Source organism: Desmodus rotundus, chromosome 2, assembly GCF_022682495.2.
Source record: "Desmodus rotundus isolate HL8 chromosome 2, HLdesRot8A.1, whole genome shotgun sequence".
Taxonomy (NCBI): Eukaryota; Metazoa; Chordata; class Mammalia; order Chiroptera; family Phyllostomidae; genus Desmodus; species Desmodus rotundus.
This window is the reverse complement of record NC_071388.1, coordinates 188,878,647-188,950,735: the sequence shown is the minus strand read 5'-3', so window position 1 is coordinate 188,950,735 and position 72,089 is coordinate 188,878,647.

Sequence of the window (72,089 nt, the reverse complement as noted above, 5' to 3'; positions counted from 1 at the left end):
TTCTTCTTCTTCCCCCACACAAAAGAATTAACAAATCTAAACCAATGTCATCCTTCTAGTTAACTATTGTTTTCGAGGAACATATTTTTGAAACTTGCAAGAAAACCACGTGTAAGTAGAGGAGGTTGTCAATCCAAAACAAGCCCAGCCTGTGTGATGACAGTATTCATAATGCTCGGGTGACCTGGGCTCAGTAAAATATGAATAACTGTAAACCTTTTCCCCAAATGCATCTCAAAAACGTTAAGTTTTGTTTATTTTTCTGTTTATTATTTTTATATATGGTGGATTATTTCTGGTTTCAAGTTTATAGTTCCTTGTTAGGAAATTCCTTTTGGTGGCAAACGTTTATAGACTTTGGCTTTGAAAATGGACCGTTCTGTGGTCACAGGAAAGTAGTCACCAGGCCCCCTTTCTGGTGCACATGTGCTTTTGTGAGGCTGCTTTGGTTGTGAGGAGTAAGCAGAGGTCTGTGTCCCTGTGAACCTCACAATAGAAGCCAGCAGCCAACTGCCACTGGTCTCAGGTTAATGCTTTTAGGAAACAAGCTCTCATATTTACAAAATGCAATCTTACACATTACTTTTCCTAAGACCGGGTATGGTCTTCAATTTGCCCACCTACCAGCATTGCTATATATGGCTATTAAAAGGAACCAAGTCACAAATTTGTTATCCATAAAAGGAATATTCTTTTGGCCATAAAGAGCCAAACCAAATGTGATTTATAATCAGAAGACTGTGCTATAAAAAAGGACATTGACAGTTTTCAAGGCTTTTCCCCACTGTAGGCACGTGATTTGTAGGGACTTGCCCCCCATGGAATTCAAGTTTCCATCCACGGCCCTCACTTTAAAAGATAACTGAAAAATAAAGTGTATTAGAGGAGTGTGGATATTTAAACTCATGTAAGAGAACAGTGTCCATGAACTGAATCTTTTAAATGGTAGATACAAGCAGTTGAAGTTCATGTTTAAGGCAACCAAAGAGATTTAAAAAGGGATAAAAAATAAGTGAGGCAACAATATTACCCTCTTTGTTTCCAAGCTGGCAAGAATGGAGGGAAATAAAGCCATAATATTCTAATAATGCTGCAATAAAAGGGAGAAGCCAAGTCATTCAGGAAGAATTGCCATATGGATAGAGCTGAGGACAAATGTGGGTGGACTTACGCGTTGTGTAGTTATGCAGAAGCGGCGCCGCAGGAACTGATGCCACTGCAACTGAGATCTATAGATTCCGTTCCAAATTCCGCTTTCAGTTCATTCTCTCAAGTATTTGTTATTGTCCTGGAACAGAGTTAATGACAGTCAAAGAACTGATTTATATACATAAACAATCAAAGTTGGCATCACATTCTTTTATATTATCTGCAGCCAAATGTACATTTTTAACAGCTGTATTTTAGCATTTTGAAATAATATATATTCTTAAAATAAAACAAGTACTCTAGAAGTACAGAAGCTAATTCACTTTGACAAACTACCCAAACTTGAGTATATTTCAATACTACTAGTAGCTCTATAATTAATTATATTAAATTAAAATTTAAAATATATGAATATTTTAAAAAATCAGTCACCTGGAATTTGAAATCTAAATCTTAAGAATTCATAGATATTTTTATTATAGTTTATCTGATCAAGTATCTTATTATACATATAGCTATATGTGTATATGACTAAAATTAGTTTCTTCCAAAGTGAAAAAATAGTCATACAAGGAAATATTTTTTAATTTAATAAAATTCCTAAGCCTCCTCATTTTCTATTTAGAAAATATTGCATTTAATTATTTTTAGTTTTAATTATTTTTAAAAATTTAAATAATTGTTTAATTTTTCTTTAAAAATTTTAGTTTTATTTATTGACAAATGATGATATTATATATATATATTGAATACATATATAATGAGATAATTTTTGTTGCTTATAAGGGTGATTATTTTTTCAAAGAAGCATGGACACAATGCTAATTTTGGTTTTGGTTTCTTGAGAAAGCTGACAAACAGAATAAATAGAATAGAATACAAATACAAATAGAATCAATGCTTTTCTTCTATAGTTTTTTTTGTTAAGGCTGAGATTAGATACACAATCTCTTGAGATTCCTTCACCTCTAATAGAGTGTATTTAACATATTTGCCCTAAAACACATGTTGCCCAAGAAAGAAGAATGCATACCCTGGCTGGTGTGGCTCAGCGGATTGAGTTCTGGCCTGCGAACCAAAGGGTCACCAGTTCTATTCCCAGTCAGGACACATGCCTGGGTTGCAGGCTAGGTCTCCAGTAGGGGGCACACCAGAGGCAACCACACATTGATGTTTCTCTCCCTCTCTTTCTCCCACCCTTCCCCTCTTTAAAAATAACTAAATAAATGATCTTTTGAAAAAGAAAGAAAAATGCACATTGTATAATGTAATGGACCAAACTAAAATGATTTCATAGTGAGAATGATAATGACAATGGTTGTAGTAGCAGCTAGTATTTATTGAGCATTTATTATGTCTCAGGTATTTTTCTAAGCATGGTTCATGAGAAAACTCATTTAGCCAACACAAAGATCCCATAATATGTGTGCTATTTGCATGATGATCTTACACACGAGGAAACTGAAGCATAAAGAAGTTAAGTAGCTTTGCCAAGGTGATATGGCCAGTAAGCCTCCAACTGGGAAGCTGATGCCGTGCACATAAGCGTTAGCAACACTGCCTCCCCCAAGGTATCACGAGACATTTGTTGCTTAAACAAATCAGGACAGATACACTCCCCAGTCTTAACGCAGCTTCAGTTTATAGTAAAATAAGCATGTTTGCTACTTATTATTATGCATTCAATTTTTAAAATAACTTTTACTTCAATTCAGTACAATTATGACTCAGTTTTAATGAAATAGAAAGAAAGATAAGGGGCACATTTGCAGCCCTGAGTACCAGTTTTCAATTTTCTTAAACAGAGCAAGTAGACAAGAATATTGCATCCCTGTAAAATACATATGCTAGGGTTTCAAAAAACTTATTTATTGTGGGGGAAAAAATCTAAACCAGGAAAACAAAGCCAAGTCTAGTATGTGTTCCCTATTGGGGCTGCAGACCGAAGTGTTTTCACCACAACAGCCCGCCAGAAATAGGGAAATTCCTCCCCCCAGCCTTTGAACTTTTGCTGATAAATATCCCTTAACACTCTGGAATAAACAAGAGCATCTGGCATTACTCAGTGTGAGCTATCACCTTTACTCTGCCTGTTCATAGACTTTCTGGGAAAGAAGGTAATGCTTCCATCTGGTCACGGCAGCAAAGAAAGCAGAGAGCAGTGAAGCGCTTCCAAGGAAAATCTGAGACTAAATCCTGTAAGACTCTGTAACCTGAGGGGAAATACAATAGAGCACTGGATTCTCTCAATGATGGATACCCCCGTGGAACACCTGGGTGCAGCACTGGAGGAAATGCACAGGATCACTAACAATTTGCTGAAGTTTACACAGGTTCGGGTTATTCAATTTACAAAATTTTAACCATTTGTGATTTTCTTCTTAGTAGTAACATGAAGACTTTTGAAATGTTCTGAGGACCACCAGGTACATGGAAGATTTGTTGGCATTATGTGGTCCCCTGAAGCTTTAGGGTTTCTTTTCTAAAGCTAAATGCATTAAAATAAATTAAAAATAAATAAATAAAAAAGAAGGAAAAAGGAAGGTCGGTAGAGAATGAGATTAAGGTTACTAGAGAATAAACTGATTTTAACCTTAAGATTGGTCTCTACCTGGAGCGGGGGGCTGCTTAAGAGGAATATTTAAGATCTGAGATTGCTAGTTATAGTTTCTGGGAACAGATATTGAAAGGGTTTATTTTATCTGAGAGAACAGAACTCCTACCTGGAACTGAGTGCTTCCTAACACAGAAACCCAACCATGTTTCCTAAAAAAATAGCCATGTGTTAAGAGATGCATCTTTTTGTTTGTTTGTTTTTTCATTTCCAGACCAAGAATTCTCGACTTGAGGCCTTCGGATTTCCTGACAATCCACACAAAGTTTACATGAGTGAGTGTGCATTGAGTGTGTGTGTGTGTGTTTATTTTCCTCAGGGAGGGTCCAAAGCATTATGAGACACCAAAAGTTCTCTAAAATTACTACTTTTGGATTCTTTTCAATGGCTTGGCTCTTTGACCTGAAATAGAGAATTTCTGTCTTTGCACCACACCAAAAAAATAAATAAATAAAATAAAAGTCTGTGGCCTCCACTATAAAGGCTTAATGAAGAAAAAATGATGATTGTAAAAAAGATGACAATGGTACCGTATTAGCCTTAATTGGCTCATCAAATGTATTCACCTGAGCTAACTGCAAAGCGTACTTTTGGTATATCTGTGTAGGGTGTGTTTATGTGAAGGCACTACACTTCAACTGCATTTTTATAATGAGTTCAATTTTGTAAAGAAAACAGACCTAAAAGAAACAAGCTGAGGCGTTTACATTAAGACCCTTGCATCATATTCCCAACGTGTCCATAATATTCTCTTCACAAAGACATGAAAGCAGCCTGGAAAAATAGTAGCAGGGAACTATTGTCTTTCTATGTAACATTTAGAATTCATTCGTGTTAGTGATTTAAATCTCTATGTCAAAAATAGGAAAATAATATATAGTTATGCACCATATAATGACATTTCAGTCAACAATAGACCACAGAAATGACAGTGGTTCCATGGGATTACATGGAGCTAAAAATTCCCTATCGTCTGGCAAAGTCACACTCATCAAACGGTCACAGTGCAATGGAACACTCGCGTGTTCGCGATGGTGCCAGTGTAAACAAATCTGTGCCGCTAAGCATGTGGAAGTATGGTGTGTGTTGTATAATTACGTTACTGGTTTATGTATTTACTGCACTCCATAGTGTTATGGTGGCAAGAACCCCACACATCTTGTGTTTACCAAGACTCTTGGTCACATCATTTTTTCTAGGGCTTGATTTCATCTCATGTTGTGTTGTTCAGTAACACGCTGTACAGGCTTGTAGCCTGGGAGCCGTAGGCTACACCATAGCCTAACCACACATTTGTCAGAATGTATCGCAGTCGATAAGCATCACATAACTGTACAGGACTAGGAGTCGGGGGACCTATTTTGTTTGCCACCAACAGGACATATAAACTATGACATGCCACTTAGCCTTTCTCTAGTTCTCATCTAACATAAGAAGGGATGAATGATTTGTAAAAGTTTTTTCTAGTTACTCTATTATTTAATAACAGTCATGGTATCTTAATAATTTTATTTAAAAATTTTCAAAGTCTTTGTATTCATTAGTGCCTTTGATACTTACAACCATTTTTTGTAAAAAGGGAAGGAGAGTTATAAGTATATAAAAATTTATATGTATATAAAAAGTGTAGAGGTATTTGGCCAAGAGCATCAAGTTAGGGCCTGAAGACTTAACCCTTCTTGCTTCAGGGCTCATTCCTTTACTTCCTCTTGACTCTTCTTTGATTGATTATATTTATTCTGCTGCTGTTGAGATCATTTGGGTAGATTCCAGTTTTTTGTATTTACAAGTAAAACTACCATGAACATTTATGTACATGTCTTTTTGTTAACGTATGCACGTTTTTTATCTTGGTTACATGCCCAGAAGCTAAATTGCTGGGTCACAGGTTATATTTAAGGAATATTCTAGTTAATCCTACCAAAACATTTTCCAAAGTGTGCCTACCAATTTGCAGTTCTACAGGAAATGTAAGACTTCCAGTTGACCTACAGCCTCACCATAACTTTCTATAATTACTATTTTTAATGTAGCTACTGTAGTGGGTGAGCAGTTGTATCTTATTGTGGATTTAATTAGGCTTTCTCTGATGACGATTTTTCATTCTGTCCTTTGGGTTATCATTTTTGAAGTACCTGGTCAATATTTTATCCACTTAAAATTGGATTGCAGATATTTTTATTAATTTATAAGTTCTTTTTTATTTTTATTTTTTTATTTTCTATTGTTGTTCAAGTACAGTTGGCTTAATTCTCCCCACACCACTGCCTCCCACCACATCCATTGCAAGCTCCCATCTCCACACCTACCCACTTTGGCTTTTTCCACATGTCCTTTATACATGTTCCTTGACAACCCTTCCCTCTAACCCCTCCAATATACCCTCCCACCTCCCCTATGGTTAGTGTTAAATATTATGAATTAAGTCTTTTACCATATATAAGTATTGCAAATACTTGAAACTCATGTATGGCTTAACTATTATCTTCTTAAAAAAGTCTTTGAATCATGCTACCTAATATCAAACTATACCATAAGTCCATAGTAATCAAAACAGCATGGCACTGGCATAAAAACAGACACATAGATCAAAGGATAGAATAGAAAGCACAGAAATAAACCCATGGCTTTATAGACGATTAATATTTGACAGAGGGAACAAGTACACACAATGGGCTAAGGGTAGTTAATTCAATAAATGGTGTTGGGAAAATGGGACAGATAAACGCAAAAAAAGGAAGCTAGACAACCTTCTTACACCATGTATAAAAATAAATTCAAAATGGATCAAAGACTTAAATGTTAGACCTGAAACCATTAAAATCTTAGAATAAAGCATAGGCAGCAAAATCTTGGACATTGCTTGTGCCAGGTTTTTATCAGATATATCTACCCAGGCAAAGGGAACAAAATAAAAAATAAAACAAATGAGACTACATCAAACTAAAAAGTTTTTGCACAGCAAAGGAGATCATCAACAAAATAAAAGACATCCCATAGAATGCGAGAACATATTCACCAATATATATATGATAAGGGGTTAATACCCAAAATTTATAAAGCAGGTAAACTCAACACCAAAAAAAAACAATCCAAATAAAAAATGGGCAAAAGACCTGAATAGACACTTCTCCAAGGAGGACATAGAGATGACCAATATACATATGAAAAGATGGCCAACATCACTAATCATCAGAGAGATGCAAAATAAAACCACAATGAGATACCACCTCACATCTGTCAGAATGGCCATCATCAATAAATCAACAAAAAGCAAGTGCTGGTGAAGATGTGGAGAAAAGGGAACTCTTTTGCACTGTTTGTGGGAACGCAGACTGGTGCAGCCACTGTGGAAAGCAGTATGGAGATACCACAAAAAAATTAAAACTGGATCTGCCTTTTGACCCAGCAATTCCACTTCTGGGAATATATCCAAAGGAACCCAAAACACTAATTTGAAAGAACATAAGCACCCCTGTGTTCATTGCAATGTTATTTGCAATCACCAAGATATGGAACAGCCCAAGTGCCCATCAGTAGATGAGTGGATAAAACAACTATGGGACATTTACACAATGGAATACTACATAGCTGGAAAAAGGAAGAAAATTTTACCCTTTGCGACAGTATGGATAGACCGGGAGAACATTATACTAAGTGAAATAAGCCAGTCAGAGAAAGAGAAATACCATATGACTTCACTCATATGTGGAATCTAATGAACAAACTGAACTAACGAGGAAAATTGAGGACAGACACGTAGATGGAGAGCAGGATGACAGGTAGTAGGGTAGGGATGTTAGGGAATGGAGAGATTGAGCAAAATGGAAAAAGGACTCGTGGACTGGACAACAGTGTGATGATTGTTAGGGTAAGGGGGGTATAAGGAGTCTAAATGGTAATGGAAAAAATATAATAAAGACTATATATTAAAAAAGTAGAAAAATAAAATTATTTGCCCAAAGTCACAAATATTTTCTTCTATTTTTCATGTATGTGGTTTTCCTGGTAATATATCCAATAAATTATTTTGTCTGTTTATTTGTTATTACCACATGCTTTTTGACATTTTCCAGAACACAATGGAAATGGTTTTTGTGTTTCTTATTACACAGAACCAGCTACACACTGTATTGTGCTAAGGAAAAAACTGTCCATTCTTATTTTCCCAAAACTTTTAATAAAAATGAGTGTTGAATTTTGTTATGGGCCTTTTCTGCATCTATCAAGATAATCATGTTTTTTCCTTAGACCTATTAATATGGTGAATTTATGTTAGTAGGTTTTTCCGATATTGAGTCCTCCTTGTTTCAATGGTAGAAAACCTCACAAAAGCATGTTTTTCTTTTTAATTTTCTTTCTGTGGCTTTGTAGCCTATATGCTCACATTTTATTTAGAATGTATCTACCAATAATTGTATGATATTTATTTGTAATTTTTGTTCTATTTTTATCAAGATCATCTATTAATATTATAATTGCTTTGCAAAGAGAATTTTGACGTTTACTTTCATTTTAATACCCTGAAATGGTTTACATAGTTTTGGGACTATCTACCAAGTCTTATTCCTGAATTCAGCAATTTAGTACTTAGATGATGTTCTCTGGGCCTGATTTTGTCTGGGCATTATCTAAGTCCTTTGCTCCCTTCCCTGCTTTTGCATAGGGTATCCAAGACTCATCTTTTCTGCTCTCTGAGCCCATCGTCTCGTAGCAGTGTTCAGAACTTTCAGTGGTAGCCATGTTGAAATTAGGAGCTTATTCTCTACTTATAAGTAATTTCAAATTCCTTAATATTCCCTTTTTCCTAGTAATGAAGGGTCAGGAATGGTTTTATTTGCATTCATTATTGATCCAAGATTTGTTTTTGGTCATATGTAGAGAGATTCAAGAGCAAATACCCACCATTATTCTCTAGATATTTTAAAAAGCTTTTAAATACAGACATTTAAAATAAGAATATTTTTAGTAATCATAATTCTAATAGGAATTTAGTATATATTCACTATAACTTGTTGTATATATTGTTTAAAGTTTCTATCTGCAGTAAATGTAATGAAAAAATGGGAAATCTGAGGTGAATCTTATATAATGAAAAATGGGAAATATGAGGTGAATCTTTCAAGTTTACAAAAAAATATTACTCTATATTCTGTACTTTTATTATTTAAGGAGATATGCATGCATCACATTTTAAAATTTCAGTTTGCCACATTCATAAATCCTAAAGTAAGTTACCTATGCCAATAGTCTTTTATCACCATATTTAAATGCTTTGAAATAAACCTAATGCTATCAAGTTCAATATCATGATGAGATCCTGAATATTTTTTCTTTCAGCAATAACTTATAATATTTAATATATATTCTTCTTTTGGAGAAAATATGGTCTTTAGAAACATATTTCTGTTAATATTCAACTGAACTTCTAATATTATATTACATAAAACATTGCTGATACTAACTGTGATAGAATAAAAATGGCCACGATTTATTGAAATCTCCTTTACTGCAACATGGATATACTTCCTTACACTTTGGATGTGGGCTGACTTGAACTGACAAATACAATAGACAAGGGTGTTATGTGACTGAGCAAGACCTGAAGAAGCCTTGCAGTTTTTATTTTTTCCTCTAAGATGCTGTTCTCCTCATGTGACAGCCATTCCAGCTGTTTCAAGCCATCCCCCCCTGAAGTGCTAGACATACAGATGAGGCCATCCAGGACACATCAACCCCTAATTGGCCTGTCTTCCAACTTAATGTACTGGTAACTCACAACAGTCCTGCCCCCAGCTAAGCCTCCAGCTAAGCCCAGCCCAACGTAAAGAAACATGTACAAGTAAATGGTTCATTTGAACCACTGAGCTTTTATGTGATTCTTTATGCAACACTAGAAAATTGATGAGTGATACGGCTTTGACAAGAAAACAATCACCACTTTGTTGGTTTTTTATTTAGAACAGGGTGCTTTAAACAAAACCAATGGGAAATTTTTGTGTGTGCCAGAAGAACATTGAAATTGGAGATGATTTTTGCATTAACATTGAATTTTGAAACTATATTACTATGCAAAGTAAATTAAAAACAATGAGTCTAAAATCAAAAACGATAAGCATTTTTCAGGTTAAAAATTTACAAAAGCATATACATTCCTTATGTGTATGTAGTCCCTCTTATCTTTGTGATAAAGGTATGAATATTTTAATTTGAAAATTACATTTAAGTATGTCTGTGTGAATTGAAAATAAATTTGACAAACACTTTCAAGAAATGAATTGATATCATAAAGGGAAAAATGTATGTTATTCCAAATAAAAATGGTAAGCATTAAAGATAAGAAGGCTACTACAATTTTATAAGAAAAATTTATATTGCTCTGGCCAGGTAGCTCAGTTTATTAGAGTGTCGCCCCAATAATTCAAGGTGCAGGTTCGATCTTCAGTCAGGGCACATACAAGAAGCCACCAATGAATGCATAAATAAGTGGAGTGACAAATCTCTCCTCCCTCTCTCTCTCTCTATCCCCCCACTCATCCTCTTTCTCTCTAAAATTAATAAATAATTTTTAGAAAGAAAAATTTATATTGACTACTACTGTTGATATAGAGATTCTTGCTAGACTATTGGTAGTTCACTTGACAAGTTATGTGCTTTAATTTCCTTAATCTCATAAAATAGCAAACAGATGACACAGCCAGAATTTTAATGTTATAGCATCAAGTAATAGCAGATAACCTTGCCCATATACATTTTGTTATTAGAATAAAAGAAGAAGGGAGAAAAGGGAACAAGAGAGATGTATTCATTTTACTTCTTCATGTATTATTAAGATAGGGACCAGTAAATTGCTGCTTATCTCCCTTCCTGAAGTCTCATTTCATGTTACCTAAGATCCAGTCTGTGATTATTCTGTTTTCTCATTGAGGAAGACCTAGAACTTCTCCTTGAAAAGAACAACTTGAAATGTTGTATTTTAGAAGCAATGAAGTTCACTAGATTTAAAAACATGCTGTGCTGGCTGGTGTGGCTCAGGGGACTGAGTGCCCACCTGCGAACCAAAGGGTTGCTGGTTTGATTCCCAGTCAGGTCGCAAGCCTGGGTTGCAGGCCAGGTCCCCAGTTGGGGTCTTACAAGAGGCAACCACACATTGATTTTTCTCTCCCTCTTTTTCTCCCTCCTTTCCCCTCTCTCTAAAAATAAATAATAGAATTTTTATAGAAGTATGCTGTAATGCAGAGGATGGGAGGCTGGTTACTAAGGTGGCAGGAATCCAGTGACAGGAAGACCACCCCTGAAGGATTAGAGATTGGTATTCAAGGGCAACTTCAGCAGAGAGACAAGAGCAATATCTTTCTTTCCTAATTGAACAAGACAGATCATCAGAGTTGTTAGAGATTCTGCTACAATGAAAATGCATATCTATATCTGGAAGGGAAATGTATGTTCAATAGCACTGCTTAAGGGACAGTGTACTACCCCAACTCTTATATACATCACTTTAACCAAAGCGTTATTTTCGTGTTTTCAATTTCATACTAGCAAACATTTTGGTAAGCCTCCTTGAAGCCATGGCTATTCAGATTCACACTCAATGCAGAATTATCTGCAAAGCAAACACCCTAGTTGCAGACCATGCAATTTTCATGTGTGTAGAATGTTCTCTTTCACCTACTTCCTATCCACAAAGCTCAGATGAAAGCAGACAATGTACACAACATAACTTTGCCACTTATTCCTTAACTCATCGCTTGCTTAACTTCCTACATGTGTCATATTCTATCTCAGGTAATATGACATAGCACTACAGAACTTTACATAATTTTCATTTAGGGAATTAGTTGTACTTTTTCTAGACCTATTTTTCATCACTTTTTGATGATACAGCTTGAGTATATCATTATGGCCCTCATTGAAGAAGTTAGGATTCATATGAGATGAAAAACCAGTGATTAACGCATACAGTCTTCCTTATTTTAGGCATAACTCAGTTGCTTCTGTCAACCACCCATTCCCTCAAAATAACCAAAACAACTTGCTGATAGAGCAAGATAAATGAACAAACTGTGGATAAGATTGTTGCTTGGCAAACTAAGGGAGATCATTTCATGATATTGTCCAGAGGTGAGAAGGAGCAAAGACAAAATATTTATGAGATTTGGGGCCTCTTATTTAAAGAAGGGTTTTCACTGTGAAGGTACATTGGAGATGAGGCAAAATTCATAATAGAATAATATTGGACCAGGGATGGTGAGTCCAAATTAGTTACTTTGAGAAGTAAACAGCCATTTGATGAACCTGACTGAGCTAGTTGTTGTACTGAGTCCCTTCACGAGGGCTGGCTGACTTTCCCACTACTCAGATAAACGGATTTTCAAAAAGGAGTTGACACAACCAAAAAAGTTATTTGTGATTCCATCTTCCTGGGCAAGAGAACCCTACAATAGTCATATTACTGTAGATAATTAGCTGAGTGGTTGCAGATGATTTCTCTTTCTACTTCCCAGGATCAGATGGCAATCTTCGTCCAAACTTCAGAGAGAAGTTGAAAATAGGTAAAAGCCTATCTGAGAGTTATTACATACAAGTTTATTCCCTCTGGAAGTTTTGGACAAGCCAAGGATAGAAAAAAAAATCATAGTATCAACAGCAAAGGGAAAGAAACCACGAAGCTGTGAAGCTCCTCAAAGGCCTGTGTCATTTGTTCACTGAACACTCAAGGCTGGATAGCATTATTCATTACTGACTCTGCAGACAAGGAAAAATATAACGATGTTTTCTAAGCAGGCAGCTTGTTCCAAGATAAGACTTGTGTTTAATAACCAATGCTGTTCTTGGCCCAAATGTCAAAAGCTTTGTGTTCCTCTTTACTGTAATTGAACTAGTACTGAAACCCATGAGGATGGATAAAAAAAGACTTCAGAAACCAACAAACATATGGTTTTTTTTCTTGAATAGACTTGAAAAAGAAAAACTTTTTGACAATCACAACTCATTTAGGGAGGTCTCATTGTAAATATGATCCATGATAACATAGAATTCATTTGAACACAGCTTCTCTTTTCTAAAGGATTTAATTATCAAGATTATTGCAAGTATTTTATAGTGATAAAGTCTTACCTGCAATATAGTCATAGGAAATAATTAATCCTAAGAATAACATGATGGTAATGTCATATGGTTCCATATGTACTACTGAGACCCATCAAGGAGCATATTTAAGAAAACAACACTTTCCACGTTGTGGTAAATTAATATGTTTTTCTTTGGTAAATGGGGTGTCTTAACTGAGGAGATGTTGCATTGAAAAATAAAGAGAACTTTAGACGGCCTAGGAAGAGGAAAAGAATAAAAAACATATTCTGTCTGGTAGAGAATAGGAAATTTGAGGCTGGGTATAATAGAAGTAGAGAATAGAAATGTCAAATAGGTGGCTTGCAGGCAGTCTGTTAGATGATCCCCGACTATCTCGGCCTCCTAGTGTTCCTACCCTTGTGTTGTCTCCCTCCCTGGAGGGCAGGCTCATTTTAGAGTCTCAGTTCTAACGGACTGGACAGATAGACTAAGACAGACTACAGTAAAGCAATGAGATATCCCTTGCAAGATTAAATTTATCAAAACTGTGACTTCCATCTTGAGAGACCTCTGTTTCCCTCTCCCTCTAACCCCTGGGTGTTAGGGAAGCTGGTCCCCATGCTGTGCATAGCTCTAAGGGAAGATCTATATGGCCCAGAACAGATGTCTGGGGACAGTAGTCAGTGATGATTAGCCAACAACCATGTGAATGAGCATAAAAGCAGATCTCTCCCAAGTTGAGCTCTGAGATAAATGCAGCCGTAGCCAACATCTTGATTGCAGCCTTATAAGAGACCTTGAAAGAGATGCCCCCAACTAAGTCATGGTCAGACCCGTGGATCACAGAAGGTATAAGAAAAGTTAATGTTTAAGCTAATGAGGTGTTGGAATAATTTGTTACCCTGCAATGGACAACAAATGCATAGGTATTTGATTAAGATTTTCCTACCTTGTGTTTGATATGAACCTTGTTTCCCACTTCTCATAACTCTCAAATTTTAAGCAAAAGATCAATCTCTCAATGATTTGGGGGCAGCAATGAACAACTCATTCCTGCAGATGAGTGAGACTGTCAAGAGAAGCTTATTGCAGCTAGAATATAATTTCTAATTGGTTGTATAAATTCTAAAGAGGTCTTTTAGGGACACAAAGTAGGACAAGGTAAGTAGCAATGGCATTTTTGAGTGAGCTGGCAAGTAACATGTGGTCTTATCTTGCATAAATCTACATCTGACCTTTTACTTTCTAAAGTTTAATCGATGCTTTATAGAGGCGCAATTATACTTACTAAATAAAATAAGTCACCGGGACAGCAGGGATTTTTCTCTCTTGAAAGCTTGTAAGCAGTGGTCTTAAAATGTCACAAACCTAAGTGGAAAGAGACAAGCATCCTGCATTTTCAAAATACAGTAACTCAATTGTTATATCAAGTAAAGAAATTAAAAGTATGTATGTGGAAGAGATAAAGTTTTTCTGCCATTCTGGAAAATATTTTACAAACTTTATGTATGTAGGATCTGTCTGGAAAAAGTCCAGCCATTGTTAATATAATGAGAATGGTTTGCATAACATCAGTGTAACCTGGCAGTCAGGGAGTGTGGACTGGAATGCACATGCATGAACAATGACAAATTCATTGTACTAGTCAGTGGGGTTGGTAGACACCATTGAGTGAACATGTGCACTGTGGGGCTGTCGCATTCAAAATGACTATACAAGTAAAGCAATAAATCTGCATCAAATTTTGTGTTAAGCTTATGAACAACATAAGCTTGATGCTATGAGCGCAGCACACATAAAATTGAGGCACAAATGCGCAAAGATGGTTGAGAATCTGTTCAAAGTAATCCATGTTGCAGAAGGCCTGCAACAAGCAGAACACCTGAGAATGTTGAACGTGTACAGACTGCAATCAACAAAGATCAGAGACTGGCAGTGCGAGAACTAGAAGCTGATCACAGAATTCCAACAACTACTGTGCCCAAGATTTTGATGCAGGATCTTGGCATGAAATGTGTCATGGCAAAATTCATTCTGTGGCTTCTACTGCCAGAGCAAAAGGAACATCGTGCTGCAGTTGTTAATGACTTGATTCAAACCACTACCAATGAACCAGATTTCCTTAAGGTCATAACTGTAGACAAATCTTAGGTCTACAGCTATGTTCCAGAAACTAAGGGCCAGTCAACCCAATGGAAGTCGCCTGGTTCTCCATGCCCAAAGAAGGTGCTTCAAAGTCAAGGTCAAGCAAGGTCAAGACCATGTTAACTGTGTTTTTGACTGGGATGGTGTCCATCACAAGTATACCTTCTTCAGGCCAAATGATTAGTAAGGAGTAATACCTCAATGTTCTTTGCCAGTTGAGAGATGCAGTGTGATGAATACGGCCACAGCTATGGGCAGCCGGTAATTGGCAGCTTCATCATGACAATGAGCCTGCTCATGCATTACATCTCAGGCAGAGTTTTTTGGCAAAACATCAAATAACCCAGGTGTCTAAGCTCCCCTACAGCCCAGATTTGGTGCCCTGTGACTTCTGGCTTTTTCTAAAACTAAAATCACCTTTGAAAGGGAAGAGATTTCAGACCATTGATAAGATTCAGGAAAATATGACAGGGCAGCTGATGGAGATTGGGAGAACTGTATGAGGTCCCAAGGTGCCTACTTTGAAGGGGATGGAGGTGTCGTCATCCTAGGTACAATGTTTCTTGTATCTTGTATCTTCTTTAATAAATGTCTCTATTTTTCATATTACACAGCTCAGTACAAAATCATATTAGGGAAAAAGTAAAAAGCCAGTCACCCACGTCCCAGAAATAGCCAGGGAAAAGTAAAGACTCCATCCTCTAGACACATTCTATGTGACAACAGTGAATTGTCACATTGTCATAATGAAGGCACTCAGTAAATACCTGTTAAATGAGCACAAAATATGTTTGCTGGATTTTAATTGAGAGTTTTTACTTGATTGTGAATATTGTCAGAAGCCCAAAACCACAGAAGTAACCACACTCTTACGTGAGTTTCTGGATGACCTGCAGACACGAGATAAAGGAACGCTCCACAATTTTTACCTAGAGGGTTTGCAGTATAGAGGAGCAAGAGAATCATCTACCCTTTTTAGGAAGGGCTGGGACATTGCCCTTTCCATCCCCTGAGGAGAGGAGGGAGATGTTTTTCCTCACCTAACACCTCACTTCTCAGGCCTCCAACTGCCAACCTCATCTCCAGCACAGCGAGAGCCTCATGAAAACCACTAATAGAGACTGGAGTTTTCTGCTGAAGGACAAATGTGTTCATGAGCCTCCTTGCTTGATGCCTGCTAAGCTCTATTAGGCCATGAGACCAGGGCAGAAAATGTCCACAGAGTGCTTGTTCTAGTGTGATCTGTTTCCATGGAGTTTGGGGACCCTCAAAAGGGGACCTCACATGACTCTCACCTGGAAATTCTAAAGGAAAACGTTAAGTGGTGTTGCTTTGATAGCAAAAAGATCCTGAAAATGTTGCTGCCAGTGAGGTCCGGAAGTCAATCATGGTAGAGCCAGTTTTCCCACCACACTGAACAGACCCAGGTTGGAGCCATCTTAAAGCACTCCCCTTCTGGGATGTCTGCTTGCATCCTGTTTACATTTTTAGTTTAAGTTTTAAGTTTAGGGGGTTTTTTTCCATAAAGTCAGAGATGAAGGGCATTTTCAGGCAGCCTGAGCAGAACTGGTGGGTCCAGCTGGACCCAGTGCTGCGGGGATCCTGTCCCTGGCAAGTGACGTGCCCTACCAGAGCCGGCCCTTCGCACTGAGTTCTTGCAAAGGCTTGGGCTAGTTGGTGGAAAAGCTGTGCTTGTCTACCTGGTTGATGACTGCATTGAAGTTTTCTGCCAAATGTGTGCACACCCTTTGTCCACCAGGTTGAGAAGGTTGCTTCCATGGGCCACAGGGGAAGGGTTGGTTCCCTCAGGAAGTGCTTCATGTCTCACTGGTGCAGGAGGAATCCTCACTCCAGAAGTGGCCAGTACAAGCCTGTCCATTCTGCACATCCCAACACCAGACACTTTGATAATTAGCATAAGGAAGAGCAGAAATGTTTTTTATTGGTTCAACTGATAGCATTTTATGTAGCATGATTAATGTTTAGATGAATTTGTATACGTGAAATTGGAGAAAACCAACCTATGTTAATAGGCTAAAATATTTTAGAGACATAATAACCAGGATATAGTAATCAATGAGACCTGTTTTGTTTATTCTAGGGATGGCTCTCAAGGCTGTATTCCTAAATAGCCCTGTGTCCAACCATTAGTAGAGAAAGTGTTTTGGTTGTCTTATGTCCATTATAAAGTTAAGAGAAACATGATTCTTGAATGCTGTCTTGTCTGTCATGAATAACTCTTTCAAGCAAGGTACTTTTTGGGACACTTACAAGTTCCGAGTGCTGGGCCATGATGGAGATTTCAGACAAACTTCTAAGAATATATGTATAATAAATATCTGTGTGGATCAGAATCTGTCCAAGACTTATTTTCAATAAAATGTGGCAGAGAAGGTGTAATGGAGGGGCTAATTCTTATATTTCTTCAAAAGGTTCCTGTTGTTTACCAAAAAGTACTTAAAAAATATCTATGACCATATAGCTTGGTTCAAGTCTTGATACTTTTTTAAAATGACAATTTCTGGTCAAGGAGCATCCACAGAAGAGTGAAGATACATGGAAGTTTCCATCAGAACAGTGACTAAAGAGAATCCACAGGGGCCACCTACTGAAATCTCGCTTATGTCAGAGAATAGTAATATTCAAGACCCACAACAGGGAAGTCTTTAAAGAAACCTCAAAAGTGTTTCTTGAGAAAGAAGATCAGCTTTTGGACATTGGTCAGCATTTGGAACACTGATACCAAATTGCAACAGAATCTGCCAGAGGGATTTTGTTAACTTCTTTTCATTTCATGCCCATGCTAGAGGAAGAGAAGCAACAGCCAGCTGTGGGAAAGACAGAGGTACAAGGAAAAACAGAAAAGGCAGACCATGGCCCCCTGAGCACCTAGCACTAAAGAAGAGGAGATACTTTTAATTTGGTATGAGATGAAAGTTCTGACTTCAATCACACTAAGTATTTTAACAACTGAAACTAAGACTATTCTAATACCTTGGTAGTATTGTGGTATTGGCCAAAATAAGTGTTCATGGTTGCACCATCTCAAGTAGCCGTGCACAAATGAAATTTTGTTATAAATGCTACACTGCCATGAACTTTGTTTACCAAAAATTATCTTGAAGATCTTTCAATGTCAACACACATTCTTTCCAACAGCTCTGCAGAATTCCATGGTATAGATGCACCATACTCTGAGTATCATATGCCACATAATCTATCTTTAACTGCGGGTCAAGTTTTTTTCAGTGTTTCACTACCGCAGATAATGCTGCAGTGCACTTCAGGCATTAATTTGACAAAATACTGAATTCAATTATGGAAAACATTTTAAAAGTTCTATTTCTTGAAAATTTCCTGTACTCAAAGCAACCTAAGTGCCCATCAGCAAACGAGTGGATCAAAAAACTATGGTATATTTACACAATGAAATTCTATGCAGCAGAGAGAAAGAAGGAGCTTATACCCTTTACAACAGCATGGATGGAACTGGAGAGCATTATGCTAAGTGAAATAAGCCAGAAAAATACCATATGATCTCACCTTTAACTGGAACATAATCAACAGAAGAAAAAAGCAAACAAAATATAACCAGAGACACTGAAGTTAAGAACAATCTAACAATAGCCAGAGGGGAGTGGGGAGGGGACAGTGGGGAGAGGGGTTTACAGGAACTACTATAAAGGACACATGGACAAAATCAAGGGGGAGGGTGGAGGCGGGGGAAGGAGGTGGGTTTGGCTGGGGTGGGGTGGAGGGATGGGGAGAAAATGCAGACAACTGTAATTGAATAACAATAAAAATTTTTAAAAAATAAAATAAAGAAAGGAAACTCCACTGGAAAAAAAAAAAAGAAAAGAAAATTTGACTGTGGCGCCTGAGGTTCATATCATCAGGATATACTTGCTCATGTCATTACCCTAGATTAATTTATATAAACTTATTATCTCCAATTTCTTTTTCTCATTCTCTTTTGAAACCACCCCAGTCAGGTTTTTACTCAAACTGCTCAAATTAAAATATTCTTATCATGAATTTATTCCATATTGTTAAATCTAACAGTCAGTTCCACACGTTTCTTGGTTTATCAGAAGCATTTGTCATGCTTAACCATTAGTTCTTCCTTGAAACATTTTCTTCACTTCACTTCTGGGACGTCATACTTGCCTTGCTTTCTTGGTATTCTTCTGGCTGTTGCTTACCCATCTCTTATGTCTACAGTCTCCCAGTGTTTTAAGGCTTCAGGGCTTACAGTACTTGGACCTCCTCACTTTGTACCTACTTATTCACTGATAAATGTCATCCTGTGTTATAGCTTAAAATACCCTCTATATCAGTGTGCAACCTGTGGCCCATGGGTTGCATGCAGCCCAGGATAGCTATGAATGTGGCCCAACACAAAATTGTAAATTCACTTTTAAAAAATCACTTAATTCTATTACTTAGATATGTACATTTTGTATATTAGTGATCACAAACTTGGGACCTGCTCGACTATTTTAAAAGATCATTGAAAAGACCACTGCATAATTAGGGTTATTATGTGAGGAGGTTTTGCTTATGTGTGGCTGTAGAGATCATGAAAATTATGCATAGACCCTTTTTTTTCACTCATCAGTTTTCATTAGTGTTTGTGCATTTAATGCGTGGCCCAAGACAACTCCTCTTCTTCCAGTGTGGCCCAGAGACACCATAGGGTCCATCTGTTGATAACTCCCAAATTCACACCTTTCCTCTTGGACCCAGACATATATTTAATATTGTTATTCATACTCCAGTCAACTTCCATTTGCATTTTAATAGGCATCATAAATTTCCAGACTCCTAACCACACTACCAGTGTCGTATTTCTTTAACACAGTAGGTGGAGTCATCTTATAGAAACTAACTCAGACAATTTCTCTGTTCAAAACCCATTGTTGGTTTTCCACTGAAGTCAAAGTAACTGGTAAGTTCGTATTATGATATGTAAGTCTCTACCTGGTCCATCCTTTTCATCTTTCCCTTTCTTGGGCATCATTTTTGACCACATCCTAGCCATAATCAGTCTGCCGTTGCCATAGTTCTCCCTCCTCTCCAAAACACTGTTCATCAAACTTCCAAACCTACACATCTCTGGGTCCCCTCAGACTCAGTATGACCAAAGCAGAACACCTGACCAGCAAACATACTATTCCTACAGTTGTCCCCCAACCTATACACGAACATATTAAGTTCTGTGTAAATGTTAAATATTAATTGCTGTAAGAATTACTTTTCTAGCTTCATGAGAGAAGGGTGTTTGCCTTTGTGTTGTCACTGATGCATTTCAATGTTCAGTGTATGTCTGGCATGTTTACTCAAATAATTTTTTAACAAGTGAAAACAATTCATTCACTTTTGGCATATGCAAGGTGCAAAGTTAATTTTTGATAAATTAATACAAATGGCTATGGCTCAGGGTAATGTTAATGTATTTTGGTTTTGCTTTTTTGAGAATACTTTTAGTCATGGTTATAAATTGTGCACTGGTGTATGCCTTAGGTACTTTGGGCTGAAAAATGTTTATTTTGCCTTGACACTCCTGGTGGTTTGTACTGAAGAGATAGGCATTACAAACACATGTAAGAAGAAGAAACAGCAAAACATGACAACTTGGGCCATGAAACAAAAGGAAATTTAACTTTGGTGAAGGGATAAAAGGAAGAGAATTTGAGAAAAGATATTTGTAGGATGAAGCAGTTTGAGATCTGCAACTACATTTATGACAATTCTTTTATAGCAAATATTCAGTGTATCTTATTCTAAAATATATGCCTCATGTAGTATTTTATTCCAAGTTTATTCCATCTTAGTTTTCAGCAAGGCGATGCTGTTGTTGTGTATGACTACTGACTGGTTTTCTCTGTTATAAATTATATTTGGGTTTATACTGAATAAGATTGTTCAGTTTAGTCTTACTATGATTCAGCTGTGAGCGTCAAGAATTCCCTGACCTTTAGAACGATGATAACAAAAAAAAATGTTGATAATCCTCCTCTCTCACACTTGGAAAGTTCTCAGAACACAAGGAGGTGACTAAAGTTGGAATGTTTCAATTTTGTTCCTACTTTTACATATTTTCCATAAAGAAGTGTATGCATTTCAGAGAAAGTTTCTTTGTTCTTGTTTGTTTTATTTTTTCCTAAAGAATAACTTTCAGAGGGTATAGGGGAATAAATGATGATGGAAAAAATAAAATTAAAAAATACATTTAAAAAAATCACAAAGTCAAGACTTGCACTATCCAGTGTGGCAACTCATAGTCAAATAAGATTATTTAAATGTAAATAATTTAAAATTAAAAATTCATATATTCATATGTCCTAGCAAAACTTCAAGTGCTTGGTAGTTGGGTGTGGCTAGTTGTGGGGAACCGTTCCAAGCATGGGAAATGTGGCTCAGCCCCCACTTGGAAAACCAGTGGGGAGCGAGGTTGGCGGGCAGGACCCAAGTCCATGGATAAGTTCTCCAGTGAGAAATCAGGCCTGCATTGTACTTAGACTGCTATGAGACTTGCTCTTGCTGAAACTCCCTCACCCTGAATTAAGGAAGCAAATATTTACTGAGTATCTTTATCTTCCCAGAATCTGGGCTAGACCCCCCAGGTATGGGACAAAGCCTTTTCGACCATTTCTCCTTTTACATTGCAAATATCCCCCTTTGATGTACTCAGTGACTTCCTCTCCTGTGTCTGCAAAGATAACCACCCCAAACAAACCTATGAATAATAAATGAGGACTATCTTTGATGTAGGAGGCCTAGAAAAACAATAAAGCCTGTCCGGGCGGGGGTGAAGGGGTCTCTCTCTAACTTGGAGAGTGGCCACGTAGCCCCCTTTTCCCGCACAGGATTTCTATAGTCCGCGTGTATGTGGGTTTGAATACTGAAACCTCAACAGCAGATCTTGCGGGACGAGATCTGCATCAACGGCTAGTGGCTACAGTGTTGAGCAATGTAGATATGAACAGTTTTATCATCACAGAATATTCAATGATCGGTGCTGGTCTAGGCTATAAGGACAGTATTTCTTGTTTTTAAAGATTATAAGACTGTAAGTCTGAGAAACACAGACTTGGGAGCCAGAGCTCCCAAGAGCAATTATAAATCTACTACTTTACCAGTTGTGCGACCATGAGAAGGTAACTCAATTTTCTTATGCCTTAAAACTCTCTATATTAACATGATGGTAATGATAACCTACTTCATAACACAGTTTTGGAAAGTAAATGTGTATTATATATAAAGTATTTAGAACCCTATCCAGCACATAGGAGGAACTTTTTTAAATTGAGGTAAATTTTACATAAAATAAAATAGTCATTTTGAACTGTATAATTCCATGGCATTTAATACATTCACATGGTTTTGTAAATACCACCTCTAGTGTTTATAAAACATTTTCTCCAAAACATTTTCTTACCTCAAAATAGAACCCTATATCCACTAAACAGTCACTTCCTATTCTCCCCTTTCCGCAGCCCTTAGAAACCACCCACCTGCTTTGTATCTCTATAGATTTAGTATCTATTTAAATATTTCATATAAATAAAATCGTATGAGAGGGTGTCAAAAACACAAGAATTTATTTATAAAAAATTGTGTATTTATTCTTCCATGTTTAAAATTCAGTCACCTTCAAAGTACTCTCCATTTCATGCAATACATTGATTGAGACATTTTTCCCACTGCTCAAAACAGGTTTTGAACTCGTTGATTTTGATGCCTTTTAGTGCTTCTGCTATTTATTGTTTCCCCTCTTCCACATCAGCAAAACGTTTCCCTTTGAGGACTTTTTTTACCCAGGGAAACAAGAAAAAGTTGTTTGGGGTGAGATCAGGTGAATAGGGAGGGTGGGTTATGGGGGTCATGCTGTTTTTGGTCAAAAATTGCTGAACACTCAGCACAGTGTGGGCAGGTGCACTCACTAATCACCCATCATGAAACAGGCAAATGCACTGAAAGAGTCTTGAAAAAAAAAAAATGCATTGAAGCCGAACACAACCTCTCACAATAATGCCAGTTGGTACACTGATATGGATGGGTTCCTAGAACACTCAGTTGGGGAAGTTTGTACGACAAAGGGCCTTCCCTCCAGAAAATAATTCCTTTTTTTGGTCCCCCCTCACACAATATGTGGCCTTTTGTGTCAGACTTCTCTTAGTCCAATGTTTCAAAGTTTTATCCACATTTTAACATGTGTCAGTAATGCATTCCTTTCAAAGCCTGAATAATATTTCACTAAACATATATACCACTTCTTGTGTATCTTTTTTTTTCCATTGAAGGACATTTTGGTGATTTTCACCTTTTGGCTAATGTGAATTGTGCTTCTACAAACATGCATGTACAAGTGTCTGTTTGAGTCTCTGTTTTTGGTTATTTTGGGTATACACTAGGGCAGAATTGCTGGAACGTACAGTAAGTCTTTAATTTTTGGAAGAACTGAGAAACTCTTTACCAAAGAAACACTTTTAGACCCTTGATATTTTCTCCCACCAATATCTTATTTTAAATATTGTTTAGGTTCCTTTGTTAAAGCAAATCACAGAGGAATACTCTTCCCCAGATGGAATCTGGCCCATTATTATACAGCCTTGGTTAGTTATACCCCTCTCTTAACCATGGGAAGAACCTGGGTCACGAGACCATCTTTACCCATTCATATCAAACCCTTCTCTTGCTTTGAGAATTTCACTCATGTGTTTAGGTGACCCACCAATAAGATCCACCACAGCACGACTTACCAAGACCAATGCTTGCAGCCTTTCAGATTTCAAAAAACTGCTAAAAAGATATCCTACCTTGAGTAGAATAAAATGTGTTTTTCAGTGACAAAGGCTTAGTCTCTAGAGTACTGGCTTCCTAAGAATAGAGGGGCCTGAGTTAGAGACCAGCTCTGCATTTGACTGGCAGCCGGACCTTAGACAATTTCCTTAACCACCCCAAGTATCCATTTTCTCACATATACAGAGATTATCCTTCTGAAAAATATTTTGTTGCAAGCAACAGCAATTGACTGTATAAATTGAAGCAGAAAATGAGTTTTGAGGGGATGGAGGGTGAATAGATTAGATAACCAAAGGAAATGCTGGCAACTGAGGCTCAAAAATAGTCAGGAACCAGTGTTTACTAATAGCCTAGTACACACGAGAATCTTACCAGGGTATGGTTGCTATTGAATTGCTCCACTCAAGATTTCAAGTTCTTGGGAGGAGATGTTCAATGAACTTAGTTTGGTCATGTGTCCATAGTTTCCTTGTGTGAGGACAGAGTCCCTCAATTAACAGCTTCTTCTAGCCTGAACTCACCTGTGCAAAGAGATGTCCTCAAAGGCAAATCAAAACACTGCATGCACCTAAATGGCTTTTGATCTTTAATGATAAGTAAATGAGATTATATATTTAAATAATTGAGAGTATTGACATATGGCTGCCATTACTGATACAACAATGACTATTTATATTGGTTTAATAGTTGGTAGATGCCCTGGAGTACACTTCCTCAATAACTAAGACTTCTGTCCTAGAATATGATAAATAATTATGGTAATCAGATTCTAAAGCGTTCTTCAAATAAATGTTAATATTCATATCCTGTTAGGTTTATGAAATTTAAACACACCTCTACTATGTTTCTGACTTTAGGTCTTATCTATTGGTTGTCATGGGAAATAATTTGGATGGATAGGAGACAGGAACTTTCTCAGGCAGGAGCTTTCTCTTTAGATACTTTGCTTCTTTCCAGGGTTGCCTTCTTTTCTAGTAAATCTGAACATCATCACTTTAACCCTTATCGTCTCCTAGCAAAATACAGCTTTGCTGCATGGACATATAAAGACACTTTGGCTTGAGCACTACAAGACAGCCATGTCTGGGACACTGCGTACTGGAACAGGAGACAGGTATATCGGAACCCCATCCTCAGCTGTTGTGCAATGATTGATTAACTTGCTGTTGGCCGCAAGGACAATTATCATAACCTAAATGGGAAATGTGTTAACAAACCAGCCTATAAGCAGAAACCAGTGGTGAGGAATTGCAGCAAGTATGAAAAATATGAGTTCACATTCAAATCGTTAACCTGAATGATTGCATCAATATTAAATCACAATTAGTCCAGTTGATATTCATTCTTATGTCTAAAAAAGATATGTTGGATATTGTAGAAAGCAATCACTTCTGTTTATTTTTGTTCTTGCATTAATTGACCTGAAATGTATTAGTACTCAGTAGTGGACAGAGAAAGTTAGTTGCTGAGAAGGGGGAGGTGACATGGGGGCTTTAAAAACTAAATTTAAACCCAAAAGAATATGCCTCAAGAGAGATGTTTTGTGTGCTTTATGGGCTCTATGTGATTCAAGGCCCAGCCAGAAAAACAGAAAACATCAGGGATTTGTAAAATAGTATGATTTCATACAAGAAATTGGTTTGAAATTGGAAAAAGTGAAAAACGATGCCGAATAACCTCATTATTATTAACTGCAGGAAGCAGTGCCTGCTCCTCCGGTTGGTAGAACAAAAAGGAAGGGATGGAGTTCCCAGAATCCTGGAGCTTAAAGGAGGGGCCCCCACATAACTGGGGCTGGGACCTCTGAGGAGGGCAACAAGCAGCTGTTGCTCATGTCAGGAGAAGCTGGGGGCTGTGGCTGTCCAGTGCCAGAGGGAAGCCGGCAGCACTTGGAAGCAGAAGTTGAGTTCCTTTGCCCTTTATGCAGCTATGTAGTCTCCTGTGAGTGCCTCTCAGCTGCAGAACCTAATGAAAAGCCAAAAACAGCCAGAAAGTCTAGCAAGTATATTTTAGAGATTCTAAACCATAGCTGAGAACACAGTGTAGAAAGATGAACTTAGGGCTCAGAAGCACTAAGCATATAACTAGCACCGACTCTTAGCAAATTAATTTACAGGTATAGTTATATTTGGTTAAATAGAACAGATAGCGTATAAATTTTTTAAAACAAGAATGCTTTTAGACAAAACCAATTATCATGTTTTTGTCTTATCATAAATTTAACTTGTAATATTTATTTCATTACTGAATTACATTGGTGCTTTTTTTGATAAATCAAGGCACTGAATATGTGGTCCATTTCTGGACTTCCTTCTGCTTCTTTCGAATATGTATTTATCTATCCTCATTCAAGTTTGACACTGTTTCTACTACTCTAGCTTTAGGATTGTTCTTGGCCTCTCTATGTGCTTTCCATTTTTATGTAATTCCTGTAATTGGCTTGTATACTTCTGTTAAAAGTCTGCTGGGATTCTGATTGGGATCACATCAACTCTAGAAAAAAACTACATCTAGCAGCTAGAGACTGAATAGTACATAAACATGCCATAGCTATTTATTTAGATCTTAGAATATTTAAACAATGTCTATAGTTTTCAGAAAAAAAAAACCTTGCATATAGGGCATTAGTGTTATTCTTATATATCTTAAGTCTTTGATGAAATTGTAAATGCTATTTAAGAAATTCTATTGTCCAGTTGTTTGTTGTCAGTTGATAGAAAAGCAATTGACTATGTATCCTGGGGACTTGCTGAATTCACTAATTAGTTCTTGCAATTTGTAGATTTCCTTGTATTTTCTGAATTCACAATACTGCTCTCTGTGTATGACGACAGTTAGACTCCTTATTTTTCACTTCAGGTGTCTGTCTGTCCCTCTCAGGCTCTCTCTGTTTCTGCATTTCTCTCCTTTTTTCTTTCTTTCTTTTATGTTATTCCATGAGTTAGGACTTCTAATACGATGTGAGATAAAACTGGTGATCATGTCCATCTTTTTTTCCCCTCTCCTTAGAGGAAGAGTGTTCAGTAATTCACAGTTAAGGTAGATATCATCTGTAGGCTTTTTGTAAACACTCTTTTATCAGAATGAAAAGTTTCCTTTTATTTCTAGTTTGCTGAGAGATATTTCTTATGAAAATTTATGTTTCATTAATAATTTTAGATATTTGAAAAAAACAATGCTTTTCTTTTTTTTATTATGTCATTGAGGGAAATTACATCATTTTTTTCTAACGTTAAACCAAGTACTAATTCTGAAATGAACTCTACTTCATCATGATAGTTTATGCCTTCAATGTACCATTAATGTATTAATGTATATTAACTGCTATATTTTGATTGATAGTTTGTATTTATGTTCATAGGAGAGTTGGACTATTAATTTTCTTTTCATGTAATACCCTTGCCACATATTGCTATTAGTAATCTACTGGACATATAAAAAAACAGTTGAGATGATTTCCCTTTCTTTTTATTCTGAAAGAGTGTGATAGAGGTATATTATGGGTTTTTTTTTTTTAACATTTGATAGAATTTACCAGTAAATTCATCCAGGTCTAGAGGTTTGTTGGTTTGTTTGTTTTCATAGAGGAATTTTTTGAACTGCTGAAGAAATATATAAGTATATTTAGCAGATGTAGGACTATTCAAAGTTATTTCTCATTCCAGTTTCAATATGTTGCATTTTCAAGGAATTTCCACATTTCAAATTAGTTGTCATTTATTGACACAATTTATTCATAGTAGAATCTCATTAAATTTTTATGAGTTTATGATGGGATCATGATGTAGGATCTATGATGGGATTTTTTTAAATCATCTCTGATTTTGCTATTTTTTCATAATTTTTTCTGGATGCCTTCTGATGTTTTATTTTTATTGGTCTTTACAAAGAAAGAACTTTTGGCTTTGTTGACATTCTCTATTTAAAGTCTCTTTCTTATTTTATTTATTTCTATCCTTATCTTCATTATTTCTATTTGTGGTTTACTTGGATACTTTTGATGTTCTTTTAATTTCTTGATGCTAAAACTTAAATAATTAATTTTAAAATGCTTTTTCCCCTTCTAATCTGTACATTAAAAGCTAAGAAAGATACCCTACTATGCACTGTTTTAGCTTCATCCTACAAACACTGACAAGAGTGCTTTTCTTATCATTTTTCAAAATATTTTCTATAGCCATTGTGATGTCATCTTTGGAAAATGAGTCACCTAGGTGTGTACTGCTTACTTTTCAAATAGATGACTATCTTTTTAATTATCTTCTTTTTATGACTTCTCTTAATACTAAGTAGTTAGAGAACATACACTGCATAATGTCTATTCTTTAAAATTAATTGACATTTGTGTTATGACCCAGCATACTGTCTATTTGGGTGAGTATTTTATGGGCGCTTAAAAACAATTTATGTATTGTAGTTTCATTGTATAGAAATAAATGTGAATGTGGTCCACCTGGTTAATAGGGTTTTTTTTTTCAAATCTTCTATAACTTCCTGATATGTTTGTCTACATATTTTTTAATATCTGAAAAGATGTGTTAAAATTTTCAATTATAATTGTAGGATTGAAAATGAGTCCTTTCAGCTCACCATTTTGCCCTATGTACTGTGAAGCTGTGTTATCAACTACATGTACATTTAAGATTATGTTTCTTGTTGTATTTAACTTTCTGTCACTCTATAATGTTATTCTCTATCATTGGTAATTAATAGGCACTTCTCCAAAGAGGACGTACAGGTGGCCAATAAGCAGAAAAAAATGATCAACTTCACTAATCCTCAGAGAAATGCAAATTAAAACCACAATGAGACATCACTTCACACCTGCCAGAATGGCCATCATCAATAAATCAACAAGCAGCAAATGTTGGTGAGAATGTGGAAAAAAAGAGAACCCTTGTGCACTGTTGCTGAGAATGCAGATTGGTGCAGCCACTTAGGAAAATAGCATGGAGTTTCCTCAAAAAAATTAAAAATGAAACTTTCTTATGACACAGTGATTTCACTTCTGGTCATGTATCTGAAGAAACCTGAAACATTAATTTGAAAGTGTATATGCACCCTTATGTTCATTGTAACATTATTTACAATAGCCAGGATTTGGAAGCAGTCAAAATGCCCATCAGTAGATGAGTGAATTAAAAAGTTGTGGTATATATACATAATGGAATACTACTCAGCCATAAAAAAGAAAGAGATCTTACCCTCTGCAACACCATGGATGGACCTGAAGAGCATTATGCTAAGTGAAATAAGTCAGTCAGAGAAAGACAAGCACCATATGATTTCACTCATGTGTGGAATCAATGAACAAAATAAACTAACAAAATAGAAAAATAGACCCATAGATAACAGAGAACAGACTGACAGCTGCCAGAGGGGAGGGTAGTTGGGGGCGAATGGAAAAGGTGAAGGGAAGAAGTAAAAAAATTAAACTCATAGACACAGAGAACAGTATGGTGATTACCAAAGGAAAAGGTGGGTAGGGGAGGTAAAAGAGGGTAAAGGAGAGGATAAATGGTGATGGAAAAAGATCTGACTTGGGGTGGTGAACACACAATGCAATATACAGATGATGTCTTGTAGACTCGCACACCTGAAGCCTATATAATTTTATTAAACAATGTCACCGCAATAAATTCAATAAAAAGTTTAAAAAATTAAATTATCTTGAACTAAAGTAAACTTTGTCTGATAGTGATAAAACCACACCAGCTTTCATGTGGTTAATTTTTTTTCATGGAGTATCTCTTCCTGTTTTGTACTTTATGTGTCAGTATTCTTATATTTACACAAGGATCTCAATGTTAAACATGTTATCGCTGTTTTTAATGCAGACTAAAAATCTCTACCTTTTACTTGCAATATGTATTACTTTGCTATTACTGCCAGAATAAACTATCACAAAAGTTGAGGCTTAAACAACACACATCCATTGCTCTATGGTTCTGTAGGCTAGAGTCCAATACAGGTCTCACTGAGCAGAATTAAGATGTAAACACGTGTGTGCTTCTTTCAGAGGACTCCAGGGGAGAATCTGTTTCGTTTTCTTTTTCTAGATTCTAGAATCTATTTACTTTCCTGAGATCACAGTCTATTTCTCCTTTCTTAAAGTTAGTAATATTATATTGCTCTGATTCTAATTCTATCATCGCAAAGTTTTCTTTGACTCCAGCTAAAAAAATTCTCCACTTCTAAAGTTACATGCGATTATATTGGACTCCCCCTGATAATCCAAAATAACCTCCACATCTCAAGGTCCATAATCTTAATGACATCTGCAAAATGCCCTTTGCTAAATGAGGTAATACAGTCACAGATTTCAGAGATTAGACATGGACACGTTTGGAGACTATTGTCCTGCCTTCTATAGCTAGTGCTTTACCTTTTATGTAATTATTGATATGGTTGAATTAAAGCAAAAGTATTTTAATACATTTCTCTACTCAACTTCTGTTAGTCTGTTCAGGCTGCTGTAACAAATTAAACAACAAACATTTACTTCTCACAGTTCTGGAGGCTTGGGAATCCAATCAGAGCACCGTCCAGGCCATAGTCTGGTGAGTACCCTGCTTCCCCATGTGTGGATGGCCGTCTTCTCATCACGTCCTCATTTGGCAGAGATCAGAGAAAAGGAGATCATCTTCCCAGCATCTCTTCTTAGAAGGTCACTAATCCATCCATGAGGGGTCAGTTCTAACTCCAAATAGCATCACAGTGAGGATTTTGCCTTCAGTACATGGATCTTGAGGGGACACAAACATTCAGTTCACAGCTGTCTCCTTGTAACTGTTCCTTTTATATTTTCCTGTGGTCAGATCAGAAAAATTGTATTTTTAGAAATAACCATTTTAGTCAAGATTTTAATATTTCTACTTTTATTGGTAAGCCACAAAACTATTAAATGTCATTTAATTTTCTCTGTATCTGCTATTTATCCATTTTTTAAATTAAATAATTGGCTTGTTTGAAGTTTCTCATAATGTCCTTGCTTTGGTTAGATAATGAGTTGTATAATTAATTGCATATTCCCTGAAAAGAGAAAACTATTTAATTGATTTTTTACTTTTACCACCATTTCCTCCCATAAGGCATTTCTTTTAATACTGTCTTTATTCCCTCATTTTAAATCACCTAATACTTGCTTAAGAAAAATCTTCTCTTCCTCATAAATGTTCCTCCTTTTCTCCAAGTAGAAAAAAACAGTTTCTTTCTATTTATACTTCTGTCTTCCATTCTTCTAACTGAACAGCGGCCAGATTAACCAACTGCTTCACTGCCAACATAGAACAACTGCCCCGCACGTAATTGCCTGGCAATGTAACCTTAAACTTCATTACCAGCTATACGTTAGGGAACCAATAGCTTTGGAGGAATTCCTGAGCACCAGTAGCTTACCCATCCCCCTAATATTATAAGATCTATCCGTAGATAAGACGACAGGAGTACAGAGAGTTTCCCACCTGAGTCACATCATTTTGTCCTCACAGAATTACTTTTGGCGCATTTCCCTTGGCTGTGATGCCACTGACTTACATGCAGGAACCTTACTAAAAACCGCCTGTGAGTCACAGTGCAGTGTTTCCTCTAGAGGTGCTTTTGCAGACACTATTTCCTGCATTTTCTACAGCTCCCATGTGAGAACATTAGAGCAGTTTTTTTTTTTTCCTCAGAAGGAGTAATTGTCCTTCTGAGCAAGCGATTAGTTTTTAATCTTAGGATTCTTCAGACATACACAACTGGCAATGTTTTCTTCTTGCTTAGGCTTCCAGAGAGCCCTCGGTCAGAGCCGTGGTACACTTTGATTAGTGTATGTATGGCATAAGTGTTGTGTAGTAACTATTCACATCTCCATCTTTTACTTTTTAACTCCATTTTTTTCTTTTACTTTCTTTCAGGATTTTCAAACACAGTGGAATTGTTTTTTCTTCTACTTGCAACTGAAAGCATGTCTGATTGTTATACATATAAATACAATTACCTAATGCAAAGTGATTTCTCTAATTTTATCATGTATTTTTATTTTAATATTCATTATTTACATCTTTAAATGTGGTAAGGCAGGTGAATAATTAATAATTACAGAGATTATATTAATTTTGATTCTTTAACTGCAAACCTAGAGATTGAATGTCTAACTTCAATAAGAAAAGTAAGTACTGTAGCAATTTATGCTCATAATCTAAGGAAAGTTTGTAGTTTGGAAATTGATAGAAACTAAAGCAGCAATGAAACAGGAAATACATCATTTTTATAGAAGAAATAGTTTGCTTTTGCACCACATGATCACCAAATTTTCCCTGTGACTTCCAACCCTTGCTCAAAATGCAAAGCTGTAGAAGAGCCCATCTGATTGAATTGCCTGTCCATACCCTCGGATGTCCTAGGACGGGAGTAGAGGTATCCTGCCGCTTCAGCTTCCACAGTAGGAGACCAACACCTGGTTTCAACATTCACCTAGGACTGCATACAGACAGACAGTGGAAATTTTCTGAGAAGAAATTGATATGCTGGTAGAAGGAAGGAATATATCCTTGGGAGACTAAGAAAAATGTCCTTCACGATAAAGTAAGATACAATTTTATTTGCAGCTTTTGTTTGTCACCATTGGTGACAGAAGATGAGAAGCCCCAGAGAGGAAAGGTAGAGGCTTTATATTTGAATCATTCTCTCCCTTCCAAACTGAGATTCAGCAGTGGAGGCTGTAAAGACAAGAGCAAGACAAAAAAAAAAAAAGGTGCTATACTCTCCTCTCTACAGAACAGCAAGTTTATATATTGGAAAATTGCATTTATGGAGGCAGGGAGATGAAGAAAAGCACACAGTTTGGAGTCAGAACTATAGATTTAAATTCTGCCTCTGCCTTTCATAAACTGTGGAACTTGGGATTAATTATTTACCCTGTCTGACCCTCAACTCCAACATGTACAGAATGAGAACACTATTCACCTCGCCGGCTGGTTGTGAGCGTTTAATAAATTGTGTAAACAAAATTCTTGACACATAGTCCCTGCCATACATCTGACCTTTGTTTTTGCTTGAGATGGAAATTCACATATATACAGATTGTCCTTTGCGCATGAACTTTGAACTTACCAACTTTCACACGTAAGTCCAGGATAAAAACCTGTGCAATCTGCCCACCACCCCTAATCACACATGTCCGTTATATTGTTTACTATCTCAGGTGTACTGGATTTAGTCTTATTTTTGAGAGATTTTTCATAAAGACTACAAATTCCATCATGTTCAATGAGTACAAATGTACCGTTTGTGCTGGCAGTGTTACAAGAAGAAACCATGATGCTGGAAATACAATTAGGAAGATTTTCCAAGGTATCGGTAAGAGGTCAAATGTTGCTGCACATCATCACCTCGCAAAACTTAGAAAGAAATGATTTAACAAACCGTATGACCAGGAAACAGAATGGCAAGCTTACCAAAGCCTGTAAATTTCAGAGGAAGAGTATAAATATATAATTAAGAATAGAAACTGGCCTATCCTTTGTGAAGAACAAATTGTTGACACCTATACAGTACGACAGGAAGGCCCAACTCAATCTTTCCCTGGTTTAATTTTCAAAAGTGATGTGTAAGTAATATTTAGATACCACTTACACTACACCTTCCTACCTACATAGGAAGGCTCTTTTTCCTAAAACTTTTGGACATTGGACTCAGTGTCACTATCTCAGGATTGGCTGCGGGCTGGAATCTCTATTGTCAACTTGGATCCATCACCAGCCCCATCTAGGTTATTTCTGCATCACAGAGCAGAAATTGGAACTAGATTTCACAGAACCCCTGCTCCATCTGGTTTCAAGTTTCAGGCATCTAATGAAAGACACTTGCCAGAAATCTGGGAAGTGAAAGACAAAGATAAACCATTAATCTCCAGAGGCAGTTATGTATACACATGTAGGCTGGTGTCAGAGGTAACATTAGAAGTGAACTTCAGCTTAACTTAAGAAATAGCTGCTTAGGTGTCGCAGGCTGGGTTTGCTGGTGGCATCTTGCCTAACCGGTTACCTCACACTTGCAGCTGTTGAGTAATCCTTTAGTTTTCTTCTGATCGTGCATGCTAATATAAACCTGTCATTGAAAACACATAGAGTGATTTCTGTGTTATTGAAATGCATAGAATGATTTCCTTTTTCTCAATGGATTCCTGACTATAATCAAAACTACTCTCAAAAAAGTGGAGAAGCTGACTGCTGATCCGACTGTGTTTTATAATTTCAGCAGTGAAAAACAACAATAAACAAAAAACAAGCAAATAAACAAAAATTTCAGTGAAATACAATCATATCCACTCCTACTCAGATTTTGTTCCTGAGGTAGTACCCTCTGGGTGGGGCCTAGGAATGTGCATTTCAGTCATCTCTCCAGGATGATTCTGATGCAGTAACCTAAGATTATAATTTAAGAAAAAAACAATGTAAGGCTTTGAGTTCTCTTGAAATTAAACTGTTTCCATAATGCTTTAATCCTTGTCATTTATTTATTCATAAGGATCTCAGAACAGATTGACAGGAGACTGTAAGGAGAGGCCATGTGCTCCCTGGGACCCATGTGCACCCTGGGACCTTGGCAGAAAGTTATAAAAATGAAGCTCAGAATTCCAAACACAGACTAGACGATTGTTTTTTCCCCCCTCTGGTAAACTTGGGGAAAAGAAATTGAACAACTAGTATCAAGCATATTTCTCTTGGGAACTTCTAGAAGTCTTAAACTAGACTTGAGGGAAGAAGTATATGCCTCAACCTATCGCCACGTGTCAGTAGCCATTGGTTTATTGGAATTGAGAAAGAAAGGCATGTTCTAATTTAGAAGAACTCTTATATCAGTTTCTTTGGCCATGATAATGCTGCGTGGCAAACAACTGTAAACCTCAGTGGCACCCAACAACACGCACTTACTTCAGCTCATGGGTCTGCGGACCAGCTGGAAGGGACTGCTGATTTAGGTCAGACTTAACTGATCTTCCTCGGCCAAGTTTGTTATGCATCTGGGTCAGCTGGTGGGTTGGTTCGGGCTTAGGTGGCCTAGGGTGATCTCAGCACTCTGGATCCTGAGCCACATGGTCTGTCATCCTCCGCCAGGATACCCAGGGCTTATCCTGTTCATTGAGGTGTGTGTCTGAGAGACAGCGATAGGATGCAAGCGCTTTAGAGTTCTATGCTCAGAACTGGAACCTGTCACTTCCTTCATATTCTTTTGGCCAAATCCAATTAAAAGGCCATCAAATTCAAAGGTGAAGAAATAACCCTCTTGATGGGAGGGGCTGCAAATATGTTGCCAAGGGAGTGAATAAAGAGGAGAAACATTGGGACCATTTTGTAACCAATATCTTGAAGGGGTCACAGTCTAGCAGGACAAAGAGTGCCCTATCTGTACTATAGCCTTTGTCTGCTCTTCCTCTTACGTTTTGCTCCCAGTAATCTGGGAAAATAATTTTTGCCATATGTGTGGCCACAATTTGATAGGATGATTTTCTTATTCAGCTAATAAAGAGACAAGAGAGAACTGAATAATAGCACTCCAATTCCTTTGATATGTAGGAAAAGAAAAAAGCAATATACTTCACACATAGGCTTCAGTGCCAAGTTGACAATAGCTACAAATTTTATTCACTGCAAATAATTCCTCATTTTGTCTTGGTGCCTGCAGAAATCCTTATCAATAGCTGAGAGAAAAGAGAATGAGTTTTGTTTTGTTATGTTTTCCCCATAAGTTTCAAGTTAAGAGAAAGAACACACTTTATGGTCCTTCATAAAATACAAAGGTAAAAAATTAAATGTGGGGAGAAAAGGAAAAACAAGAGTAGGAGTGAACACTTCCCCATTGTAATGAACAAGAAACTTCTGATTCTGCCCAAGATTGAGTTTTCCCCATTATATGGCAGGTGAGCCTTTAAAATCATGTTGTAGGTCCTTATGAGCCAGTTCAATATTCAGTTTTTAAGGGGACTGAAAAAGAAAATACGTTATTTGGTAAAGTTAGTTGAACAAGTTCAAGCCGTGATTCCTAACTGCCAGATGACAGTTAGACCCCAAGCTATGTTGGATTCAACAAATGAGTTTAACAAAACAGCCTTGTCTTCTTCTAAAGACTCAAGGAAGTTTTCAAAGGAGCTGATTCATTTAATACAGCAAAGGGGTTACTAAACTTTTGTAGCATGTATCTCTCTCAGCTTTAGTCTTTTTATTTTTAAAAGCACAAATTCAGTTTATATTTTTTCTAAGAATTTCTGTAGGGAAATGCCTTTCCCAGAATGTCAGCATTGATTAAAGAATGGAATGTGTGCAAAGCGAACCCAAGCCTAATTTTTTAAAATGTGATACTATTTATTATTAGGTTGTATGTATCCAATGATAGCAGGAGAACATTTAAAAAGATTAGTTTCTGCTACTATCAATGGCAAATCTTTCCACTTACACATTCTTAGTCGTCCTTCTAGTTTCTTCCTTCTTCCACCTACCATAGGAAGATGTATGGTATTGTTGACTTGTTCTTTTAACTTGATAAATTAAACACATTGAGGAAGGCATTGACTAGTGTGTAACGAAGCAAGGTAGTGGTAATTACGTCTCTGCTTCTCCTTTTTGACCACTTTTTAAAGTCTCAGGGGTACCCTACCCCACCCCAAAGTTCTCGGTCTATTTTAATTCAGCCATTAGTGCTTTGCATATGTTCTAAAAAACAGAAGAAAAAAGCGTCACACAAAGTGGCATGCAATTAGTGCGTTTTATTAAATCTACACTTAGAATGTTCACATGCCAGGAGTGCAGAATGTCTTACTAGAAAGAAAGAGCAAAATTGTTGTCATCTATGGAGATGTCACTAGGCTGCTAGCTACCTTTAAATGACAAAATTTTAATATGGAATATATTTATGTTGTCCCTTGTGCTGCATCCCTCACTGCTCCGAGGAACAGCCACCTCATGTGGTTCAGCTGGAGTCATCGACCCTCCCTGCGTTCCGACCAGAGTAGGAAGAGAAGGAACATGCTGGTTCAGCTTCCACTTAGCCACATCGAATCTCAAGCCAATAAATACCATTACTCATTGACCCACAGTTGTCCCCAAAATAAAGGCATACCTTCTAATCAATGGCACGTTAGGTTCAGTTAAATACAGTACTAAATCTGTCACCCCCTGTTCTCTTTTCTGTCCACCAGTATCCCCCCAGGGACATTAACTGTGAAGCGAGATTGCCTCCCATCAGCCTGAGTTGCTTTGTAAAGGAGCTGTAGATGGATTTAAAGAAAATCCATGGTAAAAAACAATATATTATGACATTATGAATTATGAATCAATAAATTGGCCTTCATTTAAATATTGACTTTTATTGAAATCTAAAATAGGCTTCTTTTTAAAGGTTGAGTTTGGTAAAGACACAGGTTTGGAGTGTCTCCCCCATTTTTATGTCTCTAAGATGTTCTGGAATAGCGATTGTGCACCCTCCTCCTGTGCTGCCTTCGTATTTGAAGCACTTTAGGTTAAAAGATGAATTATTCTGGGTGGTTCTGTAGATGTAACCGGAAAGATGTACGTCAGCCACCAGTGAACAGATTTAGGGTCAATAGAAGGTGGACCTTTCTGGTTATCTAACAATTCAGTACAGAGTGATCTTGTGACATTGGGAGGTTCTTATCTCTGCAGACATTGGAAGTAGAAGCTTCTGTGCTTCCCCCAGGGATTGTGACCAGATCATCACCTGGGTGACACATGTAAATCCAGCATCTGAGTCAAAGATTCTGGGGCATGACAATATGTAAAAAGCCAGATAATCTACATTCAAAAAGCATGTCCTAACTACAAAAGCTATCAATTTTCCATTTCTTGAAGGAAAGCAAGAGAACAAATCAATATTTCTTTTTTAAAATATCTATGACATTACTATTTTATGTACAGGCATAGCCTTATTTTTCTATCCTTCAACCCAAGCCTAACAAGTGTTTAGGCCTATCACATTAAGGCCTTAAGTGGTTTTTTTTTTTTTTTTTTAAAAGTAGACCATTGAAGATGGGTCTGGAAAAAATAAAAGGAAAGGAAAAAAAGCTTTAGGTTACTTTTCAGAAACTGCTGACTTCACTAAAATAAAAATAAAAGTAAAAACTATAACCTCTGAGATAGTAGCCACCAATGTTCAGAATACTGCCTTGATGTGGTTGGGGAAGAACTTAAAGTGTATATTACTCTGAAAAGGGCCTAGTAATATCAAAATATAGAAGAATGTAACTCTAGTGGATAATAAAATTCTCCCAAATCCTGACATGCATTTACAGCCTCATTCACAGTTTTCCTGTTTCATTTGGTACAATATAACCCATGAATGGAGCTCTCATAAATCCTGCATTTCTGCCTTCTGCCCTGTGTTGTGTTCTTATGTACACCTTCCCCACTTCTATGGCTTTACCTCCTAGTTTCCTATGTTTACCATCGTACAGCCAGGCAAACACCTGCCATCAGATTTGCTCTCAAAAACGTTGTCTTTTTACACTGATTGTTACACGTTCAGATGATGGCCTGACATACTCAAGGGGAAACCTTGTCCAGCTCCCTGTGGGAGAAAATTACCCGAAAAGGGACAGCTGACCATGTCCCCTAAAAGTTGTTTTTATCAGGAAATGCACATCTAAGTAGGGGAACTGAGTCACACTGACCAACCTTAGGCAAGCCTAGCACCTACACCCTAAAGTGACTGTCTACGTTCACAGTTCATACACGGTTGTATCCTAAATACCTGCTAACAGTTTAGAGCGTTCTGTGTTCTTCCCTGTAGAAGCCCCAAAGGAAGAAAATACCTATCATGAGGATTTTTTTGCTTGTTTACTTGTTTGTTTCTCTTGATGGAATCTTAAGAAAAAAGTCTATAATACATCTATAACAAATCTGTAACAAGTAGAATCAGCCTATTTCATGGGCCATAGATCTACTTTTCCTTCTCTTTTTCTACAGACTTTTTATAGCTTCTCTAACATCCTGTATTGAATGTGACTGATTACAGGGTCCCTTCTAAGGCACCTAAGCCTGAATTTCCCTGATGCTGCAGAAAGAACCAGGGCAGCCTACCAATAAACGCATGCAAAGGACCGCGCTCAGCAGAGTCAAATGGCTGCCACTCTACCCAACCTTTGGCTCCATCGGAACCCCGGTTTGTCTACCTCCAGAACAGACTCAGAGTGATGTGTTTTCAAACTAGGATCACAAATACACCCAGGATGACTTACAAATCTATCTTAAAAATAAAGCATAGAACCCCAGGTGCTTCCGAGCCCCTGCAGGGAAGTTGTCTCTTGGTTATAAATGAAGTATAACAGGCATGTTAGTTGAGCTTAGACCCTGACTTTGGCCTGATGTATGGAATTTAGAATTGTCCACAGCTCTCAGGCCTGTTTGTGTTTACTGATTGGCATGTGGACTCAGACAAAACAAACAAAAGAAAAGTAATCATGTCCCCCAACAAAAGAGTAACCTGAGGTTCCACCAGGATTGGGGTCTGGCAAATAGAGCCACGTTTGGTGCACTCTTCAGGGAAGTCCTCAGGAAAGAGTTAGCTCTGGGAAGGGTCATAGAACAAGACCACACCCAGCAACAAGGCCTGGCTGGCAAGCACTATGGCCTGTGAAGTGTGGGAGTTGTAGGCAAATGTTCCCCCCCACCCCCGCCAACCCAGCCATCCTTTCACTTACGTGAAATGGCTAGTCTTGGAGGGAGTTTGTCGCTGGAACAATGAGAGTATATTGGTGACTATGACAGTCTAACAATTAAAGCATTTATCTTATTTTCTCAATACTATATACTTTTATAGTCTCTGATTCTAGAAGCAAGCTAGTAGTCTCTAAAATGAGTAATACTGAAATCGCTGCCGAGCTGTTGACATGGTGACCCGAACTCTGATATAAGTTAACCAAACACTAAATAAATGTGACATTTACTGAAATAGTAGGGTTGAGAAATAAGACTTATGCCCAATATGTTTCTAGTACTTCAAGGTCAATCTTCTGGCAAAACTCTGTTAACTACAGAGGAAGGCAATGCTACTCTCCTGATCTTGCACTGAAATACCCTGAGCCCTGAACAAGTAAGCAGTGGTGGCAGTTGCCTTAGAAAAGAAGTCCACAGTATAAGTATCAATTCCAGCCTGCCACCTTGTTATGACTCTGTTAACATGGGTTAAGTGGAGCACCGGGGTGCTGGATGGTGAGCCATAGTTCAATAAAAGACCAAAGAAGGACATGAAATAAAGAAGTTTACTACTCACTGGGTCTGGAGGAGGTACACAGAGAGATGAAGGCAGAGGGCACACACACAGAGTAAGGACCCGGGGCCCCAGCCTTTATTAAGTTCTGTGGGTGGAGTGCTTTGGGGTCCCCATGTCAAGGGCAGATTGGTCAACTGAAACTAAAGAGTTGGGTTTTGGTAAGCACAATGGGGGTCTTGTGTAAGGGGCACACAAGGAAAAGTGGGACACTGTTGATCACAAATGATATTGGGGGAGTTATATTGGGAACTCACCTTTGTGAGTCTGTGGGCTGTTATCTAGGGCACGCATCTGCATGGCGGGGGCGGCGGGGGTGGAGGAGGTAAGGCCACTTGACGAAACAAGATGGATGCTAAGGCAGCAATACCATGGAGTAGCTTAGCTCAACTAATTCTTCAGAGTACAGTGGGTGGCACAGAGCAGCTGCCAGCCAGCAGAGGTGTCTGAGCTCACAGCAGAAGAGCTGCTGACATCAACCCAGGCACAGCAGCCAGGCTTCTTGTCCAGATCCTGCACCTATTTGCCCTCCCGTCCATTTTTCGCCCTTGATCTGCCACGCTCTGTAGTGCAGCACTGTGTGTTTCCCCTGCAGGATTCCATGTAGCTGACATCCCTCTGGGTTAAGATGGTGAAAGGTACCAGGGAGAGACTGGAGGGAGAGGAAGAAGCCTGAGTATTTATCTAACTCCACTGTGCTTCTGGAAGCTTCTTGAGCAGTAGTTGTACCTCTTTCGTGAACCCAGTTCCTAATAGGCTCTCCTCCTGTGTTTGCTGCTTCTACCTGTTGGCTTATAGTCACAGCAGTTCTTCCTCATGCCTCCAGTTCAGGTGTTTACTGGCTTCTTGTTGCTGATATTAGGGCTGCTCATGATCCCCGGTTGGGATTGTCAGACCTTATAACACGTAAGTAACTACTTCCCTGCATCAAATTCCCTTTGTTGTGAACAACTGAAGCGATTTCTATTTCTTTACTAGATCAGGGTCAGTAATACCTTAGAGCAGAGGAAACAAAGCAGCTCCGCCTAGCGGCGCCTTGGTGGTACTGTAAGGGACCCGACAGCTTCAGGACTGGGCCCCGCTACCAAGGAAAGTGAGGGATAACCAGGCTTGACTTAATATGCATTTAAGTCACACCTCAAGAATTCTCAGAAACACTTGTGGAGTAATAAAATTCCTGTGTGAGCAGGTGAGAGCTTGGTATCAGTGAGACTCAGGCACAGATATTAATGGGACTTCATTTATACTCATGCCGTGGTGAGAGCTGGGACATTTAGGTGGCAAAAAGCATTCCATTTTGAACTGCAGTGCTATCGATTTGTCATTATGAGTAATGCCTTTCAACATGTCCGTAAAAACTAATTAACAGAGGTATCATTTCTTCTATGAGAAACAAAAAAGAAAACTGAAGAGATACCAGTCTGATGATGTTTTCATTACCGTCACTAAAGATAAGGAAAACTTTCAGACTTCAATGCCGGTTCGCAGTTCTCTGGGTAAGTTTGGTGAGCTTACGAAGGCCACTCTAATTTAAACTCATAGTTTGATAGAAACAGTCAGCCCTGGTTAAAAGCCATCAATAGCTAATGCAGTTTGGACAGTTTAATTATGGACTTGTCTCAACACTTGTCACACTTTTGGTGACTTCAAAGCAGTATAGTTGTCTTTGGCACTAAAATTTGCAAAGTGTTTTATAATTACTTTTATTAGTGCTTCTTCACAGTAGATCGCTGGACAGAAAAGAAAGAAATATGAAGAGGTTAAGTAAATTGAACAGGACTAGTCTGAATTGGCAGGAAAAAAATTGAGAACAGTTAGCGAAAAGGTTCGTGTAAGGTTAAAAACACACCTTTTGTTTGGGGAAGGGAGAAGTGGGAGGAGTTTAAATGACTAATTATCTGGTCATCACTTAAATCGCTGGACTAATATTAAAATTCATGCTCCCAAGTCAGTGACAAAATCTTAGTGTATTGCTCAATGCTATGTTTTTATTGAAATTACAAAAACCCTTTCTTTGCATTGTCTTCAGAAATTCTAATGCCTTGTGTTTGAAGTGTTACATATTTATATCGCCACCCAGTGGGCTGATTTGTAATGAAGGCAGACATAGGGTATAGGGAGGAAAAGGTAAGAACAGATGCTCCTAGAGTCATTCATCCCTTATAGGCACCTTGTCTCTCAGTTGCTTCACCTCTAATGTTGAACCTGAAAATTTTGTTCTGAATATTAACTCCCAGAGAAAGAAATTCAGAATCATGTTATTAACAGACATGCCTTGCCTCAAGGAGAAACAGATGAATGAAGTTCCCAGTGGCCAGGAAAACATGAACATATGTTAAAGTCATTAATGGCTGTGTTGCTTCTGTTTAGCAGCAAGGTATAATGACACACTGATTTGCTTTTTCCTCATTATGAGGTGTTAACAAGGAGAGTAATTACGATAGAGATGTGCATGGTGGTAGTCTTCAAATTAGAAGTAAAGGGTAAATCCAGCATAGGATGTATGTTTCATATAAATGTGTATTTTATAAAAAATCTATTTGGTAATATTATTCTGAGATATGTCTATTAGGTTCTTAGAGATTAATTGGGACTCTGTTTTGGTGTATTCTTTCTCATTGCCCTACAACTGCTATAGGATAAAATTGCCTTTACTTAAAAAAAGTGGTTTGTGTTGGTCTGTTTTCACGCTAGTCAATTATCAGGGTCATTTCTGTAGGATATTTTTTGAAATGTAATATTAGTTGTGTGGCCAAGGCACTAAGAGTTTATGCCTTTGCCTTTAGAGACAAGAGCGTCCTTGTAACTGACAAGCATCCCCACAAGAAACCAACGTCTTGCTGTTGAATCGGGCTCCTACATCTGCGCCGCTCCTTTAGATCTGTAACAAGAATTGCTAGTAAAAAAAAAATGACTGAGGTCATCCTGTGTATCATTTAAACTTTTCTAGCAATCATGAGAGCCAGTAAATCCTGAACATTTACTTTGCAATTGTTGGAATCTTTTGGTTATTACAAATTTTGTCTTAAGAAGGAAAGATATTTTGCTCCATTAAATCACCATTTTACATAAAATTTTTCTCATACATTTTTTACTTCTTTTCTAATTATTATTAGTTAATTGGTTAAGCATGCTTAAAAGTCTAACCAAGAACGAGTTACAGAATAACTATGGGGATGTACATTACAGCAAGGGAATGTAGTCAATAATATTATAATTATGTATGGTGTCGGATGGGTAGGAGATATATTGGGATGATACTTATAATATGATACTAATATAATATGCTACAAGGCCCGGCAGAAGTAATGCCTGCTTGAGTGTGGTTGGTAGGGTAATAATATGGGTATAATAATTTGAACATTTCACCTAGAATGTCATATGATATTGTGATATTGTTATGTTATAGAATTACAGGCTTATAATTTTGTAATAAAAGATTTTGTAATAAAAAGGGGCATTATTCGTGTCATACCCTGAGTGTCAACAGTAATTGAAAAATTTAAAAAATGATTTAAAAAAAAGAAAAAGGGGTAATTGGAATACATAAAAATTCATTAACCCTTTGGGGCTCTTCAGTAGGCTGTGAAATACATACATGTGTGTGAATATATAAAGTGGTTAAGGAGTTAAAATATTACAAATATGTATTTGAGCTCAATGTCTAATACTATTCTTTAGCATCCTATTAAGTTGACTCTGGTGATATAATTTTTTCCTTTTCCCATCCAAAACTTTTCATTTTACCTTTAATTTTAAACAAAATTATAGATGTACATAAATTAAAAGGTCAAATGTGTTTTTTTAACTTTGAATAGTTTTTTTCAACCAAAAATAATTGTCCCTTACTGCCTGCTCCTATTTTCCATTCCTCAGAACACAAGCACTTGTATCTCTTGTAGATGGATCTTTTGGTATATGAATGTCTTCAAATAATGTGGAGTTGACATCCTGCTATAGAAGTGAGGAATCTGTTCTTTCTTTCCCTTACTTATCCCCACAGCCTGGGCTTCCTGTCCATACTCCACCCTCATATTCATAATACCCTAACATTGTCATTTTGTATAGATCATTTCCCGAGTTTGCATTATGCTATGTAAATTATAATCACAACAGAGCAGTGTGGTACAATAAGATTATTTTTATTTTTCCTGAATAATTTTTTTACTTTCTCTCCAGAAAGAGATGAGGGATTACTTCATTCTTTATTAGCTTAGTTTTCTATTTTTTAAAATATAATCTACCTCGAAGCTGTTAGCCAATTGCCTACATGTATGTGAAAACATCCAGCTACATCAGGTATTCTACTAAGTCTGTCATCTCGAAGAACTCTCTCCCAGAATCTTCTGACTGGCTTCAATCTACACCGGTTACCGCCATGCCCAGAGGGCAGCTAGCACCCAAAAACTGCCCTCCTGCACATCCTGGGTTTGGGTTTTGTTCTTTCTTTAACCCTTGATTTTTTTCTTGATTACTTTCCTATTTTGTGGAGCTAGTTCTGAGAAACGATACGAGTTAAAATTTTGAGACCTTGCCTGTCAAAATATTTTATTGTAGTTTCGTGTTTGATTGATAGTTTGACTCTGTGTATAATTCCAGTTTGGAAACGATATTTTTCTCCGAATATTGAAAGCATTCTTTCACTGCCTTCTAGCTTTCATTGTTCCTGTTGAGAGGTACTACAGTTCCTGACCTTTTGTATAAACTTGTCCTGAGTCTTCTGGATTTGTATCACAGTAGGCTTTGTTGCACGCCAATTTTAATCTACTGTGTAGGCATTCACTGGCCCTTTCAATCTAAAAAGTCCCTTCTTTTGTAGAATAATTTTATTAAATTATTTTATTGCTTTTTCCTTCCTTTTTTTCATTATAAATTCTTATGTTTTATGTTAGATTTTCTGAATTAATGCTCCATAATTTGCTTATGTTTCTTTTCTATCTTGGTTATTTTGTTCTATTCCAACTTTATCTTCAAGTCTATCATGCTTGCACATGTGTGATTTGCTGTAGGATGTCTTGGCTGATCCTCATACATGGGAAACTGAGTCAAAATTGGGCTGATCAGATTTCCCAGAAAAAGAAACTTCAGATTACTTGCTGTGGGGATAAAGACTAGCTCCCTGTGTTCTGGAAGTTAAGGGGGAAAAGAGAGCTGGGAAATAACAGCATCTAGTATTTATGGGGTCTGTCCAGAAGGTATCCAGCCATGTAAGATGAAAAATAGAGACATTTATTGAAGAAGATACAAGACACAAGAAACACTGTACATAGGACGATGATGCCTCAGTCCCCTTCAAAGTAGGCACCTTGGGACCTCCCAATTGCCATCAGCTGCTCCATTGTATTTTCCTGGATCTCATTGACAGTCTGAAATCTCTTCCCCTTCAAAGGTGATTTTAGTTTTGGGAAAAGCCAGAAATCACAGGGCACCAAATCTGGGCTGTAACAAGGCTGAGTCAAATCACCTGGGTGATTTGATGTTTCTCAAAAAACCCCTGCAGGGACTTGAATCATGAGCAGGTGCGTTGTCATGATGAAGCTGCCAATCACCACTTGCCCATAGCTGTGGCCTTCTGAATCATCTGAATAGTTTCTGGGGGGGTATTTTCAAGCTTAATGCAAAATTTGATGCAAATTCATTGCCCTACTTGCACAGTCATTTTGAATGTGACAACCACACAGTACACATGCTCACTCAACAGCATCTACAGCCCCCACTGACTGGTACAGTGAGGTCATCATTGTTCGCACATGCCCATTCCAGTCCACTCTCCTTGGCTGCCAGGTTATATTAATGTTACGCAAGCCATTCTCGTTATACTAACAATGGCTGAAGTTTTTCTGGGCAAACCTCATAGAACCTCATAAACCTCATTTAGTCCCCAACTTTCTCTCTCATACCTTTGCTCTCAATTATGTTGGTATTTCTCAGATGAGGAAACAGCTGTTTTATTCTTTTCAGAAAATAAACCTCCAGTCTTTTTTTTGTGATAAAGGGGAGGGGGGCGACATCCTACTGTGTGAAATTTTGGATGGGTATCTTCTTCAGAAACTAAGTTTTTTAATACAGTCCCTCATTACCACTTCCATGACTCTGATATGGCAGTTCTTGAGCTGAGCGAAAAGCTTATGTTCTCTTCTCTTGGATCTGAGTGGACTCATGACCGATTCTACCAATAGAGTCTGGGAGATCTGAGGCAATGGAATTTTCCAACCCTAGGTTATGAAAGACCATGCAGGTTCCACTCTGCTGGTGGAAATCTCCTGTAGTCCTGAATCATTGAATAAAAGCCCAGCTACCTTGAGACCACTCGAGAGACCATATACAAGCATCATAGTAAAAAATCCAAGCTGAATCTTTGTTTGATCCAGTCCAGTCATCAGGCTGTACGTGAAGAAGCCATCCTGCGCATGCATTTTCCAGCCCAACCTCCAGCCATTCACATCATCTCTGTTTTGGTCCCAGACATCACAGAGCAGAAAACTACCACTCTCACTGCATACTTTTGGAATTCTTCATCCACAGAATTTGTGAGCACAATAAAATTGTTATTGTTTTCCATAAGTTTGGGGATAGTTTTCTGTGCAACAAATAATCTATATGCCCAATATTACTAATTCAAGAGCTATGAGGATTCTAGTACAAGACAAGTTGGTTCTTGGATTGCTTCACCACAGGCTCGGGATTCTGTTTGCTCAGGTCTGTTAAATCCTTTGTCATTAGTAGAACTATGGTTTCTGTGGTCTCTTTTCCTGTGCTCCCAGTCTGTGTGGGTGTAGGCCTTTAAAAATAAATCTCTTTGCACCCTCCTTAGAGGAGTACGTAAAAGATGCGTAGTAGGTAACTACGCCCATGTTGCCCTCTTTACCCCAAAATCCACTATTATTTGCATTTGTAAATATTTAACGGTGCTCAGACGCACTCCGCTTAGTTGAATTCCACATGTAGATTGCCATGCCATGAGCTTTATTCTGCTAGTGGGTTGAGTGCATTCAGTTCCAAAGAAACTTTCCACGTTCCTCAGAGGTACTGCTACCAACAATCCTGTGAAAAACCAGGGCTTTCTTTATTGAACTATGTCTAATATTTAGAACTATGTTAGCCTTGCAAAATTATTTTAATTTCTATATGACCCACTTAAAATGTATTATTGAAATGTGTTCCCCTTCATTTGCTGTAAGAAGTAAAAACACATCAAGCAGCACATATATTCATTTCATTGTAACTTCCTTGTAGAATGGAGTTTTGAATGCAGTGTATAGATGCCATCATTCCATTTTCTACAAAGTTCCCCAAGACTTTGCTTTCTCGGGTAGCACTGCAGCTTGACAACTTAGCCCTCCATCAGCTAAATCCATTCACCAGAATTAACCTGAAATGTCACATCTTTCCAACAGGTCAGAATGTGTCTTTCTAACAATGCCTCATACAAGACAGTCTCTTGATCATTTTTTAACTCTAGCTCAAGATTTGCTTCTTCTAAGAAACTTTATATGGTGGAATGAAAAGAGAACTGTACTTGTCTCAGAAAAGCTGGGTCCATGGACCAGATTTTTTCTGAAAGTCGTGGCTCAGTTCCTCTGAGGAGGGTGGTAATTTGTTATCACCTCTGAATTTTGGGTTTCTCACCTTTCACCTATGAATGGAAATAATAACCCCCTCCTCGGCGTGTCCGTTTAGGTGTGTGTATGTGAACGTTGGCGATGATAAGGACATTAGAACATTTGTACACAAGTGTAATGAATTATTTAAAGTTTTAAACCAAATGTGAGGTGACCGATAACAAGTGTATAAATCACTACGCTATGTGTATTGTCTCCATCTCACATTTTCAATCTCGTGTCACTCTCTTCTGCCAAAAAGTCATGGGGACATGTTTTATTTCATGTCCCTTGGAAGAGTTTTAATTCAAGATGGATGTAAATTTTAAAATTAATTAATTAAAGAAACATGTTTAGCATACACATTTTGCTTTGAATTCTAGTAATATCTGTTTCTACACCCTATGCTAGGCCATATTTAAGAGAATGTGTGTCTATGAATGGATATGGTGCATCGTGACATACACTTACTATGTGGTTTAGGGTTATTTCTTAAATAAATCATATTGGCATTATATTCCCAAATTAATTATGATAAATTGAGAATAGAGAGATTGCATAATGTACTTTGTCTTTTTCCAAATCTAACTGCTTTCAGGTGGGCAATAAGCAATTTCTAAATACACACGGAATGTATTTGGCAAAATACTTTCCAGCAAAATGCCAGGCCGGGAAGTTGAGGTGGAGAATGCAGTTTATCTTACAGTTCCAACCTCATGGCTCCATTTTATACCAGGCAGCGGTTTCTCCATTTCCAGTTATGCAACTTCTCCGCTCTTCCTACTGAAACATATTTCCTACCACATATGTTTTAGTTTTATATTCAAATATTTGCTCCTGTCCCCAGTGAGTCACTTTCAAGTGGTCTGTAGTCGCCTGCAGTATTTGCTAGTTTATTTCAAACCAGCACTCAACACAACTGCCTAATTCTCTCCGTATTTATTCCATGACCCTGAAGTTGAGCACTGGCATTGGTCTTTAACTTTTAAACAAATGGAAGCTGGCGGAAGTTTGCTAATAACCCACAGAGTAGACAAAGGAAGAGTGATCCTGCCTCAAAATAGTTAACATCTGGCCTTATCAGCCAAATTATATGCATTAACTAGATAGCTTTAAAGAGCTATTGTGAATATTTCACCTAATCACGTTAGATTTTACAAGCTAGAGATTTTCTTTGGAGTGGATTCAGAGTCGAGAATTGACAGGAAATGCTTCCATAATCTTTTATTCATGAAGGAACAAAATGCAACTCTAAATAATCACAGATTCTTAAAATATAATGTGCATTGGTTCATTTTTGGAGTAGCCAGCCCCAAACATGTTTTTTTTTCCTCACACAATATATTGTTTATGTTTCTTACTCTAACATCCAGAATAAAGAGTTTCAACTCCCAAAACAAAGGCTATCTGAAGAAGAATCCCCAGTAATTATGTGTCCTATGAATGCCCCAGTCTATATTGTAGGAATCTATTTTGGGCATTTACAGATTTTTTTGGCAAAAGGCAATAAGAAAATGCAGAGAAGCATGAACTGCATGGCAAAGATCCATGAGTAGCGCTCTGCTACAACTCTCATCTTCACTGTTCGAGTCTCTAAGGTTAAGCTGATTATGATACAAGAAACTAATTCAATTACAAGTACATCTGGAGAACCATGTAAATTTACACTTCGTGTTGATAACTTATGTAGCTTTCCATTTTCCTTTCATGACCTCCTTTGTACTCTCTCTTGCAATAGTTTCTGAATGTTTCTCACTCTAGTCATTCAATTTACATTTTAGCCAAAGTATTTATTTCATGTCTAAAGCAATGAATGTGAAGAAAAACCACACACCTACCTTGTTACCCAGATGTAGATATAAGCCGTTTCCAGAACAGTCCTTTTGTAAGATTACTATCTACTTAATGAATGGTATGATTTTTTTCTCTCAATATTGAACAGATGATTTGACTTTTTAGTCTGTTCTCCAATAATTAACACCTGCATCCGTATTGTAAATGAAAAGATCTTGTATTCATTTTGTTGACAGAATGATTTGAGACCAGGAGGAAATGCCATTTGACAACCTCTGCATATGCTTCATTCTGGGGAGAAATACATTCTGCTAGCTGTCCAATCAATTATGTAGACAAAATGAATTTCATCATAATTCCATCAACAAAATGCTAACTTGGTTAAATTATTCTCTCCACAAAATGAATTAACTTAAAAATCTTTTTGTCCATGAAATAGGTTCAAGCATTTAGTGAAGCCTTGTAAATACTATCGTCCGTTAGTTTAGTATGTGTGATGCAAATATGTGGACTGGCTATGTCAGCATTTCCAGTTCCTCAGAGGCTGTAGACCTGTCTCTGTAGCTTCCCTTTTCATTTAAGGTCAAGGGGAGAGCAGAGACAATGGTCCAGGGAATAGGATATGGTAGGTAAATGCAGCAGTGTCCAAAACTGCTCTAAGTTAACTCCACTTAAACATCGTGCACTTTTACAAAGCATATTTTAACAAGCTTGCCAACTAATTAAGTCTTTAATTAGGGCTTCAAATTCAACAAGTCCTTTCAGAGGTAATTCTTCAGAACAGAGACTGATGGTTCAACTCCTTGACAAATTGCTGCTAAAGAAAATAATTATAGTATATCATTTTAAAAAGTATCTAGAATCACCCTCCATGATACTTTCCTCCTCTTTGGCGTATAGGTTTTTAAAAATAAATGCTTTGCAAAGTGCTCGAGATGTAGATGGCGAATGTTTTTGTAAAAAAAGAAAGGAATAGTTGGACCCAGCTTACATTACTTGATAGCAAGTTTTTTTGAGGATTGTTCATCAATGTAAAGTCCAGGAACATACAGTTTGATGTTCATTTATTTTAAAGCACTAGCTTCACTTGTTCATGAAAATATGGAGTAGCAGTTTAAAAGTAATATTTTCCTTTCAATTACTGTATTTAGTACATCACGTAGATGTACTAAATTGTAGATGGGCATGTTTCACTGAAGTTAAATACAATTAGAATAGAGATCTTTAAAATTATTAAATATAGTATTTAATTTCAATAAATATTTTATAGTCTTTGGAGAGACACGGTTACGTCCTCTTATTCTAGTACTTGTCAAATTATTTAATTTCAAAGATAGTCGTGTTTCACAGTACATCTTCACAGGATTCTTTTGTGTGATCAGAATAGAATAGACTAGGCAGAAAAAAGACTTAATGGGAAAATTAATAAGATAGTTTCCTAAACACAATATTGCTCATGATTGAGAGACAGAAGCTATAGGGGAGTTACAGCTAGTGAGACAAAGGTGACTTTCCCAAACAATACTCACCTAATAAAGGCTTGTTGTTTATAAAAACAAAAAAAAATGTGTAACAATGCTATACCACTTAAAAAATAGTGTCCTCAGTTGTTCCACTATCACAGTAAATAAACACATCACTAATAAATGATGTAGGCACCAGCAGATTGTCTTTCTAACTAAAATAGGTAATAGGACCATTTAAACAGAATATGAACTAAATTTTTACACTGGGTTTAGATGAGAAACAAAATGAAAATGAGTGAGGGATATGTCTTATAATATATAACTTCATTATTATATTTCCCAGTATGAGAACAGTGACTGGCACTTATAAGATAGTCAGCAACAACTATTAAAAAATGAATAAACTATCATAAAATTATATTTCTCAAAGCACACCAGATTTTATGTAACAATACAGATATACAGGATTTTGCTTTCACCCTAAAAAATGTTCCTCTTTTGCATAAATAGCAGCAGTGTGTGTGATAAAAAGTAGCAGGGAAAAAATGAATTGCTGGACTGGTCTATTTTTGACAGAAGTGGAAAAATTCTCATTTGCAGAAACTGAAATAGAGTTCTGATGTGATTTGTTCCTGTTTGGACCAAACATGTGCATATGCATCAAGTTCTTATTCTTCTTCAATGTGATTACTTAGTAATGTGTTTTGTGGAGAACACACAAACTTTTAAAATGTCAGATTTAAAAGAGTTCCAGAGAATAACCTAATCCAAGGCATACTGCTAATGATACTAAAGTTAAAGGACAATGATGGAGAAAAAGATGCAACTGGTGTGTGAAGGGCAGCCTGTGACAATGGACCAGTTGAGTTGTCTTATGAGAGTTCATGAATCTATCAAGAAAGAAAGCCTAGCTGGAAGGTCATGGGCAAAGTCTCAATGTACAATAAGTAGCATTTTCCTTAAACTTGAATACTTTGAAATATTGTAATTCAAAACTATTACCATGATTCTCAAAATCTATGCTAGACAACCTATATTCTGATTTTTGATTTGCTAGTCACAATATAACAATAATATTATATTATTTAATATAAACTAATGTAATTTATAATATATATGAATATAATATTATTCTATAATGTTAATATTAACATTAGATCATTATATAATATATTAGAAATATTGGGAATATATTAGAACATTAAATATTTGTACAAAAATTATTATATAATAAATTATATGATATATAAATGTAATGTTAACATATATTTAGTAACTAAACATAATTAGTATGCAATGTATAACCAATGGTGATATGTTATGTAATTAATATATAATACTATATGCTCTAAATATAACTTTATGTATATACTAAAACAAAGCAGTACATAGATATATAATTATAAAAAATACATATAGATATATTTCCAGAGGAAGTCTGTGAAGCACGAATGACTAAATGTTAGTCACAGAAACTGATTCAAAACACATTACATAAAAATGCATAGTATTTTAATTTGATACTATAGATGACCAACAATGAGAAAATAATTTTATGATAGGTTATCTGTATCCATTTTTATTTTATTTTACTTATTTGTATTTTGTTTCCTTATAATGGCACACATCACATTTTAATTAAAAACAAGCATCTAAAACTAATACATTGTGGGTAGTAGAGAAAGTGACTGAAAGCCAGCTGAGAGCTGAGCAAGTGGCACTGTTCCCTCTTGGACCCCTCCCCCAGATACAGTGCCACAACACATCGACCTGGGTTGCCACCCACCCCAGGCAAATACCTAAGGCTCTACCCCTTACTATGTAAAAGGCACGCTGAGACAAAAAAAAAAATGGCCCAAATGAAAGAACAGATCAAAGCTCCAGAAAAAAATACAACTAAACAATGAAGAAATAGCAAACCTATGAGATGCACAGTTCAAAACACTGGTAATCAGGATGCTTACAGAAATGGTTGAGTATGGTTCCAAAACAGAGGAAAAAAATGAAGGCTATGAAAAGTGAAATAAAGGAAAATGTACAGGGAAACAACAGTGAAGGGAAGGAAACCAGGACTCAGATCAACGGTTTGGAGCAGAAGGAAGAAATAAACATTCAACCAGAACAGAATAAAGAAACAAGAATTCTAAAAAATGAGGAGAGTCTTAGGAACCTCTGGGACCACTTTAAACATTCCAACGTCCAAATCATAGGGGTGCCAGAAGGCAAACAGGAAGAGCAAGAAATCAAAAACTTGTTTGAAAACATAATGAAGGAGAACTTCCCTAATCTGGCAAAGGAAATAAACTTCCAGGAAGTCCAACAAGCTCTGAGAGTCCCAAAGAAGTTGGAGCCAAGGAGGCACACACAAAGGCACATCATAATTACATTACCCAAGATTAAAGATAAGAAGGGAATCTTAAAAATAGCAAGAGCAAAGGAGACAGTTACCTACAAAGGAGCTCCATAAGACTGTCAGTTGATTACTCAAAAGAAACTTTGCATGCAAGAAGGGGCTGGAAAGAAGTATTCGAAGTCATGAAAGGCAAGGGCCTAGATCCAAGATTACTCTATCCAGCAAACCTATCATTTAGAATGGAAGGGCAGATAAAGTGCTTCCCAAATAAGGTCAAGTTAAAGGAGTGCATCATCACCAAGCCCTTATTATGTTACATATTAAAGAACTTAAGAAAAAGAAGAATATCAAAACTATGTACAGTAAAATGACAACAAACTCACAACTATCAACAACCGAAACTAAAAAAACAAAAATAAAAACAAACTAAGCAAACAACTTGAACAGGAACAGAACCAGAGAAATGGAGATCACACGGAGGGCTATCAGTGGGGAAGGGTAGGAGGAAGAATGGGTAAAAGGTACAGGGAATAAGAAGCATAAATGGTAGGTACAAAATAGACAGGGTGAGGTTAAGGACAGTATGGAAAATGGAGAAGCCAAAGAACTTATATGTACAACCCATGGACATGCACTAAGGGGGATGAATGCGAGTAGGAGGGGGATGGGAGGGTGGAGGGGAATAAATGGGGGAAAATGGGACAACTGTAATAGCATAATCAATAAAATACATTTAAAAATAAACAAAACTAATATGCATATCTTAATAAACAAATAATGTAATATATAAAATAATATGATGATACATATTTTGATAAACTACATTTACATTAAATTATTTTTCTGGCTAATATTAAATAGTTCATAAGTGTTTGTATGTCTTTATGAATGTATTGCAGCAAGTAGAATCAGGGGACATTCCCATATTTTAAAATTCTATGGAATACAAAAAATAAATCACCATTTATGTAGGAATAATACCAAAATTCTTGTTCATTTTAAGGACAAACTATGTTTAGTTCACTGCTCTATTATTGGTCCCTTGCACAGGGACTGGAAGACAGTCGAATGAAAGAGAAGTTTCAGCCTTAGTTTCCTTATATATATATATATGTATATATATATATATATATATATAAAGCTTGCCCCCTCTTCTATCCTTGATTTATCCACCTCATTGTTCCTTCTGTTCATGTAGTTTGTTCCTCCCCATCACTGCCAGTTTCACTCTAAGCCGGCTCCTAATTTGCTTTTAGTCAATGCCTGAAAGTCAAGGACTATTTTCTCCTTTAGTGTGACTTGTTACCATTCTGGTGGTGTTCAGTGTAAGTGTGACATTGAAAAAATTACACTTCTATTGTCATAGTCTCTTACTTCCTCCCAAATCACCTCCTACAGCTGCTTGGGTAAAACAGAATTTACCAAGGCATAGGGTTCCTGAGGTGAGCCACAATCTCAGCAAAAACATACCCAATAGTAAGCTATGTCTGACTGTGACAATAGTTCAAGGAAATTGAACAAAGGGCAAAGTTTAGATTATCCTCCAGCCTTATTCTTCTGTTTCAAAGCCAATAACATTTTGAATTCCAAAAGAGAAAAACAAAGTCTTTGTTACAAAGCGTCTCCCTTTCTTCAGGAATTCTTTTTCATCATATATCTTTTTTTTTAATTTTATTATTTATTTTTAGAGAGAGGGAAAGGGAGGGAGAAAGAGAGGGAGAGAAACATCAATGTGTGGTTGGCTCTCACATGGCCCCCACTGGGAGACCTGGCCTGCAACCCAGGCATGTGCCCTGACTGGGAATTGAACTGGCAACCTTTTGATTCGCAGCTCACACTCAATCCACTGAGCTACACCAGCCAGGGCGTATATCTTGTTTTTTAATAAAGCATTGTTGTGGGTTGGTTCTCTGGAAATTAGACGCAGGGTGGAATTTTGCACACGGGATGTGTATGAAGAGGTGCCTTTAGAAAGAAAGCACTCATATATGAATGTTCACAGAATCATTACTGTAAAAACTTCAAACTGGAACCAATCCAAGTGTCTATCAACCTGATGAATGGTTGATAGGTAAATAAATGGTTGTTGATAAATAAAATATGCTATAGCCATAAAAATAAAAGAAAACACACATAGAGAAGAAGGAAAGAAGCAGGAGAACAGAGGAAGGGATGAAGCTGTGAAGCAGAACCAAAGCCGCTACTAACCCCACAGGATGCTAGATGAGCCGTCCATGTAGTGACCAGGACAAGCTCCTCAATAATCCTACATCCTACTTACATACCTCTGCACCAAACAGTCACCGGAAAAGAGGCCTCTCAGGGTAGGGTTGTAAACATGAGCAAGGTGGCTCTCTGAACCTAAAGTGACCCCTGCAGTGGCTGTCTGCTGACAGGACTCCTAGCAGCTGAGAAAACAAGACCTTCATTGGTTGGGGACCTGGAAGGAGCATCACAAAATCCATAATGGACCTATGGCAACCAATTCAATCCTTCAGCTCCAACACAGAGAAGTAAATATCCCAGGGGCTGGTGGCAGGATCTAAAATGACATACTCGGTCGTGTGTTTGTGTGTATATGAAAGGGGGTAAAAAGTAGGAGGTATGGATTGGGGTCTTTAGACAGGCATTCTTGACCAGGCTTGAACACTCAAGACTCCTTCTTCATTTTCCCAGAGAATTTGAGGTGGAAAAGGTTTTCTTCATTTTTTCCCAGTCTTCTGGGTTGTTAACGATTGGATCAGTGATGCAATCATACACATTTCCACAGAAAAATAATTCACAGAGGTGGTAAAGTCTAAAATTATACTTAGGAAGGGAAATATTTTTTTTCTGATTGTAATATTAGCTATCCTGATCTCCACCAAAAGCAGTAAGTATTTATATTACCAAACTCACCAGGGTTGATCTCTTTTATTCATTCTTCTCCTTTCAGACTATGCCTTAGACTGAAAGCATAATAAATTATGTCTTCTCACCTTCATTTGCTTGGAGAAATTATATTCCATCTTTGGGATTCAGCTGTGGTTTTATGTTCACCAATAAGGTTTCCCTAATTCTCAACATTGAACTGAAACTCTTTTCTTTGTTCATACAATATTTAGTGAATAACTCCAGTCATTTATTTTATCATACTACCATTCCCTATCCGTGTAGATTCCTTATTCCCAGGAATAAAAATCCTTATAATACAAAGCAGCATTTTACATATTTTTGGCTTAACAGAGACTAGACGGCTAGTTGTCACAAAGTAGGAAATGGGTATTTGTTATTGAAGGGAAAGAATGACAGACTGTACACTACTTAAATTCTGAATAAAGAATATGCTTTTAAATAGAGGATTTGAGTGAAAACTAAATTGATTACTACCCAGTTTCCATTATTTAAAAGCACACTACCATGTACTGGGTTGGAAAATACTGTTTGTTGTTATTTTGCATCCACAGGTCAGTTTTGTGATATAGCTGCACAACAGATGCAGGAACTGAGGCTGAAAGAGGTAAACACACAGACCTGTTGAAGGTGAAACTGCTAATAAAGGCCCTTATCAGAGCCAAATGATCTGACACAGGGTTTTTCTGTACACGTGGCAAGATCTCAGTGGAAGGCTGAGCTACCCAAGGTTGCTGAACTGCACTGTCAAATTTTTTAGCCAATATGAGGGGCAAATAGAATATTGTAAGCAAAAGAGGTATATACATGAAAATTTTGAGTTGTAAAATTCCTAGATATCATCAGTGTTTTTATTGTCATTATTCTTTGAAGCTTCACACCTAAGGTTTTTATTATTAAATAGCTTACATAACTAATGTCCTATTCTTCAGAATATGTGACTCTTGAGTAGAAAGGCTATTTCTATTATATTTTCTGTTTTCACCAGCAAAAGAAGTAGAAAGTGATACTATACTGATGTTTTCTATTTTGTATTATAATTGCATCTATTCCAAGAATTGCATCTTTAAAGAAATAATAGAAAGGAAGCATGCTATGGAAAGTGAAGAAGCATATTGGTGATATCTTCATATGAATAGTGTCAGTCTTTTGAGTTGTCCATGTTACACAATAATCAGTATTTGGGAGCTAAAGTGATAATTTGAGATTCACTGTATTGTATCACTAAACACCATTTCTCATCTACAACTTTTCTTGTAAAAGCTGAGAAGTTAATGTTTAGCAGAAGTTCAGATTAACAATAACAGGGGCAAAATGTTGCATTAATACTTAATGTAATGCTATTTGAGAGTACAAAAGGAATAAAACCATTCAAATGCAAATGCAATCTGCAAGGATGCTTTCAAAGTAAATGTTTTGCTAAGAATACCTTTATCTTGCTGGAGTTTTTCTTGTAAGAAATGCGAACACTGTAAATAATATAAGCTTAGCTGTTAACATTTCAATATGAAGCTATGATGGTCTTATGACTTTTCCTATGGTTCTCTAAAATAGTAGTTCCTATATTTTTGAATTTCTCATATCAGTTGCAGGTTTACAAATTTTCTATCTTAACAAAAAATAACAGTTTTTAAAAAGCTACTATATAATGCCAACCATAATTTTAATAAATAAAAGAAATTTTAACCTATTAACTATAAAAATAATAGTCCTACAACCGAATTTTTTCATTTTATGAAACACCATTCAAATAATTTTCCCCCTTCTTAGTGAAAGATACAGCATCTATGTTTAGCATATAAAATGATTCAGATTTTCATCTCCATTAAAAAAAAGAACAGATACACAGTGTGACCTTGGATCTAAAATGGTGTCTTTCCATTACTAATATATTCCTAGTAATACCTTATTACTACATTTTAATTAAAAAGTTAAACACTGAGAAAGTTCACTCTGCTTAGTGTTTCCCAAACTTTTTAAATCAGAATATATCTATGCCTCAATTTTTGCCCAAATATTTCAAAAAGTAGATTTTTATTGCAATGCTAAATTTCAATAAGAAACCAGTACTCTATAAAAAGAAATTAATTGAACATTTTGTAACTTAGGAAAATGAACAATTTTCTAAGGGATGTGAGCCAGAGGATGCTTTTCAATAATAAATTCATTTTATCTTTTTTGGTGTTATTTACAGAACCTAATGAAAAAGGCTGCCTAATCCCCTACACTATTATATCACAGTACCTGAATTTATGCATATGTACAAAATTGTTTCATATGCTTGCAGAGAAGGACATTAATGCCAGTGGGGAGCATGATTCACTACTTTAATATGTAATCTTTATGGATTTCAAGACATAAAACATAGGATTTCCAGTAAGCAACTGGGTAAATAACAGTTGAAATAAATTGGTTAAGAGAGAATTTCCCCCTACTCTGTGACTCTCATTAATAGAACTATGTTCATTCTGAGGAAAACAAAGAACAAATAGGAACTTGAGAGATAAGTAGAAATGATAATTATAGATTTTTATAAGGGGAAAAAAAGAGATGAGCTAAAATTAAAACACTTGGCCAAACAGTAATGAAGCAAAGGTGTTATGTTAACAACTATAATTACTTGACAGGCACAAGTACCAAAGAGACAAACAAATTATTTGGCAGTTTGCATTAAATCATAAGTGGAAATAGCTAAATACCAAGTGGTTTTCTAGAGAAAATTTGGAAGACGAATTGTCTGTCCGAGACTTTAGAAGTAGATAATGTTAGATACTACATCTAGCATTTCTAAGTTCCAGGCGATTATGTTTTCTCATTTTTCACATAACTCCAGCCAGAAAAAGAAAAGTCAGAGAACAAGTGTTTGAGCTTTTTTTATTTGAGGTTCTGAACTTCAAGGATGAGATATTTACCTGCAAGTTACATAGCCTGGCTGTCTTTGGGGAGTGACTTCAGGATAGGTCATACTAATGAAGTGTGGTCAATTGCAGAACTAATTTTTCTAGAAATGGCTGGGATCCCCACAGCAGACTGCTGAAGGAACAGGTCAGAAGCAACAGGTATTTAGGAGGTCATCAGAATGTCAAGGTGTAAGGAAAGGAAATGGCACTGTTAAGGTGGAGTATTGTTCATATTTGAGAGGAGTAGTATATAATGGCATAAATAGAGCTAACTGAGCAGAGCGCAGGACTATGAGTTTTAGGTCCAAGCAGGAGGAGAGCTAGCGACAGTACAAATGAAATTCCTGGTAAGGACACCTGATTCCGTGAGAGTATGAGATAGACCCTGGAACCAGAGGAGCTAAGACCATTATTGGGGAAGGAAGGCAGGTAATTGAGCACACAGGTAAAAACTAGAATCTCATTGTTGGGGAAATAGGGGAGAAAACTGGGGCTTAGTCACAGGAGAATAATGCAAAACTCAAAGAAGTAAAGGCCAGCAGATATAACATTGACGGGAAGAGATAAGCTTGACTATAACCTTTAAAAAATATTATTCTGAGTTTTCTTACTTGATAACCTTCCTCTAATCTGAACCAAGCTCATATATTTTACAAGGATGAATCAGACAATATGATTTAATTGTCTCTATATTTGAAGATTCTAATCTTTATGTCAGGAGCCCAAGTGATCTATAATAGTCAGAGAAACAGTCTTTCAGCTTTCAAACTATTCCAAAATAAAGAAAGTTAGACATTAAACAATTCTTCCCAAAAAGCAGTTGGGGGAAGAGAAGCTGATCACAGGTATCACAGGTAGCACTGGTGGTATTAATATAGACAGTATAGTACGGGTACTATAATTTCTAAAGCTATGTGCTAGCATGAATTGATATACTGCCACAACTTACATGGGAAGCGTACTGTTTATATTAAGAGGTTTTTTTTTACCTCCAAGAAAAATGATAAAGACAGCTGAAATTCATTTAATTCAATTCATTATTATTTATTGGTTATTATCATGGTAGGTATTATACTATGGCTTAGAAATACAGAGATGAATAAAACTATGATGAATCATAGTTCTTAAAAATCTTGAATCTAGTTAAGAAATGCACAAAAGCATACATTCCAAAGCAAATATTTGTGATTCAGTTATAAATGCATCAATAGAACTATGCATACACTAACAAACAAATGAATGAAGAAGGGAAGCAATTAACTCTGACTGAGATCTATGGAAAATGTCAACAGTGGACTTCATCTTTTGACATTAATATTTTACTAATCTCTTCAAAAGGAAAAATGAAGCAGAATCATAATATCATGGGTTGTGTTACTAATTTTTGTGGGGATGTGCTTGAAGAGAATAGATTGAATTATTTTGTTAAATTTTAACTGTTAAGCATAATTCACTAGCATTTCCAGGCTATCACCTTCTTATTCCTTCTTCCCATCTACTTTAGTGCCTCAAATTATCATGCCATTCATCGAGCAAATGCATACAAGTCTCATAGTGAATTTTTAATCTCTGATCATAGCCCTCAGCTGTGGAGCAGGAAGTTTCAGGAAATAAGAAAAAGCCCTTTCATGGACAGAGGGCAAAGCAGAAACGGGTATCCTAAAATTCCTCAATTCTTGAGCCAGAAGTAATCTAAAGACTGTTAACAAAATGTCTGAATTTTTCTTGTTTCCAATATATAAAATAATAATCTATATAAATAAATATGAATTTAGTTCCTAAGAATTTCTTAATATACAGCTCTAAATCTGACTAGGGTCAAGTACAAGGATTACTATATAATATCTCTTAATAAATATTCATTAAATAAATTAATGGGCAAATGAGTTGGAGAAAGAATATACTAGATAACATAAAAAAGCAGAGATTATTTTAACATTCCTAAACGTTCTATTGGGATTATTCTCAGCTTTAGGAAGACTAGGAAAGTGATATGTGACTGCAGCATTTTTATAGCCAAAGAGATAGCTTTGTCTATTTCAGGGAGGTAGTAGAACTGGCTACACTGACCCAACTGTTCAAATAAGGGGTGCAGAACTATACTCTCTGATCTGCTGCTACTTCATTTTGCAACCATGTGCAAATCACTTGATCCTGGTTTCCTCACTGAGGACAGCGCATGGAATTGACAGGCAGTTTGACATTTGGGTGGTTTGAGAGCCCGGTACTCTCTGCCACCCCAAAAGTTGTTAGTATTAATCATGGCTAGCTATTTTTAATTTATTATCATTTTTAGTTGTAAAGGTGGACTTTATTAATAAATAAATATTTTAAGTATGAATGTGAAATAGTCCCAAACAACAGAATTGTTATTACCGTGTTGATATTTTCCTCCACAAAAACTTGAATGGGCCTGTCCATTTGTTTGTGCCGAAGGGGTCTATTTCAACTCAAAAATATGAACCTTTGGGACTTCTGATTGAACCCTGGAGTGAAAAGGAAGCAAAATTAAGTGACTCAACTCACCCTGGCATTAAGAGGGTGTTTGCAGTCCCTGCAAACGGACAGTGTGAAGGCACAGAGCACGTGATCCCTACGCTGCAGAGTTGGGTGATCAGGCACAGCAACTCCAGTCTCATCTCGTGCTCTGCTGTTGATTGCTGTTCTTTGTGCCACCGCGACAAAAATATCAGAATAGCAGTCGCGGGATGAAGATGCCATCAGAGATTATAAAAAAAAAGGAACTTAACTTTATATAGCATCCTGCATGTGCCCTGTGTTTTAAAAATGGAAATGAGAAATCATGAAAGATATTTTGAATGACAGAAACAGAAACGAAAAACAGTATTTGTAGATGGATAGAAGCCAGTCCAGTGGCAATGGAAACTTTTCCCACACGGATACATGAAACACAGTGTTCTGCTCCAGAGGCATTTGTAGGCATGGAAGGACCTCTGGCTCTACAAACACAGCCTCTGGCTACATTGTAAAAGTACTAATAAAAATTTGGAGACCACTTCTGTTTTATTTTTATGTGAGCAGAGTTCCACAGAATTGTTTAAAAAACACGATCTTATTGGCTCCCCATTTTCAATCAGTAGATTAAAATAATATCATAGCAGATTTTTCTAGGACTCACACCATGAGGAGGACAGGGAGAATAAGACAGGACTCAAACTAACTAATCCTAATAGCATTCTTTAGGAGTTAAAGTTTAATTGCTTGTCATTGAGCCAATTATATTAATACTGTGTAATGCCTAAACACAACATATTTAATTCTTTAGCAAGCTTGAGAGGGGATTTGAGAGTTCCAGTGTAAAGTGCTTTCTCTTGTCCTTGGCTTGTAACTAAGCACTTATTATTTAACCTATTATAGAAGGTACTTTGAGAACAAAGAAAACTACAATTAGGTGGCAAAATGCCTCATGCTAAAAACAATGAAATAATATTGATTTACTCACATGCATATTCTTCAGGAAAGCCTTCTCTACCCACCACCACTCCTCACTGAGGTCAGAACACCTGCCGTGTATGTTCGCAACACTGAACTTCTCCTTAATGGCACTTGAAATGATTGTAATACTACTAGAGTCTGTCTGGCTACTAGACCATGACCTCCAGGGTTTGCTTGCCACTTTGTCGCCAGTAATTAGTACAGAGCACAGTCAGTTAATGTGTATTGACATGCTGAATAAATTATTTCATAATCAAGTACCTTTATCCTAAAACCACATTTGTCACCTGACTCCTATTCTTAAGAATATCCATTTTAACAAGGAATTATCTTCATCTTAGATCCTAGATTTTAACCATGTTAATTGGAGCAAATTCAGTGAACAAAGCTATCTAGGGCTTTAAGAGACAGAATTACCAGCTCACTCTTCATTCCTTTAAGATCTTTATTGGCAATTTCTGCATACCCAGCTCAGAAAGGTCAAGTTTCCCTAATCCAGATGCTTCCCGTAGGGAGTCACTGTGCTTTGCTGAGAGACCATATTCAGCTCATTTAAAACACTTCCACACAGAAGGAAAAGAAGCAGGATAGCCAGAGGCATTCACCTACAAAAAGGTTTCCCCATAAGTAACAAAAATTTTAGGGCAGGATTGTGATAATAATATTTTAGAGATGTAATTATATGGTGCTTTTCTGCCTAGGGGTTCAAGCCATTATTACATTTGTCCTTCCAGGTAGCTTTTGTAAAATTACAACTGGCTCATCACACCAAAGCCAAAGACAAAAGGAAAAATATTAATACTCAGGGGCTATTTTCTTGATTCACACAGATTATTTATCCTCCCATTAAAGCTTCATCATCCAAAAGATACCAATTGAAAAAACACAATTATTCCTGCTGTTTCTTAAATAAAAATAATCAGACTCCATACTTCATTTATTCTCATAGTGATTATCCATGATTTTCTCTAGTCTCAGTCTCAGATTCTCTGTAAAATAATAATACTGACAAAAATCATCTGGACATAATCATATGTTTTCACTTCATTCCCTAAAAATGTTCTCTTGTGATCCCAACTTTTTCTCCACCCTCAAAATAGAGAAGTGTACAGAATCCGTCATGTTGTCAAATGTATTTGAAAAATTAATATTTAATTGCATGCTGAAAGTGAGACGATAATCAAGAATGAGATAAAACAAATGAGATCTTTAAAATTGATGGAGAAGAGCAATCCCATCTGAGCAGCAGCCACTGTGTTATGAATTTGCCACCCATGATTAGATCGAATATGTATAGTAATAACACGCAGTAGATAGGATTATCTTCATCTTGCAGATGAGAAAACAGAAGTCCAGTGAGGTTAAATAAATTTCCTAAGATTACACAGCCAGAAAATGATGGTAAATGGGACAGTTTTACAGAAAGCTAGGATTGTGCTTTCGAACTTAGTACTTTTAGTCACTGCTTTATACTAGACGATTCACGTAAGTTTGTTGGTTTACAAACTGGTCCCCGTGTACAGAGAGCAAGAAGAAACTGAAGAAAGAAGGCGGCAACTTTAGATTGGTAGGTGGCCAGTTTAATAAGTAAGAGAACTTATAATGAGGCTTGTTTTGGGCAGCCAGGAGACAAGTAGATCTCCTCACTCAGCCACCAGAGTCCTTTTTTTAAAAAAAATATTTTATTTATTTATCTTTTTTAGAGAGAGGGGAAGGGAGGAAGAAAGAGAGGGAGAAAACATTAATGGGAGACAGAAACATCAACTGGTTGCTGTCTTATACATGCCCTGACTAGGGACGGAACCCTCAACCCAGACATAGTGCCCTGACTGGGAATCAAACCAGTGAACTTTTGCTTTAAGGGATGACACCCAACCAACTGAACTACACTGGTCAAGGCACACACCGGAATCTTAAAAGTTCACATAGAGTCCTCGTCTGGGTTCAGTCACATATACCATCCAAATTGTCTCAACAACACATTGCTCTCTCAAGGCTGTGTCCTTGAGAAGAGCTCCCACTGTGGAAACAGTAGGTGGAACATACCCATGTATTCCAAGGACGGGAGTGGAGTGAGGAGCCTCTGATGTCATGCACCCAACTGGCAGGCATGTCCTCCTGAGGACCTCCTCCAACAAAGTTCCTAAAGCTGAGAGCCATACATGCCTATCTTTTGAACCCTACTTCCCAGGGGTTTTCCACAGAAAACATCCAGCAAATGTTTCTTGATTAAAACACTTGTCCTTCCAGGCAGGTTTTATAAAATTACAAATGATTCATCACACAAAAGCAATTTTAAGTTCTAAAAGAATTGTAGAGCCCACATTTTTACATCATTAGACTCTCCATTAGGAAGACTGAGTTCAGTTGACTACATAACTAAATACTTTGTTTTTCAAAGAGGCAGAAAAACATTAGTGGCAGGTGAGGAGAAAAAAAGTTACTGAATCTACAAATAAAATTAGCTCCTGAGTAGGACTATTTCCAGCCATGCAACAAGTTGTCTTGACTTAAAAAAAAAAAAAAAAAAAAGTTGATGAATTCAGCGTGTTGAAGTATAATCCCTAAGCCACAACAAAATTTAAACATTATCAATATTACTGTATTAATTTTGCTTCTTGAATTTATTTATTCAATACTCAACTGTTATTGAATTCCAGCTTGTACTCAACTATATTTTGTAGCTTCTATGATTTGCAGCCCTTGATCTCAAGCTTCTCATATTTTAAGACAAGGAACCATAACAAGTAATATTTTTGATACACAATTTAATTATGGAAGTCTTTATTAAGGGCTTAATATCATCCTGACTCCATGCTACATGTAATGGAGATAGAAAAGAATTACAGTCCATAATATCAAGGATTTATAATCTTTTAGAAAAGTAAGACTTACATAAAGTAATTTTATATAAAACAAATAGAACACATTGACAGTATGACGTAAGGAAAATTTTAGCAAAATTGGATGTCTGTGATGTAAAATAGTTGCTATGAAGGGAAATTAGCTATACTCATAAATAAGTAGAAGTAAGGTGTCTCAACAGTGACAAAACTGGATGCGGGGTTCTGAGTTTGTTAAGTTTTAGAAGAGCAGAAAAAGTGAGTATGTTAGAGATAGGATAATTCCATGAGCATAGCACAAAGATCTAAATGGTATCTTGGGACAGAGCAAGGAGTCTGGACTGAGCGCACACACGGCAGCTCTGAGGAGGAGACAGTTCCCCTCGGGTGGGTTAGGTCACTGGGGTCTGAATAAGAAGGAGAGAGCTAATGCTGGCTGGTGAGCTGTGCATTCCAGAGCAACGAGAAGCAAATGGGAAGATTAAACTCTTCCATCCCTACCCCAGCTGTCAAAGCTTTAGTCAGAAAGTGCTGTAGTGAAGGGAGTAGCCGTAGAGATTTGCGGTTCAGAGATGGGTATTTGTCTTACTTCCGAGACATCTAAAAAGGAGTGAGTTCATGGTGGGTGGCATTAATTCTTCTTGGGATAATATCATAAAGTACCAACACCATTGCTAACCAGAGACATTGAAACAAAGAACAAAATGACAGTAACCAGAGGGGAGGGGGGAGAAGGATAATGGGGGGAAATAAGGGAAGATCCATCAAGGAACATGTATAAAGGACACATGGACAAAGTCAAAGGGGGTAGATTTGACGGTGGGAGGCAAGGATAGGCAGCATGGGGGGGCTGTGGTGGGGTGAAAATGGAGACAACTTACTTGAACAACAACAACAAAAAATAATGGAACACTTAAGGAAAGTTTCTCTTCCTTCCTGGGATTTTATGTTGGGTCTGAGAATTGCTTTTTGTCCTTTTGAGGTATGTGTATGTTTGCGTGTGTGCAGACAGAGGTACAGAGTGGAATGCGGTTTTGGAAATAAGTACACACTAAGGAAAACCCTGTGAAAAGTTACTTCTCTCTGAGCCTCGCTGGCCCTGCCTCCTATTAGCTGGCCAAAGCTGGTTGGTTGTGTGTCTCTTCCCAGCCCCCATCCACTGAGAGCGTGGTGGGAGGGTTTACACCACAGATTTGGGCAAACCCGACAAACCTGGGTTTCTTTATTTGGAAATCCATTTATTAAACATTTGCCATCAGAACGCTGTTTCTCAGGTACTTTTCCCCTGCAGGAGGCAGGGAAAAGTTCATATTTAGTGAATAAATGTAAGACCATTCCCTTGTATATTGTAATTCTGTCATTCTCCTTACCATTCGATAATATTCGATAGCACCATCGACTTGAAGGTGGTGTTGTGGATACAAGTGGGAAAATGGGCAACGAGATGAGCCTGTGATAACCAATATTAAAAGGATGAAGAAAAATGTTCTCGTAGCATATTCATCCCGATACCTCGTCCGTGTGCCTCACTGTTGGCATGATTCAATAAGCCCTCAGGCAAGCAACAGATCGTTCCTTCCTCATATGCCTCTTCTCCTACCAGCTGTCAGTGTCTGCTGTTCGCTTCAGGGTACAGAAGGACAGGGACACAGATGGAAAAGAAACATACCATGTTTTTTCTGCTCCTCGGAGCCCTTGGTCATGCAAACCGAGGCAGTCATTCCTGCCATTCACTCACCATTTCTGGGTCTTCACCATCCAATCTCACATTAGGATTGCAATTTCCTGTCCCTTTGTGGCAAACAGTTAAATAATAATAATAGCCCCTGACTTCAGGGAGTTCCCAGAATTTGACGTGTTTTTGAGTAAAAAAAACTCTTGTGAATGATATAAAAGGTAACGATTACTTTGTTTAAAGAAATTCATGTACTTAGGAAAACTATGTATGTAAACGTACGTTACACTTACAAGTGTAGATAATTGACAGAAAGACTGATCCTCCCACCACGACTCCACTCTCTACACACAGCAGGTGCTTTTGGAGGGGAGTAGATACTTTTATTCTTATTTTATACAAAAAAAAGCAGAAACATAGACATAATATTTAATTAAGGTCAAACAGTGAAGCAAATGGTAGCACTTGGAACTAAATTAAAATCTATCTCCAAAGTAGAATGGGAGTTGCCAGGGACCGGGAGGAGGGGTAATGAGGAGTTACTGGTTAGTGGGTGCAGAGTTTCAATTTTGCAAATAAGCAGAGTTTTAGAGATGGATGCTTATGATGGTTACACAACAATGTGAATATACTTAATGCCATCAAAATGTTAATTTAAAAAAAGATTAAAATGATAAATTGTATGTTGTGTATATTTTACCATGATTTTAAAAAATGCTAGACACAACACAGACCTTCCAATTCTAACTCCAGAGATGTTTCCAGTATATTCTATAGAGGAATACTAAAAATTTTAACTTACACACGATTCCATGGCGTCTAAATAGAAAAGCAAGTGATTGCCTAGCCCATGCCTCCTCATGCATGGGGATGGCACTGCTCTTGCATTTGATAATAGTAACCAGGTGTGGATACACACAGAGACCCCTGAGTTCCCATCTGCATGTTATTATCTCTATGATTCCTGTTTACCAAGATATGGAGGAAAACACACGCGCTTAGCACTGAAATTATCACCAGGGTAAGAAGGATGGTAGGGAGAAGGCACACACATCCCTAGCTTACAGTGATGACACACCACCCCTCCCCACAACGCAGAGACCATTTCAGCTGAAAGGGAATGTCAATACCATTTAGTCCACTCCAAAGAAAACATCTGAATTCTGTAATCAAATACATTTGGTGAGATATCTGAATAATTTGCCTACCTTTCATCTCTTGGAAATTCATATTGAAAATTAGATCATGAAATATTCAAAACATTTATCTGAACATACACAAAAGCAAAAGTTAGGTCAAACTGGCATTTACCAAACTATTTTTCTTTTTTTCTTTTTAACTAAACTATTATTAAGTTCCCATGTAATCCAGTTGTAAAATGTTTTCCTACTACAATCGTCTTATTTTCCAGATCAGTATGATGAATACAAGTTAGCAGTTATTTAAGGCAAAATATTGTTACAATAGAACTTAAATCCTTAAATTATAACCCATGATATTTTTACTGAAATACACAACCTTAAAATTTAAGCATGATGGCAGGAAAATCTTATTTTCAGCACGAAGGTAGATTCAAAGAATTAGTGTTTTCACTTTCAAGAGTACATAGAAATCCTGATGTTTTATTGAATATATATCAAATAGTAACTTGGTCATAGTATTTTTATTGATAAAGATGTCTCCACATATTCAGTGTTATTTCCATTAAAATCATCAATAGAATGGTCATTAACCACTGAAGACCATAATAACATCACTAGTCATTTTATAAAAAGTTCCATTTTCATTAGCCTATGACAGACAAGGTTAGATTACATTTTTGTTAACTAATAATTATTAATATTAATTCTCAAATTATTGATTTGTTTTTATTTACATTTAAATATGGCACACCAGTAAGCCATACATTTAGGCAAGGAACAAACTGGCTTTTCTTCAAGCAAAGACTTTCCAAAACCACTGGAAAGTTTTGACCACTGGAAAACACTTTGCAAAGTAGATTTTACGTAGTTTTTAATTACAAAAGTAATGCATTCCTGTGGTTCCAAAAATAACTAGCAAATGTATACAGGGTGAAAAATGCAAGCCTCATTAAATCATACAGCCCCTTCGCCATAAGGCGGTCATTTCTCTTCAGAACTTGGTGGGGTGCTTCTCATACCATTTTCCTGCTTTTGAAAGTATATATAAAGTTGTATGTGTTTTGTTTTTATCCCTGTTATATGTATAGATTTATATTTTAATGTATTTTATATATATTATACATGTTTTATATTTTTTCTGTAACCACTTTTCAACTTATTTTTGAAATACGTATGGATTCACAGAAGTTATCACACAGCCTACCTTTTAAACTTTATATGATAGGAGAATTTTTCATAAAACTTTACAAAATTCTATAATATTTTTATAATACCTAAAGACTAGTTCATAGTGTGAATGGCTATGATTTATTTCATTGTTTTGATGGTTACTTCGATCGGTCACAATTCTTCACATGAAAAAGGCCTGAGGAACAGCACTCCTGGCAGACTGCACGGTGTAAGCAAGTATTTGGGAGTATTCGGCTACCTTGTGCTGGGGAGGGTACGGAGCGCCCTGGGAACTGACAGAGGCCAGTGAGACTGGAGAGTATAATTCAGGGGCAGAGTGGCATGAGATGAGAAGAGAAGTTTAGGCAGGAAACAGATCACCCAGGGTATCGGAGACCATGGTAACAAATTTAGATCTTATTCTAAGAGCAATGGGAAACCATTAAAAAGTTTTAAGCATTATCATAACACAACCTCCTATAATTTTTTTTAATAAAATAGGTATGACTTGAGTGTGGAAAATGAACTGGGAGGAGGCAACACTAAAAGAGGAAACACTAGTTAAGAAGCAATTCTTGCAGCCAAACAATAGCGGATGGCTGGGACTCGGGGTGGCAGTGGACACATGGACAGATTGAACATACATGTTTTAAAGTACTGCTGGCATATGTAGATTAAATATGAGGGGATAGGTCAAGAATTATCGCCATATTTCTAACATTAGTAACAGGTGGTGATAGTGCCATTTGTTTGAAATATGGAAACAGTTGCCTGGTGAAGATTTTGAACACTGTGGCATAAAAAGCCAAATGCTTCCATAGATATGTATATTCGAATGATTCTCCTGTTCTATACTCTTCTCAGGGGAAAGTCTTCAGTACTGATCAAATCTATATCCTGAAACTTCAATGCATTTTCCCAGCATGCCATTTCACAGCGGCTCTTACCAGTGCATTAGCACATGTCCTTGAATCTATAGTAGAGCATATATGCAGCTCATTTGAGCCCTTGTCTCCATTGATGTATTGATCGCATACGTATCCTATATTTAGCTTACCTCATTGGCAAGATGCCCTTGCATATGATATAAGAATTTAATTTTATTAATAACTCCTACTTTAATTTTTATATTATGTAGTGGTATTGGTGCACCAGTAGAGCCTTTTCCAATGTTACAAATAAATATGACTCATGAGGTATAGTGCTGGGTCATGCCAAGAGGAATTCTGTTCACAAAGTATTCCCTCGACATGTCATCCAAGAGTTGTCTAAAAATTACAATCTTGAGACATATGGTTCAGCTCTGTAGTATAAACAGAATGATCTTTTTCAGGCTGCTGTTTCCATTCATGGAAAGTAAATCTTTAAATCACAATGAGGAACTGGAAAAAAAATAGACTTTCAAAATTGCCAAGTCTCTAAGTAAAATTTCAAAATCGCCAAGTCTATAAATTGCCTTCGGGTAGAAAGGAAAAGAAAAATAAAAAGGGATATGAGGACACAGTGATAACATGCATTCCAGTTATTTATTGCTGTGTAACAAAGCCACACCCAAATTAGGTGGGTTAAATGGATAATTTATTATTATCTCTGGGTTTCGGATGCAGAGGTGTCAGACAGTAGCCAGATCTGGAGCTAACCAAAGGCCCCACTGGGCAATGCATCCAACACAGCTCATCTGCACTGTGTACCGGTTATCAATTTATCAGCTCAGTTCCCAATTCTTCCTTTTTGCCTGATTTGTGAAAAATGGATATGGGTCCTTTAAATAGGTTTTGTTTGCCAGATGGCGCTGAAGCTTTTATCAGTAGAAGTCACTACCGAGACATTGCAGGGGGAAAGGGTTTTGTTTCCTGGTCCCATGTGCTTGCTCCACAGGCTTCTGCGATCTGTACAACCCCTGTAGTACCTCGTGTCTGCACAGCACCCAACGGCAGCAGCTTCACCCCACACACCTCCTGGGCAGTTTTGTAGTAAAGCACATCTGGCCGGACACCTCCTTATGAACAGTTTTCTGGCCATTTCCAGAAAATCTCTGCCATACAGTAGCCACGCCTTCTCCAAGTCTGTATATCATGCCAGGTCAGGAGCAGGGTGGAGAAGGGGGAGATGGCTCTACTTTCGGCATTCTATCTCAACCCTTTTGATAATGACTGCTATATGTTGTATTTGCTATAGTCCTGTATTCTTTATATTTTCTTTGTTTCATACTAGTCCATCACATATTACTCTACTCCTCTGTTATACGACAGTTAATAATTCTTTATGTTAAAAGTTATCTGTTCAAATGATTGTGTGGTTTCTCTCTCCTCATTGAACCCATTCTGATACACATGGCCAGCAACTGATGCTGATTTTCAGCTGGGGGCTTAGTTGGGGCTTAGCTGTAGCTACCAATGAGAACCAGCACATGGTATCTCCATGCGTTTGGGATTCTCATGACACAGTGACTGGGCTCCAAGAGAGAGTGTTCCAAGGAAACCAGGCAGGTTATGCAAGATTTCTTACAACCTACCCAGAGAAGTGCAAGAATAGCCCTTCAGCATTCTATTAGTCAAGCAAGTCATAGAGTTCAAAAGGAGGAAAATAGCCCAGAACTCACCTTATTTGGATCTACCATACCGTATGTGATTACATACAGTAGATATTTTTATATGGAGACATCAAATTCATAAAATATTGCATGCATTTGTTCTTCTTTTATTCATGTTTCCTTTGATCCATTTATTCATTCAATAAT